The sequence below is a fragment of the Indicator indicator genome, chromosome 33 (genome assembly GCF_027791375.1).
Source record: "Indicator indicator isolate 239-I01 chromosome 33, UM_Iind_1.1, whole genome shotgun sequence".
Classification (NCBI taxonomy): domain Eukaryota; kingdom Metazoa; phylum Chordata; class Aves; order Piciformes; family Indicatoridae; genus Indicator; species Indicator indicator.
The window spans coordinates 3,731,259-3,798,595 of NC_072042.1; the positions used below are offsets into that span (position 1 = coordinate 3,731,259).

At 50.2% G+C, this 67,337-nt stretch overlaps 3 protein-coding genes across 3 annotated transcripts; 2 read left to right on the forward strand and 1 right to left on the reverse strand.

Moving 5' to 3' along the window:
- Positions 1–251: 251 nt before the first annotated feature.
- Positions 252–13,924, reverse strand: LOC128977735 (protein argonaute-4). The gene is made up of 18 exons (XM_054395391.1): positions 13,906–13,924; positions 10,758–10,923; positions 9,961–10,081; positions 8,804–8,985; positions 8,286–8,422; positions 8,062–8,196; positions 7,787–7,874; positions 7,074–7,221; positions 6,555–6,674; positions 5,993–6,121; positions 5,695–5,828; positions 4,725–4,909; positions 3,978–4,137; positions 3,099–3,414; positions 2,571–2,705; positions 1,671–1,772; positions 688–887; positions 252–360 (listed from the first exon to the last, which is right to left on the reverse strand). Exons 1-18 carry the CDS (start codon positions 13,922–13,924, stop codon positions 252–254), a joined length of 2,586 nt encoding a protein of 861 aa, XP_054251366.1.
- Positions 13,925–15,825: 1,901 nt separating this feature from the next.
- Positions 15,826–32,235, forward strand: CLSPN (claspin). Its single transcript, XM_054395189.1, has 26 exons — positions 15,826–15,834; positions 15,941–16,090; positions 16,851–16,980; positions 17,522–17,970; positions 18,768–18,935; positions 19,301–19,390; positions 19,623–19,695; positions 20,217–20,325; positions 21,006–21,556; positions 21,986–22,177; positions 23,081–23,265; positions 23,803–24,005; positions 24,351–24,415; positions 25,207–25,412; positions 25,889–26,049; positions 26,149–26,375; positions 26,609–26,723; positions 27,419–27,506; positions 27,796–27,893; positions 28,986–29,150; positions 29,257–29,378; positions 29,747–29,874; positions 30,619–30,730; positions 31,504–31,586; positions 31,768–31,929; positions 32,122–32,235. The coding sequence occupies exons 1-26, from the start codon at positions 15,826–15,828 to the stop codon at positions 32,233–32,235; spliced, it is 4,155 nt and encodes a 1,384-aa protein (XP_054251164.1).
- Positions 32,236–49,459: 17,224 nt separating this feature from the next.
- On the forward strand, positions 49,460–50,290 carry C33H1orf216 (chromosome 33 C1orf216 homolog). Its single transcript, XM_054395476.1, has one exon. The coding sequence runs from the start codon at positions 49,460–49,462 to the stop codon at positions 50,288–50,290; it is 831 nt and encodes a 276-aa protein (XP_054251451.1).
- Positions 50,291–67,337: the final 17,047 nt, after the last annotated feature.

Sequence of the window (67,337 nt, forward strand, 5' to 3'; positions counted from 1 at the left end):
ATGCATCAGAAAAGACAAGTCTGTGAATTTCTAGTACTGAAAAAAAAAAACCAAAACAACCCAATGAAACAAATGGCTCAATTGTGTTGGTGCATCAGACGTTGCTGCGATGGACAGATTCAGTGCGACGGTTCTGAGCTGCTGGTAGTGGACAGCCTGAAATCAACCAGGCCCTTGCTGGAGCAGTAGGGGTTCAAAATCATTTCAGGACTGCACAGGTTGGTGGTGTTGCTTCATCTTCCAAAAAGCTCTCAAGCAAAATACATGGTATGCTGAGTATCGTGGTGGATCTGCACCGCCTTTGCCAGAGCTTGAGGGTCGCGGCCGTTGCTCTGTCCTGACACGTGGCTGCCTTCAGCACTGCAAAACCAATGCACACAAGGAGCCATCAACAGCCTGGCCACACAGTCTACAGATTCACACAACGGTTTGGGTTGGCAGGGAGCTTCAAGATCATCCAGTTCCAACCCCCCACAAGGGCAAAGACACCTCCCGCTAGCCCAGGTTGCTCAAGGCATCATCCAACCTGGCCTTGAATACCTCCAGGGAGGAGACATCCACAACTTCCCTGGGCAACCTGTTCCAGCGTCTCACCACCCTCGCTTGCAATGAATTTCTTTCTAGTATCTAATATCTGTAATTCACCTCTGTATCTGGCTACCAAGAAGACAAGGCACAGTTCCTTACCTGTCATGATCCTTGTCCACAAGATGGTATCTGGCCCTAAATGCTACCAGCCTGGCGTAGTAGGCAGGAGCTGGAATGGAGACAGAGCGGGTGCAGCGGACATAGGTGTGGCACAGCTGGTAGGTCAGGAGCTGCAGCTCGTCCGCTGTGAAGCAGTTGTCATCCCACAGGACCTGGTAGTGGGAGGGCCGGCTGGTTCCCTGCAGAGAACACATGAGCAGTCAGCTGGACAGAAGCCACAGAAACACAGAATGACACAGAACCCCAGCACAGTGGGGATGGAGAACATCCAATCCAACCCTGCTGGCTAAAAAGCAGGGTCACCTACAGCAGCTTGCCCAGGATCACAATGTTCAGCTGGGTTTGGAATCTCTCCAGAGAAGGAGACTCCACAACCTCTCTGGGCAGCCTGCTCTAGGGCTCCAGCACCCTCACACCAAAGAAGTTTTCCCTCCTGTTCAGATGGAACCTTCTGGGTTCCTGTTTGTGCTCATTGTCCCTTGTCTTTCCACTGGGCACCACTGAGAAGAGTCTGGCCCAATCCTCTTGCACCCCATCCTTTAGCTCTTGCTGAGCATTGATCAGATCTTCTCTCAAGCTGCTTTTCTCCAGATTCAACAGCCCCAGGGCTCTCAGCCTTTCCTCAAATAGATGCTCCAGGCCCCTCACCACCTTCATAGCCTCCTCTGGACCCTCTCCAGTAGTTCCCTCTCTCTTTTGAACTGGGGAGCTCAGAACTGGACACAATACTCTAGCTGTGGCCTCACTGGGGCACAGCAGAAGGGGAGGAGAACCTCCTTTGACAAACAGTTTGTACCTGAAGGCTGCACCTTCTACCAGTGCACTGAAGTGTAAGTGCCAAATAGGCACTGGGCTGATGCAGCTGTAAGTGTGCCAAGCTATAAACAGAAGCAACATTACTCATCAGGACAATGCTAAGGGTTTAGTCCTGCAGCCTAGGCACAGCAGAACTGAAATGTTACCTGAATTCCTGCATGGCTACAGAGGTAAAAGTCAAATTCAGAAGGATGTGTGATCGTGCTGTCCACAGTAGTGCCTGCAGGTACATTGCCACTCTTACCCACCTAGTGAGGAAAATTTATTATTAGCCCATGGGTTTTTTTTGAAAGTGACCCAAAAACATCTCCTAAGGTAGGCTCTGCTTAAAGCTGTTTGAGAATTTACTGCTCAGAAAGGTGGAAAAAATTTAAGGTCATTTACATAGGAGGAATTAAATGTTCTCTTAGAGTTCATTTTTAGAAACTTCACCAAATCCAACTGGTGTGTCATCAGAGAAAAAGAAAATACTTGCCAGTACCATTAGAACTGCAGAGTGGGATAAAGCCTACACAAGTAATTTAGGATCTTCAGAACCTGCAGGTTTGCTGAAATAAATTTATTTCTCATCCTTGTTCACCCTCACCCCCAAGATCTGCATTTTTAAAGCAAATTTGAACCCTGGGATTCTCCTAAAGAAGGCTCCTTAGTTGGCTTGTGGATTTGTGCCAGGGCCACATCTTACAAACCCATCTAGAGACAGCACAGGCCACAAACTGAACAACTGGTTCAGTTTACAGTCAGGAATCCCAGCCTGAAAAACCCAGGCTGCAGCTCCAGGTACACAACCACAGGGATATGGAGTATCCCTGCTCCAAAAGGGGCTGGGAACAAGCTGTTCCATCTGGCTGCTCCATCTAAAGCGACAAAAAACCAGGGAGGAAGTGGTTATTTTGGTACAGAAAACCTGCTCCTGTGCAGAACTGCTGCTGCTTGTACAGAGTGATTCAGTGTTAGTGGGCAAAAGGGATACCACCCCATTTAACCAAACAACAGCTACTTTCCTGTTGCCATCACCTCCTCCTTATGTAGTCAACATTACTTGCCCTTTCAGTTTTGTCAGCACAGAACAGCCTGGTGTGGTGCCTTTTCTGCACGACAATGTAGGTTATTCCTGGTCTATAATCTTCTTCCAAACTAATGCAGGCCTTCCGGATCGCTATCAGCTCTGGCCAAGCTACCTACAAGTAGAAGATGCAATTATTAGGTGCTGAATTCAATACATATTCTATTATTTTTTTTTCCACACAGAAATGCCAGTTTGTAAGGAATATGACCTAACAGGATAATTGCAGCTCTTCTCCGGGCTAACCAGCCCCAGGTCTGTCAGCCGTGCCCCCTCACAGTCACCTCAGCATCTTCATAGCCCTTTGCTGGACTCTCACCAGTAGTTCCCTGTCTCTCTTGAACTAGGGAGCCCAGATCTGGACACAGTACTCCAGGAAATCCTCCTTGTGCTTGACCAGAACTCAGTGACACTGTTAACTGTCCCCATAACAAAAGCAATCGACAATATAGATTTTTTTCAGAGGCCAATCCCTTCGGACAAGCAACAAGAAATCATTAGACAATACCTGCTTCATCTGTCCCTCTGATACTCCTCCTCTGTAGTAAATGATCCTGGTGGGCTTGAAACGAGTGGACTTGTAGAACTGGATCAACAGCTCTCGCACCATGTTGGTGAGGTCCTGTATGACCTCCTGGCTGTAGAGCAGCTCCTGGGAGGTCTCCTGGCGGGAGGTCTGGACGCGCACGGTAGCACAGTACCGGCTGGGGTGCCCGTCCATGCTGCCCACCACCGCCGCTATCGACGGCTTCTTCCCATCCCCAGCAGGAGGGTGAGTGACATCTGCTCCCAAAAAGATCACTGGCTGCTGGAACACTGATGGCCTGTTTGATTAAGGAAAATAATAATAGGAGTAATGCAAAGAAGGGGTTGAGGAAGGAAAAAAATGCTGCAACTGAGGCAAGTGTATCCAAAACACTCAACAGAACTAAAATATTGCCAGGAGCTTTACAAAGTTTTCTGCTTCAAGCTCTTTTAGCCCAGAGAGAACAGAAAGTGAAAAAGGGAAGGAGCAAAGGCAGGCAGGTTCAAGCACTTATCAGAAGTCACTCCTCCTCACTCCCTTTCATCCAGTTTGGAAGGAAATAGAGGGTGCTTAAGGAGGTGGGCAGATGAAAGGCAGAGTGAATGAACCCAAAGGCAGGAAAAAGACATGGAGAAAAAAAAAAGCCTTAGTCAGATTGTTTGCACACCCACTGTGTGAGAGATGATCCCCAGCTCACTAGGCAGACTGTGAATGCAGAAGCATCCTGCTCTGTCCACTCCAGACTCTGCATTTCTTAAGCAGGCAGTCTTTTGACAGGTATCATTCCAGCTAACACAACAAACTGACACCCCTTGGCTTGACAAGCCAGATTTGAAGGAGAGCTTTAGATTGAAATCTCACCTTTGATGAGGTACCAGCACATTGTTGATTCCTCCAAGCTTTGCGTTTATCTTCAGACACAGGTTGGAGAGCGTTTGTGGTGAGGTTTTGACCACATTCTTTACCTGAACACACTGAGTGGCCATTCCTAGGAGAGTGTCACCAACTCGCTTCACTTCAGCTGTGACAGAAAGAGAAGTTAGTGGTTGCAATTACCTGAAGTCAGGAGATCCAGCTGCCTTCTTTTATTCATTTTTGTTTTCAAATGTTACCATAATTCAGATCCTTGGAAGTTCCCTGACAAATGCTCAGTTCCATCTTTGGCAACATACAAGTATCTCGTATCGCCAAATCCCCCCTTTTAAACAGCAGATTCATGGATTCATATGGTTTGGGTTGGAGGGGACCTTGAAGAGCAACCTTCAACTAGCCCAGGTTGCTCAAAGCCTCATCCAACCTGACCTTGAACAGCCCCAGGGAGGGGGCATCCATGACTTCCCTGGGCAACCTGTTCCAGGGTCTCACCACCCTCACTGCAAAGAAATTCTTCCTAATTTCTAGTTTCTTCAATCCATTGCCTCTCATCCGATCACAACAAACCCTTGTAAAAAGTCTCTCCCCAGCTTTCTTATAACCCCCCTTCAGGCTCTGGAAGACCACTAAAGGGTTTCCCCAGAGCCTGCTCTGCCTCCTTCCCACTACTAAGTGCAGATCAAGCTGCCCACTCTCTGCACAACTCATGGACGCTTCCCAGCCTCCCCTCCATACCGTACACAGGCGTCTTTCCGGGCAGGATCACCACGATCAGCTGCAGCCCCACATAGGTCAGCTTCAGGTGTTTGAACATGGGCTCCACACTGTCTGCCCCCTGGGCATATTTGCAGAAGCAGGGCTGGCCTTGGATGGGCATCCCGGCGTCCTTGGAGATCTTGCGCAGCTGGTCCGTGAAGCTCCTGGAGATGACAAACCTGGCTGTGTCCTGCCCTTTTCACTGGGTTGTCACTTTGCCTTTGGTTCATCAACAAGACCTAAGCTATTGCAGCTATTTCACAGCCCTTCCAAGCTGACACTAGTCACTACCTGTTAGCAGTTCTGTCACTCTGAGGAACTCAAATGATTCTAATCCCATTGGAGGACATTTCGTAAGCTTGGTGCTGAAATTTTACAAGTTTTGAGGAAACAAACATACATTTGGAGTTGGATGTTCTGAGGCAGGTTCCCAAACTCATACTGGTGGCTCTGATATATTTTCATTCATCCACCAAACTTATCTAAGCATTCCGTCAGCTGTGATTTTGGCTGAACATTTCAGAGGTTCACACAATCTGCATCTTTAGGATTCTGTAGAGTAATCTGAAGGACCAGGGAAGAGGGGGAAAAAAGTGGTACATGTTGCCTGGGAGGCAGTGAAGGTCAAGGAAAAAAATAGCTCAGATTTTAGAATGGAAGGCCACAGTCAGTTATTTGTAAAAACAACAGGATATGAGTAGAATGTAGCCTCCAGAGCAGGAAACATGGCCTCAGTGGTGAGGGATTTAATGCTTTTCCATCAAGTTAAGAACTTTGTCACAGCCTCCTCCCAGGTTGTAAACACTTAAGACACTGCAGAACTGTCTGTTCCTCTTTTTACTTTTTATTAGATGCATTAAAACCAACTGATACTGCAGATCATCCTTCAGAAACACGAGAAGAATAAACCCTGAAATAGGGATCCTGAATTAAAGAGGGAAATACTTACTTCAGCAAGTCTTCCCTGCATTGTTTTTGAGGAGCAAAACAGGCAACAGCCCAAACTTTAATCTCAATGCCAGCATAGAACTGCTTCCCTCTCATGTCCCACACACCTTGGTTTGGTGTGGCCACAGTCTTGTTCTAGGTAAAAACCAAAAGGCAAATAAAAAGTAAATCAAAAGAACTGTACTTGTTTTGCTGATAGCAGAACAGTGCTCATACAGAGGAGGCCTTACGAGAAGACAGAGAAAATAAGGAGTTCAAACAACCTCAGGACAAGGCATTTTACAAAGCATGGAACTCACCCTGCCTCCATATTGCAGCATTGGTGCTGGCAAAACTCTGCCTGTCAGCTCTGTCATTTCATTATGGACAACAATGCCAAACTCCTTCAGATAGGGATCTGGCCCACCAACCATGCTGTTACTTTTCACCTAGTGACAAGAAATGGATTTATGTCACTCCATCTAATACTTCAGGTGGCTCTGTCCTCTCTGCCATGAACAGGATTTCTATTTACACAGAATGGTAGGGGTTGGAAGGGACCCCTGGAGACCATCAAGTCCAACCCTAGAGAAGGTCACACAGGAACATGTCCAGGTGGGCTTGGAATGCCTCCAGAGATGGAGACTTCACCACCTCTCTGGGCAGCCTGTTCCCATGCTCTGTCACCCTTAAATCAAAGAAGTTTTTCTTCATATTTAGATGGAAGTCTGTGCCCATTAGCCCTTGTCCTGTCTCTGTTTTAAAGAAGACAGAATTTTTAACCTCTGCAGTTCTTGGTCATGCTGTTTATGATTCCATGTGCTACTGGATGAGCCACAGGCAGTGACACAGACAGACTGCTGAGCTGGAAAAGCCACTTACGAGTCTGCTGATTTCCTCCTGTCGGTCTGGGGCAGATCTTGCAGTTGCTTTGATCATGGTGGAGGTCTGATTGTCTGTGAGCTTCTTGATGCACCTCTGGCCTGCCACGATGTTGCACACCTGCATGGAACACAGGGGTGGCATGACACTGTATCATAGAATGCTTTAGATGAAAGGAACCTGTAAAGCATTTAATCCAGGCCCCACACAGTGAGCAGGGACATCTTCAGGTAAATTGCTCAGAGACCCATCCAACCTGACTGAAATGATTCCAGGGATTGGGCACCTACCACCTCTCTGAGCAACCTGGGACAAGGTCACACCACCCTCAGTGTGAAAAGTTTCTTCCTTGTAACTAGAATGCCCACCCTTTTAATTTAAACCGTAACAGACCTTGCTAAAAAGCCAGCCCCAGCCTTCTGCTCAGCCCTTTACACACTGGAAAGCCAGAAGATCCCCCTACAGCCTCTTCTACATTCAGAGGAGACACCACAGTGCAAGAGAAAGCCAGATTCTTACCTCAAGTGGCAAGTATGTGTGTTTCTGTTCCTGTCCTACTTGGAGACAGGGAAGGTGAGGATATTTTAGCTGCAGACTGTACTTCTGCTTAAAATACTGAGCTACTGTGCACTCCATAGCCTGCCCATTTTCCAGCTGCAGAGGAAACCTACAAAGGACATTTGTTCTGGTTAGAATTTTCAAGATTTTTTTTTTTTTTTAATGGAAAAAATGGTAGGGAAAATTTCTTTTCCTTAGCTATTGGATCTCTTCTCTATGAAAAGGTTGGGTGTTTTTTAGACTACATATTGCATTTTTCATAGCTATTTTTAAAATCTTAACTGTGTTTAAAAACCAGGGATTCAGCTTCCGTTTTCCTGGGTGGAAGGCGATAAAAGAGGTCTGAATGCTTATTATTCCTCTGTTCTACTACAACTAAACACTCTTGAACAGCCACAGAGCTGCTTCACCTCCAGAACTGGGTGCTCTTGACTTTAAGAAAGCACTCATCATAGAATGGTTTGGGTTGGAAGTGGCCTTAAAGAGCACCTAGTTCCAATCCCCCAAAACGGGCAGGGACACCTTACACCAGACCAGATTGCTCAAGGCTTCATCCAGCCTGGCCTTGAACACTTCCAGGCAGAGAGTATCCACAATCTCCTTGGGAAATCTGTTTCAGTGTCTCACCACCCTCACTGTAAAGAATTCTCCCCCATCTCCACTGGTGTACGTACGTCTGGTGGCTGGCGGGCCGCCGGGTCACGTTACACACGCGATATTTTCTCTTCATCTGCCCACAGTGGGTAACCTCCACTTTTAGACCTGAAAACCCAACACAAAAGTCACCTAAATAAATTCAGGCATAGGAGCCACCTTTGAAAAAGATGAAGGCAAAAAAAAAAAAAAAGCACAGGCCAGCTGCTCAAGGGGCTCTACCCATTTTCCTCACAACGCACTACGAGCAGGCTTGCAAGCACTTTGTGGCAGCAGCTTTAGAACCAGCCCTCACCTCTGATTTCTTTGGTAAACTTGACACGCTGGGAGTCTGTAAGAGGCTTGGTCTGTTCATTGATGTTCTGAATGTCCAACACCTCGCACATGAACTCAATAATAGGCTGAGCACGATAGAAAGCAGTTGCTGACACTAAAGATTTAAAAAAAAGAATGAAAAAGGACTTAATTTAGAAGCAGGAAGAACTCTGTTCCGTTAGTGAGACAGAATTTCCTACATACCATCGATGTTGAGCATCATATTCCACATGGCAGGCCTGACTGACTGGTGAAAACCAAACCAGACCTCTCTGCCACCTCCCAGGGGGTGGTAATAACCTTCAGGGGGGGAGAAAAAGGAGCGACCCACAGGAGTGTACCTGAAAAAAGATAAGAAAATTTGTATTTTGACCATTCCTTTCCAATACTCCTTTTTACATCTCTGCCTATACTGTTTAAAACACATTTCTATAGCACAGCAGAACTGTTGGAGCTAATTCATGATGGGCACCTTACCTGACAGTGCTGGCTACAGCAAATTCCCCTTAGAAACATGACCAGCAGACACAAGTTCTATGTTCAGATCAGATTTCCCTATTCTAGTGCATATTTGTAAGGCAGGGCTTGAATTACACAACTGCATCCCTCATCCCTTCTACCTTAGGGAAGAGTAACAGCAGAACAGCAGCCAGTCTTGATGAACACAAGTGTTAAGACAGGCACAAGATCAAGGCAGGCAGAAAGGCACCCAAAGCACCCACCTCATGGAGGGAAGGTGCCGAGTGATAACATCAAGAGCCTGCACAGAATCTTCAGGAACTTCATTCAAGTGCCCAGCCAGAGCTTCCAGCAGCAGCTGAAGGCTGACGACTGACACCCACTGAATGGAGACTTTAAATGTCTGGTCCTTGCCCTCTCCTGGGAGCGTCACCTCCATATCCACCTGACACAAAACAGAATTAAGCACAAGCTTTCGTTATGGATTGCAGATCCTCCCAGCACTGGGCAATGGTATATTTTTTCCTTAGTATTCTTTGGATCCGTATTTTTGACACTGTGTAACTTTCTTCAAACACTACAATCAGTTTCCACAGGATTTCAAAAGCTTGGAATCATTAATCTCAGAAACTGCACTGAAGTATCTTTGAGTGTAAATTTTAAACAGCAATTAGTATGATGACAACAAAGCTCTAGAGAACTGTGAGTCAACTTTTTTTTTAAGTCAGTCAATTCATAACAAGATGTCTTGAGAACCAAACAGAAAGGCAAGAAAACCTCTTGGTCATAAAGAAGACTCACAAATTTCAGAGTTCCAGCACAGCACTTGGGACTATTCTCACAGTGTCAGTGTGAATTCATCCTACCTGTTCCTCATGGCACTGTACCACCAATAACCAGACCCTGGGGAGGAGAGTGAATGGGGTTTGGTTTCTTATCAGGACTGGTCATTACAGACTGCAATCCGTCAGAGGTAGGAAGAGCCAGTACAGGAAAAGCCAGTACAGCTGATGTGGTTGTCCTTATGGAACAGGAGGAGGTATCTCCAGGGTGCAGCCACACCAAACCAGCCTATTTGTCATCCATAATGACTTTATCATTTAGCAACAGAACGGGGGTTAAAACTGAGAGAAGGGAAGTTTCTATCAGGGTGAAATAAGGTCAGTCTCCTTGCAGCTGAAAGAGCACAATGCTAGCTCACACACTCACTGACAAACTCTCCAGCTGAAGAGCTGGGAGTTAGAAACTTAAGACACCACTTAAGTTCCTAAAGATCCCTGATGGGCACTGTTTAGTGTTTCCAAGATGACACCAAGAGGTGTGACAGCATTTGGGGTTTATCTCAATAAAAGAACACTTTGCAAATGACACTGTAACAGTTTCCCCACAGAAACATAGACCTGCCCCTGGTGACACTCACTCTGTCCCGGCCGATGGGTAAGGGGTGAGCTGTGTACATGTTGCGCTTCCCATCGTATCCAGGCTGCCGATCACCAAATATCTGCATCTTGAAGTGTCTCACCATGGTATCCACCACCTCTCTGCAGAGTTAAGTTGAAGAACAGAAGATATAGCAATAGTCTTACAGTATTTAATATTCCTTTCTTTTATTTTCTTAAATGAGCAAGGCAGGAGAAACAACAATGCCACAGGAAAAGCCCCAGGGCAGCAGCTCAAGAGCTTTTAAAGTCACCTCCAGATCAAGACACCCAGGTTTCCACACTGAGGTGGAAAAGTTTTTGTGAGCAGGGATACAGCCAAAACAGGCAGTGGGATCTGGAGAGCTGTTCAAATACAGGAGCAAAGACAAGCATCTACTTTGGGGTGAGGGGAGTGCTCTGTGGGTTGATTCTACTGACAGAGCACCCACATGAGGACCCTAAGAGGCTCTGCATCAACGTGCAAACTGAATTCCCTCCCCTCAGCTGCTAACACACATTTGCGTAACAGGCTGTGGAACAATCATCAGGGACTGGAAAACAAACCCAGCTGTAGTTCAAGGCTTTGTACATTTCCTTGAGCCTTCAGATGAAGGGCCAATTGCAAAACATCTTGATAACAATAAGGAGAATATTGTATTATGGTTCAGTGCCCAGCAGCTGCTGCCCGTCGCACAGACACTCCCTGGCCTTCAGCGGGTGAAGGATTTCCAGGATCAACAGTCTGCTTACACTGAGGCACAGAGACTTTTTCACTTTTTAATTAAATGACTCCTACCTGTTGACTCTTCGGGGGCGTTTTTCTGGTTTGATATCTACATCATAGTGATAAACATCAATCTTGGGGATCTGAACCTGAAAGTGATTGGCAAGGAGGCGGATGGGTTTCCCAACAGTTCCCAGGCCTGGGCGGCGGGGTGGCTGGAAAAGGCTTGCTGGGGGCCCTGGGGAAGTCAAATAAATATGTATGAGGTGTAATCGATCGTTCAGTGCTGTATCCTTTCAGGTGCACTGTGGCTGACTATCTGACAGGACAGAGAGAAATCCTAAGTAGCTTTCTGAGGTTGCAAATGGAGGTGTTCCAAGTGGCTCAGCCTTCCAGCTCCTCTGAACTGCCAGGTAAAAAAACCACGTTCCCTAAAGCACACATAGGACAGAGCCACAACTCACTCTCAAAACTAATGACATTTATTCATGACTGTGGGTATGAACCTCACAAAATCCTGAGATGGAATCCAACCATTTACATCTTACATATTTTTATGCCATGTAAAGATAAATACATTCCTACTACCACCTCTAGAACCTGCCCACAGCCACACAAGCCACATTTTTTCATCACTTTCAGTACAGGCTTAAAGTTCAGCTGTCAATGGCTGTCACTTCTGGTATACTTAGGACCTAACCCCCAGTTTTTATCTGAAAATTGGTATTACCTGGAAATAGGTAAGGGATATTTTGATTTTAAGCTAAATTAAAACCATATTTCAATACTGAATCTAGGTTGAAAGATTTTTGTTGCTTCCTTTACATTATGAACACAAGACTTTTTTAAAGTAGTGGAAGACTTTTCCCTTTCAAAATTTCAGCCAATTTAAAATTCCAACAAAAAGAGGGAGTGAGGGTAAGGTTAGGTTTTCTAAGAGTAAGGGAGAAAACATAAAGACAGATATAGACTCTGAACGGATGTGGAGAAGATAATGGGTTTGTACAAAAGAGCTTTGGGAACAGTTCTAAGGAGGAAATTACTGGAGGCTTGAAAAAATTACTCACACCTGTCTCACACAACTAGCTGGTCTCTAGTTAAGCCTTTAGTTAACTTCCTTAAGTGTTAAGATCTTAGATACCATGTTAACAAGATTAAACAGATGTTTTTAAAATCTATCTCAGTCTCAGCTGACACTGCACATCAAGCATTTTCTTGGATTTGGTCTACATCTGCCAGCGCTTAGCATGACTGAAGCTTCTTCCATCTGTTGTAGAGTAGCAAAGGAGTGGGGGGAAATGTGTTAGAAGACAACAAAGCAATAATAAACCAATCATAAAACAAATTTAGCATTGGCAGATAGTGTCAATCTGCCTGTATCCGTTTAAGTCAAAGGCTTACAGTTGCTATCAGAAGGGAAGGGAAGCTATGGGAGGATGAAACTCCTACCTGGGTACGCTCCTGGGTGCAGCAATAAACTTTAACACAATCATAAACCTAACCTAGGCCCAAAATCCAAGGAGCCTTCTCCACTAAGTTTATAAAACATACAATGGCTACTGCATTAACAGTTAAAATCATCAGCCTGAGGACACTAACCCCAGAGTATTTAGAGCATGTAAACAGCTGTAGCCCACCCATCACAAGCCCAAAGCTGGAGTGGCAGGGTGGCTGCTAGGGCCACAGGCATCCCACACCACATCTCATGGGCTCTGCAGCAACAGGACTGACTGGGATCCTCCAGGAGCAGCTCAGCATGCCCCAGTTAGACTGGCTGTGGGGCACAGCTAGCATTAAAAAACCCTGCAGCTGCCCTGACAAGCATGAATCATCGAGGGCAGTCGAAGTTTGCTGTGCTTATTTGGATACTAGAGAGATGATCCATTAATCCTGTGCTAATTAGTCTGAAGTAAGTGCAGGCACTGACCTCCTGTGAGAGATTAAATGACAACTATATTTACCCATTTTCCTGCCTCGGTATTGACAAGTTCTGTAAACAAGCATGGCAAGGCTGATCTCAGTCGGGTTAGATCAAAGGAGGTAATAAACTTTCCTTTCTGAAGTTATTTCTCAAAGGATTCCAGGAAATGAGCTAAAAACAGTTTTCCCAACTGAAGACAGGCTGCCCTGCAAGTTACATTTATTTTATCAGGATTTTAACCTGATCAGCCTGCCCATGGTTAAATTATACCTGCTGTTAGTGTTTTAATTTCTTCTACTCTGTGTCAATTCTGGACTAAGCATCTCAACCACGTTACTTCAGACAGGAAGCAGTTTCACTCACTAAACTGAAAGAGGATCTGCTTATGTAGTAGGAAGTCAGAAAGCAAACACTGCATCCTACACATAAACAGCAGCCTCTCCGAGTCAGCTCTCCACTACCTTAAAATCTGGATTTTTCTGGAACTGCACCTTTGTGTCAATAAATATTTTCTATCACATCAAAACTAACCTCACTTCAGTGATACCAACAGTTTGAACAGGAACTTGACAGATAAACTGCACAGAACACTTTGGTCAAGAACTACCTCTCGCAAACATTTGACAGAATCACAGAGCATGTCACAAGCAGGAAAATGCCATATAGAAAGCTCCAACATTTAACAAAATCTTATGTTAGAAAAAAAAAAATAGGAGTCATGACCTTAACCTCTTAATAACCACTCAATGTCAAAAATACAACTTATTATTGAACAGTTTACAGGACTCATCTGCAGTAAGGCATTACCCACAGCCCTACATGTGCTTCTTCTGAGCCCAGCCTGGCCACGACCCCTGCTCCCGGACGGGGAAATCACCCTGTGGCTCGGGCACCTACCTTCCCCCGCAGCCGGCGCTGGAAGGGGCCATGCAAACCTCGCAAAGTTTACCGACCTGCTGCAGTTCCTCTTTAGAGGGAAGCGGCCGGCGGCTGCCGATTCGCCTCCGGGCCCGCTAGCCTGTCAGCCCCGACGCCACAGGGCGGCCTGCCCGGGACCCGTGGCCCAGCCAGTATCACCCACCGAACTGCCCGCCCGAGGCCGCGGCGGGTGCCCAGCGGCGAACGCCCGAGGACGGCAGCAGGAGCTCTGGCCGGGCCCGCGGCCTCCTTTCCCCGCACTGACACGGCCCGCCGGGCCCACCGCCGGGCCCAGCGCCTGACAGGGCCAGTGCCGACCACGACCCGTCAGGCCTCAGCCGACCAGGACCCCTCCTTCCCGCGCCATCCCCCGCCTCTCACCGGGTCCCAGCGCTTCCATGGCGGCGGCGGCGGCCTCACTGCGGTCTCCCCCGGCCCCGCCGACCGCCCCGGGCCCCGTGGCCGGCCCCGCCGCCGCCGCGTAGCGCTTGATCTCCGGAATATTGGCTCCGGGGTGGGGGCCTTGCAGGGGAACGGGGGCGGCGGCGGCGGGGCGCGGGGAGGACGAGGAGGACGAAGAGGTGGAGGAGGAGGAGGTCGACGACGAAGAGGGGGCGCGGCGGGGACCGATCCCCGCGCTCCGCTTCCCCGAGCGGCGGCGCAAACAATCCCCCCGCTGCGGCGCCGCCGCCGAGCCCGTGCGCGCCCCCGCCGCCGCCAGCACGCGCTGCCGCCCCCCCGTGCGCGCCCCTCGCCTCCCGGGCGACGAGGAGGAGGAAGAGGAGGAGGAGGAAGGAGGAGGAAAAGGCCCCTCCACGCTGCCGTGCTGTCGCCGGCTCACGCAGGCGCGCCGCCGCTTCGCCTGCAGGAGCGCGCACGCCGCCCCGCACCCTTTCTACGCTGGCGCGGCACCGCGGCCAGCAACAGGTGACGGTGGCAGCTTCCCGTGCGCGGCCCCGCCCCTCGCCTCATGGATCCGCCTCGGAGGGCGATGGGAGCACCGCCCCGCTTCCCTGCCGGTATTTTACTGCGTTCCACAACCGGCACCAGCGACAGAACACGCGGACGCACTCTAAAGCCAGCTGCCCTGATTCAACAAGGCCAAGGGCCAGGTCCTGCGCTTGGGTCACAACAATCCCATGAAGGCTCCAGCCCTGGGGGAAGTCGCTGGAAACTGCCCACTGGAAAAGTACCCGGGGGTGCTGATTGACAGCGGCTGGAGATGAGCCAGCAGTGTGTGCCGAGGTGGACAAGAAGGCCACCAGCATCCTGGCCTCAATCAGCAATAGTGTGACCAGCAGGCCCAGGACAGTGATCGGTGGCTCCCCGCTAGCTGGCATGGAGATCAATAGCAACCAGGGGACACCACCCAGGAGCCACCTGAAATGCATCATCAGCAGGGGACCAGGCTGTGTCTCACGGATTCACAGATTTCTTGCCAGGTTTGAAAACTATTCCTAGTGTAGCAATATCACAGTTTTAAGTACAATAAACTGTTCGATAGTATTTTTCTTTTACTGACAGAATGCCTAGAAAGATCCCCTAATTCCAGGAATTTGCACTGTCAGTTCGTAGTTACTAGTTACCACTAGTAAATACCTGCCAGATGCCCGGGAGCAGGTCTGCAGCCTCCACAGGTGATGCAGCACCAGAACAGGCTCACAGCGGCAGGGCCAGGCTGCCCTCACAACTGAGGCCTCTTCAGGGACATAGCCTGGCCGTAGCTCTGAGGAGCTGGTGTCCCTTGGGGAGCCGGGCTTGCAGACCCCTGCGACACCCATACAGTCCGGTACCGCATCAACTCATACCCACCGGGCTCGAGGGGCCAGGTACAAACCGGCCGCACCAGCCCGCTCAACGTTACCCCGCGCCTCGCCCTAACCGCCAGGAGCGCGACACGGGGCGGCCTAACGGGGCGGGCGCACCGCTTCGAAGCGTGAGGGCTGATTGGACCAGGCGGTGAGGGCGGGGCTACGCCCAAAAGAGCCTCCCAGTAAGGACGTGGGGGCTGGGCCTCCGGGGCAGCCCTGGGCAAGCCGTTGGCTGTCTACGGGGTTGGGCGGGGCTGGGGCAGCGCGCGAAGTCTCGAAGCGGTTTTCTACGCGGCGGGAGCGCTGGAGCGGCAACGAGACGGGGCCATGGCGGCCGCAGCGGAAGCCCCCGCTGAAGTGAGTCCTGCTGTTCCGCTCTGCACAAACGGCTGGCGGTGATGGCAGTCTGCGGCCTGCCTGCATTTTTGGGGCTCCTCTGGCGGTAGCGCGGTGGAAGGCCGGGGAGGGTTAGCAAGGGGCAGCGAGCGAGATGGCGGCAGTAATGGCATTAGCGACGGTGATGGACGGCGATAGGGGCGCCTCGTCGGCTGCCCTTCACCTCTGACGGCTTCACGCCGTCCCCGGGTTCGCTCCGGTCTGCGCAGACTACACTTCCCAGCACAGTCGGTGGTTCTCTCTTCCGCCTTGCTGTCCGCGCTGCCTGCCGGGAAGGCCGCGCTCGGCCTATCCCCGTGGGCGTGGTGCATGCTGGGGGGAGTGGGGACCGGCCTCGCACGCCGGGAAGGCGCCGTCTGGCGCGGTGCCTGCCGGGTTCGGGGGGGATGCTGTGTCCCGGGGCAGGTCCCTGTGCCTGTCTTTTGTGAGCGTCTGTGTACTCCAAATCTGTTTCTGGGGGGGTATCAGCCGTGATAGGGATTCTGGAACACACGAGAGGCCCTTCTGTTGTAGCGTGACCGGGCACCGGGAGTGGGCACCTAGTCGGAGAATCCCAGAACCGTTTCTGTCGTGGTGGTTACGTAACTCTACCAAATCCGCTGCCGCCCCGCGTCCCTCAGCACCACATCTCTGCATACTTTAAATAGCTTCAGGGATGAGGGATTCAACCACCTCCCTGGGAGGCCGTTTGGAAAAAGTTTCTTCTAATGTCCCATCTAAACCTCCCCTGATGCAACTTGAGGTCACTTTCTCTTGGCTTGGAGGAGCCCGTGTAAAGAATCCTCACGGGGATCTGCTGGTCCCTATTTAATTAATTTAGGTGTAATGCAGATGTAGGAGAACAATGTTTGTCATTAGTATTTTCGTTTGGTGAAGGTCAGCCTGTGTGTCCAATGTCTTACTGCTGTGCACAAGCTCCCTTTTAAATACTAACAAAACCTGCCAAAGTGTAATCTCCCTTCGTGTAAATACTAATTCTTAAAATGTAATGCTGATGTTGTATTTCAATATAATTGTGTAAGGGGTTAACCAGGGTTTTGGAGTAGAGTTGGACACCAAGAGTCATTAACACATGAATGGCATTTACTGTAATAAGGAAACTTTTCTTTTGCTTTGTAGCTTCCTTTAGAAGATTCAAATTCAGACTTGCAGAAAACCCTTGAGAGTGACACTGACAGCGGACAGGGCAGCTGTGAAATAACCTCTCCAGCTCCCTTCAGCAAGGAGATGGCATCTCTGGATGACAGAGGTCTGTACTCTTGCCATGGATTGGGCTTGGTGCTTGTTGCCTGCAATGGTGCAGTTTTTGTTTTACAAGTATGTTTACTGGGAGTTGTCGTAGACTCAAAACTGCCTTTTTTTTTTTTGTGGGTCAGAATATGGAGAGACAAAATGTAAATCTGAAAAGTAGCTATAGAGGTGCAGAAAGAGAAATAGTAAGTGGGATGTGAGTGTCTAAATTGCTTATTTCCTTTCTTTTTATGAGTGTTTGCTTATTTATCTACTTATTGTAGGATTTATTACTGTTTTAAGGCAAGTCACTAATCTCTCAATGAAGGATTTTCAGCTTTGTTTTATTAAGGTTAAGCTATAACAGTTTGGGTCAGTTCTAAACTGTACTAGGGAGAAGTGGGTTTTGCAAATGAATTAAAGGTGATTTGTTGTAGGTGTTGACACCTGTGAGGTATAACAGGGGATTTTATGTTTAGCTGCTTGGTTGCTAATTATCTTGTGGGATTTTTCATAGTCTGCATCCCATTTTTTTTTTTTGTCTTAACATATTTTGTCAGATTCAGAGGAAGAGATTTTTATATGTAAAAAAGCAAAAAGCAAGAAGGTGCTTCAGGACAGTGAGAGTGAAGAGGGAGAGGATGATGACTCTTTTGTGCAGAATGATACTCCTGATGGAGATAAGGAAAATGGAGAGGAAAAAGGGAACTTTTCTCCCCAGAGGAGCAAGAAATCTCATCGGATTCGCCAAGGTCTGCTAGACAGTGATGAGAGTGACACTGGTGACCAACTGCAGATTGAAAACCTTGAAACCAGGAAATTTGACTTGCCTGAGGGTGAGCTGGAAAAGGAGAGACCACTGAAACCTGGGAAAAAGTACAGAAAACATAAACGTTATGCTGAAGAAGAGACAGCAAAAAAAGCTGTAGGAAAATCAAGAAGGAAAGAGAAGGAGAGAAGAGTTGAGTCCCTTAAAAAGCTGAAGAAAGAAAAGAAGCCTAAAGCAGAGGTAGATGTTTTCTCAACTAATTTAAATTTGTTACAGCATCTGATTATTGTGTTTAGTGCTTCAGCATTGCTGGTGTCCATGTTCCAGCTACCTGTGTGGGATCCACAGGGATCCATGGAACACCAGTTTCATCTGGAAAGAAACTACAAACCCTAAGGCTTGATGGTTTAATGCAGAAGTTCTTTGAGTTCATTGGGGGTTTGTTACCTGCACAAACAGCTTTGGTTGGCGTTTCAGCTTTTCCCTGTCTTGTTCTGCTGGGCTTGGAGGAAGCTTTGGGCTATGAGACTGTTTAGCCTGGAGGAGAGCAGCCTGAGAGGGAATCTGATCAATGCTCAGCAAGAGCTGCAGGGTGGGGGGCAACAGGATGGGGTCAGACTCTTTTCAGTGGTGCCCAGTGACAGGACAAGGGAAAAAGGGCACAGACTGGAACCCAAGAGGTTCTGCCTAAGCATGAGGGAAAAATTCCTTCCTGTGAGGGTGCTGGAGCCCTGCACCAGACTGCTCAGAGAGGTTGTGGAGTCTCCTTTTCTGCAGAGATTCCAAACCCACCTGAACATTGTGATCCTGGGCAAGCTGCTGGGGATGCCCTGCTAGAGCAAGGGGGTTGGACTGGATGATCTCCAGAGGTCCCTTCCACCCTCACCATGCTGGGATTCTGATTCTAGAGTGAAGATCATTTGTACTTTTTCTGACTTCTTTCATCATAACCTTTTGACAGTAATCTTAACACCAAAGAACTGAGCGAGCAGGGCCTTCTGAAATGAGTGACACAAATACTTTATTCTTGTGGCCAGCAGGTAGATGGTGGTGAGAGGTATCCTTTTAATGACAGTGGATGTCTTCTTGATGACAAAGAACTTTTTGATAATGGCTTAGAAGAGGAAAATGGTTGTGCTCCAGAGGATGAAGAGTCAATAGAATCAATCCGAGCAGCCGTGAAAAACAAAATTCAAAAGTATAAGGTAACATCTGAGAGTGCTACAAGGCTATCAGTAGGGGGTAACATACCTGAGCAGGTACTAAAACACTTTTTGACAGTGGTGGACTCCTACTGCTATGACAGAGGAGAGGATAATCCTCTGCTTTTTGTTCTTAAAGGTGGAGGGATGTTGTCCTGCAGTGTTACAGAGTTAATGCTGTACTAAGAACTTTGGAAATCTACCAGAAGTGTAGATTTCCAGAAGTGTAATTGTGTTGGTTTCTGAGCACATTTGCTGGGTTTGCTTGGCCAGTGATGATTCTGTACAATTACTTTTTGCTTTTGACTTCTTTGCCCTGTGTATATACAACTAAATACATTAATCTTTTTTTTTTTTATGCACTGTAGAAGAAAGAGTGTTTTTCTGAGGGTGAAGGCTACAAACATGTATTTGATGATGAGAGTGAGGATCCTGTATTAAAAGAACCAAAGAGGAAGGTGAAGTATTCTTCTTTTTAAAAGCTCTCTATTTGTTGCAGTGATTTACATGGGTTTTGTCTGCACGCTTCCCAATGCTTTTTATTTTCCATTTTTAATATTTTTTTTTTAACTGGCTGCTTCATTCTGATTCCTTTCTGTTGGAGAGGGGAAAATACACTGTTTAGAAAGTGTATCTGAAATCCCATGTTTTGTTTTCTGAGCTCAGAATTCTGTCTTATCTTTCCTTAAGGAGCGGAAGGCAGCAAAGTTAAGTAAAGAAGCCATTAAACAACTCCATAGTGAAACCCAACGACTTATTAGAGGTAAAACTTCAATTCTTTGTATGTAGAGGGGTATCAACTATTTAGAAGTCCAGGGGAGAAATGGAAAGAATGTACCTTAAAGCTTAGGGCCTTCTGTCCCCTTAGAATTGAAGGGTGCAAGACCATTTCTCTCGAGGAACCTGTTTAAAAATATCTTTGTAATGAGTGGGAAAAAGAAATCCTTGTGCAAACACTAGAACCTGTAAATTTGTTGTGTAAAGATAGTGCAGTCTGTACGGATTTGGGTAGGTGTGTGATAAGCTGGGAACTGGTTCTGATATTAACATCACAGCTAATTTCTTAATGAGCCCAACAGAGGTGTTGCCAATTTGGTCTTCAAGGCTGTTGGGACTCTTTCCCAAACAGCAGTGTTTGCTGCATTCCATTTAATCTGTGCTGTTTGTGCCTACTTGGATGTCTTTGCTGCCAAATACTTGCATGAAGCTTCTTTAAATTTTAGAGATCTCCAATAATTGCCTTGGTTGATGTGTTGAATTTTCTGTCCCCTCCTCTCTCTGTAGAATCCTCTGTGTCTCTCCCATATCACATGCCTGAGGCCAAAAGCATTCATGACTTCTACAAGAGCAGACCTCGACCAGTGTGTCAAGGAAATGCCATGGCATTGCTGAAGTAAGACTTCAACCTTCCTCATGTTATTTTCATATCAGTTTTGAGGACATCCCAGGTTTGCTTGTCAGGACAACAAGACTTTTGCATGCTGTAGGTGTTGGGTGATGTACACACCTGCTCTGTGTACAGTCACAACTGTTTTGCTGATTTAATTTTAGCTGTTATTTCAGTGGAAAGTTTAAAAAAGCCAGCTTTCTTAGGCTTCTTTTATTCTATGAACACTTGGAAACTAGGAGTATGTCACTGTTAACACAATCCAAGGCTGTGCTCTTAACACAGTCCTGAAGTAATCAGGACCTAGTAGATACTCCAGATAAAGTAACAGCTTTATGCCGAGTTACTTTAATGTGGTTTAGAATTACAGAATTAAGGTTGGAAAAGACCTCCATGTTCATCAAGGCCAACCTTTAAAGGTTTAGACTGGACTCCAACATTTCACTTGGACTGTTTCTTCTTTCGAGTGATTTGTGGTCATAAAATCTCTCAGGAATACTCTGATAATGTAACTAATACAGATTCTTTATCTCCTCAAAAAGAAGTTTTCCAGTCTTGTGTCCTTCACCTCTCCCTACACATTGATGACAATAACTAGAAAGTGATTTCTTTCTCTCTTGGTTTGTTCTCAACCTTTTTTCCCCTCTCACAGAAGCCAAGGGGGATAACATTTCTGCCTTTCCTAGGTCTACTAAATATCAGCTGTCCCTAAATGAAGATTCTGCAAACACTAAGAACTCTAGCACAGGTTCCAAAGATGGGCTAAGAGGTGATCAACCAGCAGCTACTGAACCAGAAACAAGCCTTGACAGAGATGCTGATCCTACTGTGAACAAACATCTTGCTGATGGAGAGAACTTGACAGAAGCCTGTGCTGAAAAGCCCAGGCAGGACAGTGATGATTCTCACACAGTTAGCAGTGTGACAGCTGACAATGGCACAGAAGAACAACACAACTCTAACCTACTAAGCACTGAGGGTGGTGAACAAAAAGAGAAGGAAATCCCTCTTGCAGTTGGAGGAGATGCCCTTGAGCAAAGGGGAGAAACAAGACCAAGCTCACAGTGTGAGAAAAGCCATCAACAAGCAGGGCCTGGTTTGGCAGCACAGCCTGAGAAAGTGAGGAAGTCCAAGCTGGATAAACTCCGTGAGCTGGGAGTGGACCTGTCCATCAAGCCAAGAATCTGCTCTGGCAATGAGTCCTTTATAAACCTCGATGAATCTGAATCAAGTACAGGTATTGCTTTTATTGTTGTAACCCTCTCATACCTGCCCAGGTAACTGGAAGATCTCTGAGAGTCATGTTCAGGCCATAGATCAGGCAGGCTGGTGCTACTGGTTTTAAGCTGAGGGAGAGGAGGTTTAGACTGGATCTTAGGAAGAAGTTCTTCAGTATGAGGGTGATGAGACTCTGGAATTGGTTGCCCAGGGAGGTGTTCAACAGGTTGGATGAGGCCTTGAGCAGTTGAGTCCAGTTGAGAGGTGTCCCTGCCCATGGCGGGGAGGTTGGAGTAGATGATCTCTGAGGTTCTTTCCAACCTAAACCACTCTAGGATTCCTTTGAAAAAATGATGCTCAAGACCTACTCTTGATACACTTGGTGCTTTTAAATGCTGTCAGATTAATGTGGTCTGTGTTTTGAAATGTCATTTATATGTTTTTAAAGAAATAGAAGCCTTGAAAGCACGTTTCCTGAGGCACTCTCTTGGAGCATCGAAATCCAAAGCTGAACGGACCATAAACATGAACATTATCCGTAAGGAGACTACACCTGAGGGGAAGGAGGAGCTGAAGTTAGATGTGGTCCCAGCAGTGCTGGCTGCAGAGAGCCTGGAGGAAGCAGTTCACACAAAGCCAGGTTGGTTTGGGAGGATGAGTGATGATGGTTGGATGGAAAACACTTTGGTCTTTTATGTCTCTCCTTCCCTATTCCTCCTGTGAAAGACAGCTGAAGAGATCTTCATCTGTGCGATTAATATCCCCTAATGGAAATCCTTGTTTTAAAAGAGAGTCTTGAAAGACCTCTCAGATGGCAGTGGCCAGTGTAGAACAGCCTCAGTCAGATCTCTGGTTGGTTTAGGTGCTGGTAGGTTGGCTTAGATGCTGAGTAGATTTGGGTGAACGTGAAGTAGACAATTGTGCCTCCCAGAGCTCTACTAGATAATGCAGTTTGAGCCAGCACATCGTTAAGGTTCATCAATCAAGGACTTATTAATATGATATCTACTCTGATTCTGAGTGCATGTTGTGATTCTCCAGCTCTTCTTTGCTTCAGTCCCTAGTTTCAGGCTGCTTCTCCTTGTACTGCTGTTGTCTGGCATGTGGGACATGGTTTAATGGCCATGGTGGTAAGCTGATGGTTGGACTCAGTGCTCTTAGATGTCTTTTCCAACCAAAGTGATTCTCTGGTTGTATTTGTAGCTGCTCTTCACCATTTCATCTGCCTGTGACAATTGGCTACTCTTGCTCCCAAAAGATCCAGTGGTGAGCCAGACCCTGTTCTCACTCTGAGTGCTGCAGTGGTGGCATTGGTGGACAACAAGGAATCTTGGTAATCCATGAGTTTGTGTTGTCTCTCTAAAACTGGGCTCATGGAAACTCGCTGCCCCAACCCTTCTAGCCAGCAGCTGATTCATCCAAACGTGAAAACAAGGGAATTTTTAATTCCCTGTTGAGGTGTGTGGTTACATTAGATTGGAAGCTCAAAGGCACTGAGGTTAAGGACTCTGTAGAACGTCTCATGCATTTCCTTTCTGTCCAGGTGAGAAGCTGCAGGTGCTGAAGGCTAAACTCCAGGAGGCCATGAAGCTCCGCCGGACCGAGGAGCGCCAAAAGCGGCAAGCGCTGTTCAGACTGGATAATGAGGAGATGCTGGAGGAGGAAGAGGAGGAGGAGGAGATGACAGATGAGTCTGAGTCTGAGTCTGAGGAAGAAACCAATCAGGAGGTCTGTGTGCAACATCTGTGCATAACCTAGTCAGCTTCTCCGTTCTGCTGCCTCTCTCCGATGAAATGAGGCTTTTGTGCCCTGTTTAACGTCAGGGAAATTGCCAACAATTCTTCCTAAATGCTAAAAACTTCCTGCAGTTAGCAGCTTGAGGGTTTGGGTTGCCTAAAACAACTTATTCCTACTTCCTTTTATTCGTCTAAGCATATTAAACTCAAATGTAAGTAAGTGTATAGAAGATCCTGGTGCCATTTTCTCTTGCTCTGTATCCTCAGCTTGTTGCTAGCAGGGACAAGACTGAGTCACCTGCACAGTCTGGGGTAGGGTTTGCCATGACCTTTCCTTTTCAAAAGGGATCAGAAGAGTTTAGCTGTGCCAGGCACCTTTGTGCCAGTTGTCTGAGTGGAGTAGGAGCTGTGGGTGTCACTCATTTTAATACACAGAGGATGAAGCTCTTTTCTTGCAAATTATGGAAGGAAGTTCTCAGATGAAGGCAATAATCACCACGTTTCTGCTGGGTTTGGGGGTGTCTTATAGAATGTGGAATTTCTGCTTGGTGAAGCAGAGGAAGATAATGAAGACCTAGAGGAGAAACATATTGAAGATGGAGAAAAAGAAACTGACAAAGAATCAGTTGATGGAGATAAGCTGGAGAAATCTGTGCACTGCGATTCTGTTCCCAAACCACCTTCCATGGAGTCCACACTGATGCTTTTTAAGGACAGCTCCTCAAAAATGGGGTAAATAAACCAAGCCTTAAAAATGGTGCCTGAGCAGCTTTCAATGTGATCAACATATGTAGATGAGACCAATTAAAGTACTTCTTATTTTTTCTTCTCTTGTTCCAGTAGTCATATCTGCATCCATATGTATTTTCTTTATATGTATTCATATATATTTATGGATATTTATAGATATCACATTTTCTTTGTGGTGGTTTAGTGGAATAATCTGCTTCCTCAAGTGCACTAGGTGAGGGTTTTTTTGGTGTTACCTTGTTTTTGCAAGGAAGTTTGACAGACAATAACAACTCATCTTGTGTGTACTGATAAATAAATAAATACATTTTATTTCATGCATTGCAGATATTCTCTTCCTGATGAGAAGCTTGAACTGGAAGAAGCTGCAGACAAAGGACCTGCCAAGTTAGGTAAAGTTAGAACTATTATGGTAGCTATTGGTTTGGTTTTTTTTTTTTAACATGGCACACTTAAAAGTCTCTATTTGAGTTTGGTATTTGATATTTTTGTTATTTTACCACCTGTATGTTTATATAGGATGATTATGAAAGTTTAGACTGATGAGGAAAAAAAAAAGAAAAGCAGGAGGGCTTGAAAAAAATAGAGGAAAATAATTTTTGAAGAAGAAGCAGCATAGAAAGAGCCAGAAAGGGCCAGTTTGGTATTTGATGTTTTTGTTGTTTTTACCACCTGTATGTCTATATAGGATGATTATGAAAGTTCAGACTGATGAAAAAAAAAATGGGAGGGCTTGAAAAAAATAGAGGAAAATAATTTTTGAAGAAGAAGCAGCATAGAAAGAGTCAGAAATCAGTAAGATAAAATTCAGTTAAAAAGTGCAGTGTGCATAATTTCTTCCCTGAAAGGCTTCTCAACCACTGGAAATGGCTCCCCAGTGAGGGAGTTGAATCCCCATCCCAGGAGGTGTTTAAAAGGGGCAGAGCTGTAGTGCTGAGTGACATGGGTTAAGCACCAGCTGTGGTAGAGTTAGAGAATGGTTGGGCTCAGTGATCTTAGAGGTATTTTCTGACCAAAACAATTAATGTGATTCTCTTTCTGAAGAAAGAGATCCAACAGGAGCACAAAATAACGAATTTTTAGCAAGTGCTGCAAAACAGTATCTTGAGATTTTACTGGATCGGAAAAACAAAGAAGGTATTAAGCACTGTATTTAATTTCTTTTTTTTTTTTTCTTTTCCAGAGGATGATGATTCCTTCTCTCTACCAACACTAGGAAAAGAGAACAGCCATAACAGCAGCTTTGAGCTAATAGGCTCCATGATCCCCTCCTACCAACCCTGTAACAAACAATTGTCCCGAGGAGGGAACTTCTTATCTGCAGCAGGAGGTTTCAGGTCACCTTCCCCAGGTTTTTTCAAAACAAGTTTTATCAGCTCTGCTTCCAAGGTAAAGTTCTCAGTCCTGTTCCTAGTATTAAGATAGCGAGTATTAAGGTAGTGAATAAATCCATTTTATGTTGCCTGTAAGATCCATCAAATACTAGCAGGAGGTGGTATCTAGGCAAACACATTTATAGGAGTAGGACTGTAGGAAAGCCAGCTGTCCCTGGAGTTTGAAAAGTGTCCACATTGGAATGGGTAAAAATGGTGTTAGAAAAACTTACATTCTGAATCATCAAAGAAAAATAGAGATACTATAAAACCAGATACTGTGCTCTGGTTTCTATGCCTGAAATATGTACATAGTATTTTGTAGTGTACTTACACAGGCTGCATTCCATGTGATTTACAGAGCAGTGTGGACACAACTCCTGTGTGCTGGTGATCCTTTCAAATAGCTGAAATGTTTTATCCCCCTTCTAGCTTTTGAGTTCCAGGCTTGTAAAATAAATAACTTGTGTATTTTTCTATTCCCTTGACTAGAGCTCAGGAAAGGCATCTGAGCCCTCTCTTCCCATAGAAGATTCCCAGGATCTGTATAATGCCTCTCCTGAGCCCAAGAGCTTATTTCCAGGGGCTGGTGAGTCACAGTTCCAATTTTCTTTGGAAGATGACACTCAGAGCCAGCTGCTTGACGCAGATGGGTAAGTAAGAGGTGTAAAGGATGGTGTTTTGTGCCCTCTATACAGAAAGAGAACCCTAAAACCAGCAAGACTTTTTTAACTACAGACTTTTTCTTTTAGGTTCTTGAATGTTGGCCAACACAGGAATAAATACCAGGCCTCCAAGCACCAGCTGACTCTGGCCAGTATGGATGAGAACGCGATGGATGCCAACATGGATGAGTTACTGGACTTGTGCTCTGGGCAGTTTAGCAGCCAGGCTGAACATGAGCCAAATGCCAACAGCAACAAGAAGCAGAACATGGAAGAGCTGCTCAACCTTTGTTCAGGAAAATTTGTGTCCCAGAGTATGTCCTGAATTCCCTTTTCACCTTTGCTGGTCACTTGATTGATAAGCTGTGTCAAGGTGCTTTTTACTTTTAGGCACTAATGCAGAATGTGGAGCTTTGGGACTTCTGAGGGCTCTAACAATTTATCACCTCTGTGGGAGCATGCTGCATCATTTCTAGAATGCTCTCTGACAGTTGAAAATGAGCAGAAATGTATCTGCCTAAGCTGCCATCTCATTATTTTTTTGTAGCAGGTTCTCCAACGTGGGCATCTTCAGTATTTTCCAAGGCAGAAAAGGACAGTGACGTAGAAGATCCAATGGCAGAAGCTCTGGCACTGTGTTCAGGCTCCTTTCCCACAGACAGGTTAGCATTGGTCTTCCTAAAATGTACAAAACTTCATAGTGGAGCTTGTCTCACTCCACTCTTTGTGTTTTCTTGTTCCACACCAATTCAGAATGCTGTAAGCAAGCGTGGTCTGGTTTGGAGATGAAATATTGCTGGTGGCTCAGCAATCATCCCCTGAATCAGCAGCATGTTCTGTTTCCACAGCTGCTGTGCAGGGAAATCTTTAGTCTTTCACTGATAGTGAAAGAAGTGTTGAAGAACTTCCACCAGACTGAGAACAGATGGTTAAAATGTGGGACTTCTGGGTTCTGTTTTGGGTTGATACTGAAGTACAGGAACCAAAATCAAACGTTAGTCCTTGCGTTTTCTCCATTGGTTAAACTGGGAAGGTCTATGGCTACCTGACCAAAGGATAATGAGGCTTAACAATGGGAATGTTAGGAGGATCCAAAAGGAATTCTAGAGGGAAACGAACTCAGGATTTAATACTTGTCCCGTTGCTCCTGAGAGTGAAGAGCTGAGGTCTTAAAACATCAATGCTGGTGGGGATTTGGGGCATTTAAAGTTAAATGCTGTTGAGAGACTGCAGCTCTTGGAACACTCACAGGTTTACCTGAGACCAGCTCTCAGCATGGTTTAAATCTTGCCTTGAAACAAAGCCATCCTTGGAGCTGAAATGAAAACTTGCATCTCTTTGATTTGCTTTCCCCTAGGGAAGAGGAAGATGAGGAGGAGGAAGAGCAAGAAGAACTTGGTGATTTCCAGCTTGTAGCAGATGACAATGCCTTTGATAGTGAAGAGGTACAAGCAACTGCAGCAGCATCCTGCCTAAGAGAACTCCTTTTGTCTACTTATTTTTTTTAATGCATCAGTGTAAAATACTGTGACTTCCAGAACAATCTCCTGAAACATTTTTAAGAGTAGTGTTTAGATCATTTAAGATGTTTCCTTAAGGCTGTGATACACAGGATAAAACATCTTAGCAGAGCAAATCCTCTGAAGAATTTGTGCTCTTAAGTCTGTGTTTGATTGAAGACTTGGAAGAGGCTTCCAGAAATTCTTTCATTTCTGAAAACTTCCTTGTTGACAGGATGAAAAAAGTGGAGACAGTGATGCTGGAGAAGCAGAAACGAGTGATGAAGAACAACAACAACTGCTGGAACATAGACAGGGAGTGAAGAAAAAACTGTAAATACATCTTTTATTTGTATCTTAATTGACAGAGTATGAATAGCACTATAAAAAGAAGTCTCTAGTTAATCCATCCCCAGCATCAGTAGCTAATGTTTGTATGGTGCTGGCTGGGTTTTTACTTTGCTGCTGTCACCTTGCATGAGTTTAACAAAGTCACTGGTGGGTTCTAAAGGTTTTCCAGTCTAATTTTCATTGTAGATGAAAATCAAAAGGCCACAATGGAAGAAATATAAAATCTTTCTCAATAAAATAATCATAGAATGGCTTAGGTTAGAAGGGACCTCAGAGATCATCTGCTCCAACCTCCCTGCCAGGAGCAGGGACAGCTCTCAACTACACTTGGCTGCTCTAAGCCTCATCCAACCTGAACACCCCCAGGGAGGAGGCATCCACAACCTCCCTGGGCAGCCTACTCCAGAGTTTCACCACCCTGATGCTGAAGAACTTCTTCCTAAGCTCCAGTCTAACCCTGCTCTCCCTCAGCTTCAAAGCATTCCCCCTTGTGTTGTTGCTAGACACCCTTACAAAAAGGTGTCTGCAGCCTTCCTGTAGGATCCCTTCAGGTACTGGAAGGCAGCTCTAAAGTCCCCCTGGAATCTTCTCCAGGCTGAGCAACTCCAGCTCTTTCAGCCTGTCCTCCAGGGTTCTCCAGCCCTTGGATCATCTTTGTGGCCCTTTCCTGGATTTACCCAACAGCTCTGTGTCCTTCTTATGCTGGGGACACCACAGCTGGAGGCAGTATTCAAGGTGGGGTCTCGCAAGAGGAAACGCAGGAGTGTTGCTGTCATGCCTCATATCTTAAGGTCTTTGCTCTAGTAAGTAAAACATCTAGTTGGCAGTTACTGCCATCACATTTGGTAGGTGACTAAATGTGAGGGACAACAATTTGAGGTGCTGTGTGTTGGCAGGCTGTGCATGGAAACGTGCAAGAGCTTTAGTTGTAGTCTTTCCCACCCTGAAGAGGTGTTGTGATTTCTCCTGCGGGACGGGGGTCGATCTTATGTCAAAAGCTAAACCTTGCTCTCAGAAGATCTGTCTGATGATTATTGGTCTACCAAACTGACCTATTTTACCATTCTTTTCTAGAAAACTACAGGATTTCATGGAAGATGAGGCAGAGCTGTCAGGGAGTGATGTGGGGAGCGGGGATGAATACGATGGTGAAGACCTGAATGAATATGAGGAAGAGATGATTGATGAGGAGCTCCCCACTGAAGCAGAATTAGGAAATCAAATACAGAGATTCCACATGTCAGTGACAATATTAGTATTGATTTTTGTGTGTGTGTGTGTGTGTGAAGTCCTGGCTCTTGGATCTCATCTGGACTAACCTCTTCCATGTCTCCTGTGTTGACAGGAAGGCCATGCTGGATGATGACAAGAGACAGTTACGCTTGTACCAGGAGAGATACCTCATTGATGGTGACCTGCATAGTGATGGCCCTGGCAGAACAAGGAGATTCAGATGGAAAAACATAGGTGCCTTTCTGATCCAGAGTTAACAGATGGAGCTGAAGGGCCTGGTGCTTGGGACATGGCATTTAGGGACATGGTTTCGTGTTGACTTTTCAGTGCTGGGTTGAAGGTTGGACTGGGTGATTTTCAAGATCTCTTCCAATCAGATGTGCTCTGTGGTTCTGTGACTGAAATGAGAATGTATGTGTGTGTGTGTATGAAACAGCAGTCAGCAGGTCCTTCAGGAGAACATGGAGGCTTTCACAAAGAAATTGGGTTGGGAAGGTCCATGTTTAGTGGAGTGGTTTTTGGGAATCTCTACTAGTCTGCATATTTTATGCTTCTTAAAATTGGCAGCTAATTAGTTTTTGGTTTTTTTTCCCTTTGTCCAGATGATGCTTCACAGATTGACTTGTTTCAGAGAGATTCAGATAATGAGGATGAAAATGAAGAGTTTGATGAGACAGAAGCACAACGGAGGAAGGAGCGCTTTGAACGAGAACAGTGGCTCCGTGAGCAGGTGAGAGCTGTAAGACAGGCATCATGCTCAGGCTCTACACCACTGCTAGATGGGGAAATGTTACTTCCTCGAGTTAAATTCTGGGAAAACCACTGTTAATTAATCATAGAATCATCCTGGAATCAGTAAGGTAGGAAAAGACCTCCAAGATCATCAAGTCCAACCCTGTATCTTTGCTTTTCGTTGTGAATTCTGCTCTTTTCTCTTCTGCCAGCATTGTACAAAGAGAGAAGGTAGTTCAGAAGGGAGAGGCAAAATGACTGTTCTGAAACAAGTCAGCTTCAAGGGTGGAATAAGTCTCTTGTTCTAGGAGCAAAACTTCCAGTTTTAGAAGTTTCAATGTTAGGTCAGGTGAATGAGATGCTATAGGTCTGCTGTGTGTTAATAGATTGAGGATGATGAAGCGTCTGAAAAAATAAACTTTTACAGCAGGAAGTAAATAAAAATGAGTAATAGATGTTAGAAAGAATTTCTTTACTGGAAGAGTGGTCAAGCATTGGAACAGGCTACTCAAGGAGTCACCATCCCAAAAGGTGTTCAAAAAGCCTGTGGATGTGGCACTTTGGGCCATGTGGTCATGGAGGTGTTGGGTGGAAGGTTGAACTTGATGATCTTAGAGGTCTTTTGCAACCTTAATGATTCTATGTTAATTCTATGGTTCTGAATTAATTTACATCATGAAAAGACTTGACCTACTTAACTGTTCACTCTTAATAGGAGCTTTTTCCATTTTCTCTGTTACAGAAAGAAAAAAATAAAGAGCAGGGGGAGGAAGAGGAAGAAGAAGAAATTGGTGAAGACAGCCAGTTCATGAAACTAGCAAAAAAAGTAACTGCAAAGTCCCTGCAGAGGAAAGGTAAGCAACCAGTACACTGAGGGGCACTCAAATAAGACAAAGGAAGCAGACCACAGATCAGAAAACTCCAATGTCTCTTTTCTTACCCCAGTGTGAGCTCATGGCTTGCAGAACTTGAAAAGCTGAAGCTGTGTACTGTAGTGAAAATAAATGTCAGTCTTCCTTGGTTGTGGCAAAAACATGACAGCAAGTGTGCAACACTGTTTCAAAGCCAGGTTTTTCCCTCTGACTGGTAAAATACTGGCAATGACTTCTGTAGTTGTATGGCTCGTGGTATAATTTGGTGCAGGTTCCCCTCTCCCCATATTTACCCTCTGTTGCACTCCAGGTGAGGTCTCTCCAGAGCAGAGGGGCAGAATCCCCTCTCTCCATCTCTGGCTTCTTTTGGTGCAGCCCAGGCTACCATTGGCCTTCTGGGCTGCAAGTACCTCTTGCTGGCTCACATCCAGCTTCTCACCCACCAGCAGCCCCAAGTCCCTTTCTGCAGGGCTGCTCTGAATCTCATCATCCCGCAGCCTGGACTGATATTGAGGGCTGCCCTGACTTAGGTGCAGGATGCAGGACCTTACACTTTGCCTTACTGAACCTCATGAGATTCTCCTCTCCAGCCTGTTCAGGTTCATCTGGATGGCACCCATCCAATCCTTCAGTCTCTCATCAGCCACACTACTCAGCTTGGTATCATCTGCAAGCTTGCTGAGGGTGCCCTCAGTCTTGCTGCTGTTCCATCAAGTGAATTCAGAAACTGACATTTTCCTCTCTGTCTCTGGCAGCCAGCCCAGCAGTGGTGGTACAGGACAGAACCTTGGTCCCCAGCAACCCTTTTGAAACATTCAGACCTGCCAGTGATGTCCAGGTAGGTGGCACTGCCAGGCTGCAGAACACAGCAGGGTGAGCTGACCTTGGATTCTAACCACTTCTGGTTTGTGTGGTGGTAACATTTGAGTAGGGAGTGGTCTTTGCTAGTGAGAATAACCTCCTAAAAGAGCAATCTTGTTTGTGTGAGTGGTTTAATGCAGCATTTCTTTCTCTTGCAGATAAAAAATGGGTCACTCTTGAACAGACCCAAAGCTATCCTTCAGAAACTAGCAGCAATGTCAGATCTGAATCCAAATGCACCTCGAAACTCAAGGAATTTTGTCTTTCATACCCTTTCTCCAGACAAGAGTGAAGAGGCAAAGGAGAAATCAAAACTTCAGGTAAAGATGCGTGTGGGATGTGCTGCCAAGTGCAGATCATTTAAAACTACAGGCTCAAAGTTAAGAGCACTGCTGTCAGAGGTGTGCTGTGAGTTCCCAGGATGTGCTCTTATGCTAAATGATACTCTGCTCGTTCAGAGTTTAACCTTTTGGGAGGTTTTCTATATTCTGATGTATCCTGCTCCCCTGCAGGTGAAGAAAAGAGGTCCTGCTGCAGTAATAACATCTCTGGCCAAACGGCCCAGGGTGGACAGCACAGAGGAAACCAGTCGGAGCCAAAGCATTTTCCAGTACCTGGAGAGCTGAATGTTTCTCTGTGGGGCCAAAGGTTGTAGCTCATCTCTTTGCCAGTAGCAGTTTGTTTTGGAAATCTGCCAGCAATCACCAGGAAGGCTAACAAACTGCAGTACCTTCTGTGCTGCCACTTAATTCACCAGCTGCAGTCACTTCCAGGCAGTGCTCTTGTTTATTCCCCCTTTATTTTTGTTCTCGGTGCTCTGTGGCAAATGAGGGCACGAATTCCATGCTTGGTTTGGAATGAAATGCTAACTTTGTCTTTCCCAAGCATTAAGCAAACTCACACTACTGTCCTCTGTCCCTGCAGAAGCTCACATGGCTCAGTGGTATGAGTTCCATCTGAAAGCACTGCTCAGGGGAGAGCTGTGACACAGCCCTGCTGCAGGTAGCTTAAAGCACAGATCAAGGAGGTACCTCTGCAGCTGGGGGGGCAGAAGAAGGCAGGGATTATCTTGTGGCAGGGCATACAGCCAGTATGAGGGTAGCTGTGGCTTCCCCCAGTGTCTGATTGTCTCCAATGTTGAGCATTTATTAGCTTGACATTATAAGAAGCTCTAATTTATGTTTGCAATGTTCCCTTGTTAAAGAGGTCCCAGACTTATGGTAGCAGATTTTTATCCCCAGTATGTGGCTGAAGCTTCCAAAAAGCTTTTCCTAGTTCTGCAGTGGTCTGGGCATTGATTTCTTGGGTTTATCAGTGTTTATATTCTTACCCATGGGTATGAATATGTGTGTGTGTGTGTGTGTGGAGAGGGAAGAATGTGAGTAACAAACGTGGGAGAGGAAGAGATGTGTTGGGGTTTAGTTGCTTTGATTTTTAGTTGTTTGTTTGTTTTGCCTGACTGGAAACTCTTTAACTCAGCCACTGCTTTGTTTTCATGCAAACTGCACTCATCCAAGAGAAACCATTTCTGAGCAGCTGCTAACAAAATTCCCAGAAACCTCATTCACAGCTATTCTAAACAGTGAGACAACCTCCAGCCTTTGTGACACTTGTGACTGCATGTGGGGGAGCCCAGGCAGTGGTCTGCTCTTTAAGCCCAAACCTCTCCATGTTTTAATATCTCCTCCTTAGGTTGCTGACTCTGTCAGTGACATATCCTGGACTGTAAATGTTGTAACATCAGAAGCACACAGCTGCTGTGCTGCATGTAAAATATTTTTAACTGTATATTATGTTTATAAAGAATTCTGGTACTAATTGGAATGTAATTTTACAATAAAACCTGGGTTTAATTTTGGAGGCACTTGGAGTTAATTTACAAGATTTTAGCTCTGGGGATTTCCCCAATGTTTGTCTCTCTTTTTTTTCTTTTTCTTTTTTTTTTTTTTTTATTCATAGCTCTTTTGCTTTTGTAGCCACAACTAAGCCCTTCTCTAGGAACAGCTGCAATAATATTTGAATACAACACAAACAACCCCCCTCCCCCTGTGTTCAGTGGAGGGTAAATTCTCAGGTCTTCCACTTAGTTTTGCATAAAATTCTTGGTCCTCAGAATGTTTCTTTTTTTACTGATTCAGTAGTTGTGGGTTGGTTTGTTCCTAGACAAAACTTGCTGCAGGGGTGGCTTGAGGCTGCCTTTCCCACTTCATCATCCTCTTTACTCTGCTCTGGTGAGACTCCACCTCAAATACTGCTTCCAGGTCTGGTGTCCCCAGCATAAGAAGGATACAGAGCTGTTAGAGTGAGTCCAGAGAAGGCTACAAAGATGATCCAAGGGTTGGAGAAGCTCTTCTGTGAGCACAGGGAGGGAGTGGGGGTTGTTCAGCCTGCAGAAGAGTAGGCTCCAGGGGGACCTTAGAGCTGACTTCCACTACCTGAAGGGATTCTACAGGAAGGCTGCAGAGGGATTCTTCATTAGAGACAGGACAAGGGGGAATGGTTTGAAGCTGAGGCAGAGCAGGGTTAGACTGGAGCTTAGGAAGAAGTTCTTCAGTAGGAGGGTGGTGAGACTCTGGAATAGGCTGCCCAGGGAGGCTGTCCAAGGCCAGGCTGGATGAGACCTGGAGCAGCTTAGTCTAGTTGAAAGTCGTGTCCCTGCCTGTGGTGGGGAGGTTGGAATAGATAGGCTCTGAGGTTCCCTTCCAGCCTGAGCCATTCTGTGATCTGAACAGCTCCAGTAACTGATATACACCTGGGTCTGGGGTGGGAGGGGAAGGGAATGAAGAAGGAAAAGTCATTTATCAAATGTTTCTTGGAGACCAACACAACTGAAGGAAGATCTCTGAACATCCACTTAGTTCTGTTGTGGGTTTTGCACTGATGTGTGAGTTCTGCTCATTCAGCACAGAGCTAGTGGATGAAAACATTTGAAGCCATAGGATGAAGGGCAAGGGTTTGAGACTGCAGCAGAGTAGAATTAGGCTGGACAGTAGGAGGAAGTTCTTCACAATGGGAGTGGTGGAATACTGGAACAGGTTGCCCAGAGATGTGGTTGAGGCCCTATTCCTGAAGACGTTCAAGATCAGACTTGATGTGGCCCTGGGTAGCCTGATCGAGTTGGAAGTGTCCCTGCTGACTGCAGGGGAGGTGGACAAGGTGACCTCTGAGGCTCTCTTCCTATCCGATGCGATCCGTGAATCTGTGCAGCTGCAAAATTCAGCTTCTCCTCATGGTGCTGATCCTACCACTAGAGAGCAGCAGGAGAATGCTCTTCCCCTAGCAAAGGGGGACAGAAGGATGATTAAAAGCTTTGACTACTCTGACTCAAAGGGAAATTCTTACAGTTTTCCATGCTCAATGGTGTTGCAAAGAATCAAATTAATACAGGCCTGTAACTGCTCTTTTTTTTTTTAGCTTAGCATCAGAGGGAAGAGCAACTTTGGAGGGTTGGCTTTGTCTTAGTGGCCTTTCCTCAGCACAAGGTGGCCACAAGCAGGGGGTTTGTTTCACTTTCCCTTTAGAACAGTTCCCTTCAAAATATGCTGTGCTTGTTCCAGAGCCAAAAGTGAAAAAAAAAACAAAACCAAAAACGTAACAACATTGCTGGGCTTGAAGTGCTTGTAAATTAAAATGCACAGAATGGGAAGATTCTGGTTCATGCTGTTCAGAGGAAATGTTTCCCTACCAGAACCTTTCAGGAGTGTCAGGGGCTGTGAAATGCTGCTGAGCACTGCCTCCACCCCAGGACTTGCTTTCAGGGCAGTGTGTTCCATGCTGGAGGAGCTAAGATCTCTAAGGCAGGAGGGCTGAACACATGCTGAGCTGCTGCTGCTGCTTCTTGTGCCAGACTCCATCTACCCAGCAGGGCTGAGAGCTGTGGGTGGGGGCCTGACCCTTGCCTGCTCTCCTGCCTGTCCACCTCATCCCCCTGGCTGGGATGCCCCCACCCCAGCTCCAGTCTGGCACCTTACCACAGCTCTGGCTTCTCATTTTCAGGTATCGATTGAGCTCATCCCTCCTGGCACTGAGAAAATGCTGCTGGGCTAAGGGGGAGGTCTGGGGCTTGTCAGGCTGGCTGGAATAGAGAAGTGGAAGCAAAGATAGGTGACAGGGGGGAAGGAGGGTCCTTGCACAGCCCAGGGGCAGTGGTGCACCTCAACCTGCACAGAACAGTCTCTGGGGGACCATCCTGTGCTGAAGGAATAGCTCCTTCCACTTCCCTCCCTGCTCTTCCCTCTTGGGCTAACTCTTGGTAGTTACAGTCTGTGATTTGGAGATGGAAAAGTGGCTGCACCTTGGTAGGACACCAGGTTTCCATCTGAGTTAGGCAGCTGCAGTAAATAGTGAATACACCTTTCTGTGCCACAGTTTCCCTTGCCCACACAAAGGGTGAAAGGAACAAAGCCCTTCAGACCTCAGCTCCTGATCCTAGCCTGCACCCCCAGGAGCTTTGATGAGAGAAGCTCTGCTAAGTGTGGGATGTTACCTGCCTGAGTGTGCAGAGAGAAGGAGCTCTCAGGCAGGTACCTAAAGGACAGTGAAGACATTAAAAAAGAACTGGTAAGCAGAGGGAGGGGCCCTTGGCTGGGTGTGAAAGGTTAACATTGCAGACACGTTTATAATCAGAGCCTTCACCACTGCTTGGCTCCTCGGGGGCTCAAGGCAGTCACTGAATTATGTTTTCCTTTTTTTTTTTTTCCCTTCCTTTTTGCCAAGAGACTTGAAAGGGGGAGAGGAGGGGAAAAAAAAAAAAAAAAACAAACCCACCACCAAAACTATTTGTTTGTCTTGTCTAATTTAATTTATGTTATTTATCAAGTAGACAGGTTATTTGGGAAACCAGATGGACCCAGGCTAAAATCATCTGTATTTCCAACATGTGAAAAATTGTGTTGGAATGGACACATGAGGAGAAGGGTGCTGCATATTTTGTGTGTGCTTATCACACCTCAGCTGTCCTGGACCTTTAATCAGTTGTCCTGAACCCAACACGAGGGTTAAAGGGCAAAAAGATCCCCCCCAGGCACCCACAAAAGTGTGGACAGGGAGGGTGTCTCCAAGAGCAGCCCTGTCACAGTTATTTATCCTCTCTGACTTTCAGCCACTTGTTATCTGGTGTGTCTCATCTCCAGGAGTGATGAATGGGGCTCAGCTTTGGGCCAGTGAGGAGGTTTCTTGCATGGGCAGGTGATGTTTTAGGGAGCTGTGTCCTTCCCCTTGGGCTCTCAAGGCCCCAACACCACCTCCTTGGCTTCTTGGGATATGCCAGGGAGAGCATTTCCAGGTTCCTCTTTTACACGAAGCCTGAAGGTGGGCTTTGAAAAGCCCTTTCATAGTTGAACACCAAATTAGGGGGGGAAAAAAAACGCCTTTTCCTTCCTTCCTCCTCCCTGCTTCCCAGCCCAGGGAGCCTGGAAGGGGCACAGGGGTCTGATGCTGCCTTGGGATTTTTCCTGCTCACAGCTTCAAGGTTTTACAGAGGCATTGATGAGGGCATGGGGCTGACGTGGTGCCACCAGCCAGGGTGAACCCTGGCAATGGAGGACAAAGGGCTGGAGGGGACATTGCTCCCCACTTTGCCCGGGTCCCCCTGCACCCCATAGTCCCTGTGGATAAAGGCCAGCAGAACCAGCATCTCCGGGAGCTGTGCACACATCCTGCAAGGGGCAGAGCCCTGCTTCCAACATCTGCTGGGTGTTTGTTTGTCTTGCTCCTGTTCCTGCCCTGCCTCCCCCCCTTCTCTTTCATCCTTCCATCTGCATTGGCCTAAAAATAGGGCCATAGCTGGGCTTGATCTGCTCCTCCTTAGCCCTTCGTGACTTCCCTGAGATCCCATTTGTGGCCTGGCAAGGAGGGAACATGACCCTCTGGTGTCCCTTTCCTGCTGTTGGATGAGTGGTGCCTGTCCCTGATTTTTGCTCCTTGTGGGCAAGGCCACAGCTAGCACCCCCTGCTCCAAACCCTGCTTCCTGCACACCCAGCTCTGCATGGGGACACCCCCAGCCCACCAGGAAGGATCCCTGATGCTGGTGCCAGCCTCTCTCCTTCCACCCACTCAGCCATGTGCTGCCACCTCTCCATCCCTCCTGCCCCCTGTTCTCATGCTCAGCCTCAGCTTTGCCTGGTGCCTCTTCATCTCAGCCCTTTCACCACTCCAGATCTGCTTTGAGTTCGCTTCCCCTGTCCCTAGCCCCATGAAAGCTGTTCCCATGAGCAGCTCCAGGGTTCCAATGGGTAGCTCCAGGGATCCCCATGATTTAGGGGTCCCCATGGACAGCTCCAAGGGTGCACATGGGCTGCGCCAGGGTCTCAATGGGTAGCTCCAGGGATCCCCATGATCTGGGGATCCCCATGGGCAGCTCCAAGGGTGCACATGGGCTGCTCCAGGGTCTCAATGGGTAGCTCCAGGGATCCCCATGATCTGGGGATCCCCATGGGCAGCTCCAAGGGTGCACATGGGCAGCTCTGGGGGGTCTCTGAGCCTCCTGCTCCCCAGGTGGGCTCAACCCCTGAGCTTCTCCCAGGTGTGCAGAAGGACAAGCATCACTTTGGCACTTCCCTGCGTCCTCCCCCTCAGCCCCTTCCCCAAATGGCTATGAATAAATCATTGTTTTATTACAGAGAAGCAGCTGCTTTTTTCCTTCTCTTTTCTTCCCTGCCACTCCTCCAGCCCCACGCCAGCCCTTTGGCACATGCTCGAACGCCAAAAGCCCCATTGAGGGCCCCTCAAGCATAGCAATTGATACACAGGGCTCCCCAAATCCCATTCAGCTCCTGCTTTTCTGCACGAGCAGCCTCTGAACAGCTCATTCACTGCTCTTTTTGTGCCCGGGGTTAAGTGGTTAAGTGTGTGGGGATCCCATAAAAGGCCTTTACTCCATGAAAGGCAATATTGACATTGTAATCACCAAAGAACTGTTTAGGCAGTCAATAGGGGGATGGAAGGGGGCAGCCATGGTGGGGGCTCAGCAGCGTGCCCCTCACCTCTCCCACTGATCCCCTCCTTGAGCAGCACTTTTGTGGGATTATGTCCCCCCAGTGCCAGCTGCTGGGGGCGGGGGGGGGCTGCAGGAGCTGGTGCTCTTTGTCTGGGCGAGGAGGAGCTTGGGGACAGCCCAGGCTCCTGGTGACCCATCGTGGCCCAGCATCCTGCATCCCAGTGGTCCCAGCACGCCCCCCAGCAGGGATGTACCCTGGGATCCCAGGTCTGATCCTGCATACTGAGGTCAGGAGGATGCTGAGGGACTTGGAGCATCTCCGTGAGGAGGAAAGGCTGAGAGCCCTGAGGGTGTTGAGCCTGGAGGAAAGCAGCCCCAGAGGGGATCTGATCAGTGCTCTGCAAGAGCTAAAAGGACTGTGGAGGGCAAGAGGATGGGGGCAGACTCTTTTCAGTGGTGCCCAGGGACAGGACAAGGGGCAATGGGCACAAACTGGAACACAGGAGGTTCCATCTGAACAGAAGGAGAAAATTCTCTGGTGTGAGGGTGCTGGAGCCCTGGAGCAGGCTGCCCAGAGAGGTTGTGGATTCTCCTCTGCAGAGACTCCAAACCCACCTGGGCATTGTGATCCTGGGCAAGCTGCTGTGGGTGCCCTGCTTTAGCAGGGGGGTTGGACTGGATGTTCTCCAGAGGTCTCTTAAGACCCCAACTGTGCTGGGATTCTGGAGACCTGATGAAATGCTGAGGGACAAGGCTTAACCTCAGCCTTGGTAGTTAGACAATAGTTGGACTTGATGCTCTTAAAGGCAAAAAACCCAAACACCACAGATGTGGCTCTCAGCTCCAGGACAGCCTGAGCCAACTTACTTCCCTGATACCAACTGGGACATGGGGGCTTGGTGCCCCAGGAAGTCCCTAGTGCCCTGGGATATCTCTGGTGCCCCAGGATGACTCTGGTGCCCTGGGATGTCCCTGTGCCTGACTACATCACAGCTCTTTCCAGCATCACCCTTGGCACAGGCAGCACAACTGGAACCCGTGGCACTGGTACCAGCACTGGGCACAGCCCATGGCATCGCTGAGCCCTCCGCATCCCTGAGGGCTTTTGTTTTCCCTCTGGTTTGGCTCCTGCTTGGATTTTTCAAAGGCTGTGGAGCAGCCAGGGCCCTTCCTCCCCCAGCTGGAGCACATTGTTCAAATTAGTGCCTAAATGAAAGGATATTGTTGGTTCCTGTTCTGGGATGATAACCTCGGCGGCGGGGGGAATTTCACCCATGCAGAGAGAATTTGCCCCTCGCTGGGGTCCGTCTCGCCGGGACCCAAACAGGCTGATGGGAACCGACCCGGCAGGAAGCTGGAGTTTATCTTGGCAAGCTGCTCTCCTTGCTGGAAAATCTGCTTTCTGACCTCAGAAATGTGCCACTGTTCGCTGTCTGGCACTGGGGCACCTGCGAACAGTGTTGGAGCTGAGGAGCAGCAGCTGCCAGCTGCCTGCTTGTGCCGTCCCTGAGGAAAGGTGCTCCTGGTCCCAAAGGCCCACAGGAGTTTTGGGTTTGCTGCTTGCTTCCCATCCCATCTCACAGCCTGGGGGAATTTAAAACACTCATAGAATCATGGAATGGTTTGGGTTATAAGGGACCTTTAGAGGTTATCTGGTACAAGCTCCCTGCACTCAGCAGGGACATCCCCAACTAGAGCAGTTTGCTCAGGTGGCAAAAGGTAATTCAAGTCTGAATTTCCTTTTGTCATTTCATCTTGCCATGGAAAAGGAAGAAAGAGGAAGGAAAACGAATCCAGCCTTGGAATTGCTATTTTTGTTTCTAAAATGAAATAAATAAAAAGTGTTTTTATTATATTTCTATTTTGATCTAAAAGCAGAGGATTTCAGGCATAAGGATTCTGTGATTCTCTGTGGAAACTGTCCCTTTTTCAGCTCAAAAAGATATTTTTTTTGCTGTGGGGAACCCACCATGTGCTGAGCCACAGCAGAGCTGGCACCTGGCTACCTCCCAGCGGTGGCAGCCCCAGCAGGTGCTGCTGGCACAATGCTCAGGGCACTGGGGATGGGCAGTGGAAGCCTCCCCACCACCAGACCCTACTCACAGAATCACAGCATGGTAGGGGTTGGAAGGGACCTCTGGAGATCATTGAGTCCAACTCCCCTCTACCCCCCCCCATGGCAGGGTCACCTAGGGAAGGTCACACAGGAACATGTCCAGGTGGGTTTGGAATGTCTCCAGAGATGGAGGCTCCAACACATCTTTGGGCAGCCTGCTCCAGTGCTCCATCTACTTGAAATTAGAGAAGTTCCTCCTCATGTTTAGCTGGAACTTCCCATGTTCAAGTTTGTGCATGTTCAAGTTTGTGCCTGTTACCCCTTGTCATGTCACTGAGCACCACTGAAAACAGACTGGTCCCATCCTCCTGACACCTACCCTTGAAGTATTGGTCAGTGTTGGTGAAATCCCCCCTCAGACTCCTCTTTTCCAGACAGAAAAGCCCCAATCCCCTCTGCCTTTATCAGAGAGATTTTCCAGTCCCCTCAGCATCTTTGCAGTGCTTTGCTGGACCCTCTCCAGCCTTCTTGTTCAAGTCACTCAAGCCCTTCTTGACCAAGGACTTGGAGCAGTGCAGGTCACATCAACACCCTGAGTGCAGAGCCTATCCCACCTGGCTGCAACATGGCCAGTCCCTGAATTTTACACCCTCAGTTTTAATTTTTCCAGCCAGTTTTGCTGTGGTTGAATTTTCACAGATGTTTTGACTTGGTTTAGGTGAATGGGAAGCTGAGATTAAAAAAAAAAAAAAACAAAAACAAAAAAAAAAAAAAAAAAAAAAAAAAAACAAAAAAACAACCACAACCCCAAAGTGTTCTTTGATTAGAGCTTGTTCAAAGTTCTCTGGAAGAGCAGTTCCCACCTCAGGAAATTCTGATGATGTGCCATCAAACATTTAATTTCCATGAATGTGATACAAGATGAGTCCTTCAGGTTAGAATCTGCTGCAGTTATTGCTCAAAGCAGCTGAAGCCCAACCTCTGCTCCAAAATTGTGACAAAGGGATAAACCAAAGCATTTAAGGAATGTATCAGATTTGTGGCCAAGACTGAAATTTCCAAATCCTGAAGTTCTCTGCATTATGAGGTCCAAATGTGAAGCCTTTCTGTTCCAGGACAAGTGTGTAGCAGTTGGGAGGTGCTTTGAGCTGTGCTGCTCTGTCATCTGCAGGGCAGGAGGGGGGGACAGTCCCATTGCCTTCTGAACTGATCACCACAACCTTCCAAATTGATCACCACAACTTTCTGAATCGATCACCATAACTTTCTGAATCCCTCCCCACAACCTTCTGAATCCCTCACCACACCTTCCTAGGGGCAGGAGCTTTCTTTACTGGGAATGGTTGGGTTTTGGTGAGGGCAGGAGCACAGCCATTCCCAAACACACTCTGAGCAGCATCCCAGAACCTGTGGGCACCAGTCCCATTGTATCATTTGCAAGCTGGGAGCTCCTGCAGCTGAGGGCTGGGTCTGCCTTGGCCAGGGACAGCCCAGGAATGTGCAGGGCTCAGAGGCTGGTGAGTGCTCACCCACTATCATTTCCATCAGATGATGGAAAGATTTCCTGGAGTGGCACTACCCTGGCACAGTTGATGGCCAGAGGTCAGAGGAAAACTCACGGGATGAGATGGACAGGGATTGCTGTCCCTAAACCCTCACAAATGGACAAATCCAGCCAATGGTGAACCTACCTCCCTTGCAGCTGGACTAGAGATGTGACCCATGGCCAGAGCAGATTTGGAGACCCGAGGTAGGGATGTCCTGCAGCACAGGGAGGTGACACCAAGGGGAAGCCACCCAGAGCCACCAGTGGAGCTGTGAGCCCCTGTCCCTCCCCCTTCCTCGCATATCCCAAACAATTTCCTCATCAAGCCACTCTGTCTGGAGCTTATTAGTGATTCACAGGCCAAGAGGAAATGGTGACTTTTGGGTCCAGCTCTGATGGGAGGGGTGGAGCTGGCATCAAGGTTCCTCTTTTGTACCTCAGCAGCAGATAAGCTCAGAGGAACCTTCTGTGGGACATCAGCTTCACTCCACTGACAGAACACAGCTCCTGAACCATCATGAACCTCTGCTGGGAGTTAGGAAAGCAAAGAGGAGGGAGGCAGGGGAAGGAGGCAGAGGAAGGCAAGGGAAGGAGGCAGGGGAAGGAGGTAGGGGATGGAGACCCCCTCTGCCCCCTTTCCCTGCCTTTCAGTGGTGTTTTCCCCAGAAAATTGCATGGGAAATGCAGACCATGGGGTGCTGGATGTGAGGGCACTGCAGGACAGGGATGGGGATGGTGGAGATGAGGATAGGGATGAAGATGGAGCAGGGCCAGGCTGGCAGCGATGCTCAGCTCCCCCTGGTCCCCTTAATGCTGGTGGCTTTGTGGTCCCCTCCCTGGAGAGGAGTGACCAGCACTTGTACAGCCTGGGGCTGCTTTTCTTTCCCTCAGCCTGCAGAACTGGCCAGGATCTATGAAGATATGAACATGGGTTTTAAATGTTGTGAGGCCACAAGGACAAACCCTTTATAGCATCCTCCTCCTCCCCCTCCTCTCTCAGCACCCACCAGCACTCCTAAGAGATTCTCAGCCCCAGCCCTGCAGTCATTGGGCAGTGTGATGGTCCCAGTGGCTCCTGTTCCCACCAGCATCATTGAACCTGAAGCCTCAGCTGTGTGAAGCTCCTCACAGCCAGGGATGTGGCAGGGAGCCACTGGTCCACAGCATCCCCATGGCCCTGTCTTTGCCCAGCTGACCTGGGCCCCAACTTATGCCCCAATTTCAGCCCAGATTTCTGCTGGGTGTTGGGAAAGCTGCCCTCACCCAGCCACCAGCTCCCCCATTGCCCCTTGGCAATTAGCCTGCAGTGAGCAGTGGTGGCCACGCAGCGAGTCGGGCAGCGAGGCTCAGGGGGCAGCAGGCTGCCGGGGGCAGAGAGGCACTGGAGGGCAGCGGGGCACAGGGGGCAGCGGGGCGCAGGGAGCAGCGGGCTGCGGTCTTTTCCAACCGGTTTGATTCTGTGATTCTGCAGGCTGCAGGGAACAGCGAGGCACGGGGAGCAGCAGGGTACAGGGGCGCAGCGGGGAACAGCGAGGCACGGGGGGCAGCGGGGAGCGGGAGGCAGCGGGGCACAGGGGCAGCGAGACACGGGGGGCAGCGGGGTACAGGGGGGCAGCGGGGCACAGGGGCAGCGAGGCACGGGGGCAGCCTGCTGTTTACTTTAATTTCTCCGAGAGCTTTTTGGGAGATTTCCCTGCTCCGTTATTAAACTCAGATGAGCCGGGGGGAGGTTGGGTCGCATGTGGTTCAGGGCACTTTTTGCTTTCGTAATTTTGTCTTTTTTTTTTTTTTTTTTTTTTTTTTTTTTTTTTTTGAGTGTTTCACCCTTAACTCTTTCAGGACAGGTTGCCCATCCCAGCACTGGGGTCTTAAGCTGAGCCCACTGGTAGGGTGGTGTCTCCTGAGTGAACTACGTGCCAGGTGGGCTGCTGCCAGGATGCTCTTGGCCACGAAGGTGCCCAGGTGATCCCATCCCAGCATCACTGCATGGCTGAACATGGCCCGGCAAGGGGTCCTGACCAGCTCCCTGCCCAGGCTGAACATGCCCACACAAGGGGTCCTGACCAGCTCCCTGCCCAGGCTGGTGCCCCATGCAGGACAGGGCAGGAGATGGGAACCAAAGGGAGTCCGGAAAGGGGAAGAATGTGGAAATCTCCCGGAGAAACGTTTCATTTCCTTTAGTGCTGCAGGCTCCAGCCCACACCCTGCCCTGCACGCAGCCTCTCCGTGCACCAGGGCTCCCTTATTCTCCCAGCCCAAGCATTGGTGTGCATGCAGTGTGCATGCAGTGGGTGCGAACTGGGTGTGCTATGGGTGTGCTGTTGGCAGGCAGTGGGCGTGCAGTGGGCATGCACTGCACATGCCCCCTGGGCGGAAGGGCTGCAGGCAGAACTGGGGACCAGCAACGCCAGCACTCACCTGCTCCTGCACTCCACAGCTCCCCAGCAAGGCTGTGGAGTCCTTGCCCTTGGCTGATGTTGAAGGCTGTTTTTCCTCCCTCCCTCCTCCATCCCAGTCCATGCTGGTGGGACTGGACACAGCCATGCATGTGCCCATTACCCTGCAGGCACTGCAGCCCCTAACCCATCCTTCAGTGGGGAACTTGGAGCTCCTTGTGTCTCTCCTTCCTGACAGAGGTCAGGCACCCAACACTGCATCCATGGCATGGGGCTGATATCAGATGGACACGGGGCCAAGCGTGAAGGCTCCTTCTGGGACCAATTTTGTTCAAAGCCCATGGCAGGCTGCATCTTGCATCACTTAGCAGGATGCAGCAGATGAGGAGCAGCCGGCAGCATGCAGCCTGCTCTGAGCATGGAGCAGGGGCTGCATTTAAAAGGTGATTTCCACCATGGCCAGGGCCAGGTCTCTCTTGGTGCAAGTTCCCGATGGTCATAGAAGCCACCTGGGTGCCAGGACAGATGCTGGGCTCAGAGGAAGGATGCTGCATCCACGGTCCCATGGACCTGCTTTGGTGGAGAAACCTGGTGCCAATGCCTTCTGGAATGGCTCTGTGGGGGTCACCCCAGCACCCTTCTTCTCTCTAAGCCCTGAGGTGCACTGTGTTCCTCTCACCCAGGTCACCCAGCTCTGAAACTCCAGCACATCAGGTCCTGTGCTCTGTCTTCTTAAACAATTTTTCATTTCCTGCAGGGAGAGCTTTTAATTTATTTCTGGAACAAAGTGGGGGAAGAGGAGGGGAAGATGACAATAAAGCTGAGAGAGGAGCAAACCCAGCTCCTACCCACCAGCCAAAGTTCAGATGAACTTCCAGCTTCCTTCTGCTTGCTGAGATCCAAACTGGTGCTGAAAGAGGTCTGTTTCAGCTGTGCCTCCTCCCAGTAAACCTGAGAAGGTCCCTGAAAGGATGAGACCTTTTCCTTGCTCTCAGTGACAAATATTTTGCTTTGCTTTGAGTTCAGGCTCCGAATGGGAGTGAGACACAACCCAGCACTCCAAGCCAAGGCCCAGTCCAAGGCAGAGCTGAGCCCATTGTTCCTCTGAGCTCCTTTTCCTTTCCTGCCCATTCCCAGTCCTGTCTGGGTTGGTTTCTGCCTTTCCTGTGTGACGGGAAGGTTTTGTTTCTTTCATCTCAGGCTTTCCTAGCAGCAGTGCTGCAGCACAAGTGTCCTACTTACAGCTCTTGGTCCTACCCCACCGATTTCTCCTCGATGGAGGTGTCAAAGCCTTTGGGGCTAGAGCAGCCCAGAGCAGGAGAAGCTGCCTGGGGGTCTGTCAGGCAGATGGGAAGTTAAAAGAATTTATTTATCACTCATGAGTGTTGTTCCTCTGCTCTCAACCCCTGCAATGTCATGGGGGAATGTCTGCTTGTGGGGTTTCTCCCCCAAGTTCACCTCCAGCAGTCGAGAGCTTTAGAAAGGATCTTCATCCAGCCTTAAAGCACTTTCATCCCCTCCTCCTCTTCTTCTGGGGCAGGTGGGATGCGTTGAGGCCTGGTTTTGGATGGGGTGGGCTTGGGCTGCAAAGCCTCTGGCATGATGGCACTGTGCTCATGCCATGTCTCTCCCAGAGCTACCATGGGATGCTGATGAAGGTCACTTTGGGTGGACCCAGCAGGAGATCACCTCTCAGGACATCTCAGTGGGTTAACGGGGGGGGGGGGGGGGGGGTCTTCAGCACCAGCCTGGCCACTATGCAATGCATCTCCCCTGCCCACCCCCCAGCACACTCTCCAGCCCAACAAAGCCTCTTTATCTCCTGAAACACTCATGGTGCTTCATGTGACCCACCCCGTGCTAGACCAGCACTCATGGGAGCTGTTTGATGTTGCTGAGCCTTTTCCTTTCCCATCCCACGGACACCCCAGCCCTGGGTGAGGAGAATAAAGGCCCCATTGAGTGTGTGGGACCCCCACTGTCATCATTGTCCCCACAGGGATCTGATGAGGCTCATGGGACCCACAGGACAGGCTCTGGGAAGGAGTCAGCCTGTCCCAAACCTGGCCACAATGCCCATGGCAGGATGCACTCAGTATGGCTCCCATCCCATGTCAGGGCTGTGGGTGGTGGGAGGCTCCAAACCATGGCCCCCTGCCCCCTTCTCCCTGGCCAGGCTGACACAGGTGGGAATTTATCCATTTCCTCCAGGAGGAATTTCCTGTGGGATGCTACAGATGCTTATAGACTCAGGGCATGTCACACATGGTGTATCTCTGGGGTGCTGGCTGACAGTGTCTAAAGATGATCCAAAGTGTGCCCAAGTGGCCAAGAAGGGCAGTGACATCCTGGCCTGGATCAGGAATAATGTGACCAGCAGGACTGGGGCACAGTGAAATCCCTGGATTCAGATACTAGTTCAGTTTTGGGCTCCTCACTCCAGGAAGGACATTGAGGGGTTGGAGTGGGTCCAGAGAAGGGCAACAAAGTGTCTGGAGAACAGGGCTGGTGAGGAGCAGCTTAGGGGCCTGGGGTTGTTTGATCTGGAGAAGAGGAGGCTGAGGGGAGACCTTCTGTCTCCCTCTACAAGTCCCTGAAAGGAGGTTGGAATCAGGTGGGAGTTGGTCTCTTTTCAGAAGTAGCAAGCAATAGGATGAGAGGAAATGGCCTCAAGTTGCACCAGGAGAAGTTTAAGTTGGACATTAAGAACAATTTCTTTCCTGCAAGAGTAGTCAGGAATTGGCACAGGCTGCCCAGGGAGGTGTTGAATCCCCATCCCTGAGGTGTTTCAAGGATGCAGAGATGTGGTGCTGAGGAACATGGCTTAGCACCAGATTTAGAGAACATTTAGAGAGCAGCCAGAGTTAGAGAACATTTGGGCTTGATGATTTTTAAGGGCTCTTCCAACCAAAACAATTCTGAGATTCTATGAGATGTGGTGCTGAGGGATGTGGTGCAGTGGTGACTTGGCACTGCTGGGTTAATGGTTGGACTTGAGCATCATAAAGGTCTTCCCCTCTCCAAATGATTCCACGACTTGCTGAGTGAGTGACAAATACAGATGTAGATACAGACAGCAATAGAGATAGAGATAGGATATAGGATATAGGATACAGACAGAGAGCCAGACAGACGGATGGACAGACAGACAGACACACACCCCAAGCACCGCCGGTCGGTGCAGCCGCAGCGGGCAGCCCCCGGGAGCCGCCCGGCTACCCCTCTTGCCCATCCCCGTGTCCCTCCCGCCCGTCCCGGTCCCCCCCCCGGCGCAGCCCGGAGCCCTCGGAAGTGCTGCCGTGACACCTCCCCCCGTGAGCCGCTTCCGCTCCCACCCGTGGCGGCGGCGGCGGCGGCAGGGACGGGACCGAGCCCGGGGGCCGCGGTGAGTGCTCGGGACCCGGCCTGGGGTGCGCTCGGGGGGTCGCAGCCGCCGCCCCGGCTCCCGCCTGTGTCCCGGCGCAATGCGGCTGCGGCGGGAGGGCCCCGGCGCCGGTTCCCGCGGGTGTGGGGGGGCTCTGCGGGTTCAGGATGTGCTCTTCGGTTTGTCCCCATCACCGGCTCCGGGGCTGCGGGCACGGATCTGCCTCGGCGCATCCACCCGTGCGGCGGCGGGGCCGGGAACACCTCCCGGGCAGAGCTGGGAGCTGCGGCGGGTGCGGCGGTGCGCGGTCCCCGAGAAGCAGGCTCTGGGGTGGGGATTCCAGATTTTCGGGGGTGTCCCAGTCTTTGGGGGGGGGTCCCAGCTTTTGGGGGAGGTTCCAGATCTTCGGGGGACGTCTCAGCCCTTGGGAGAGGTCCCGGCTTTTAGGGGTGTTCCAGATCTTCGCGGGGGGGGGGGGGGGGGGGGCTCATTTTTCAGAGGATTCCAGCCTTCGGGAGAGTCCTAACCTTTTGGGGATCTCCGCTTTTGGGGAAGGTCCCAGTCTTAGGAGGGGTTTCAGATTTGGGGGGAAAGCCTTTGAAAGGATTCCAGATATTCAAGGGGTCCTAGCCTTTGGGAGGTCCCAGGTCTCTTGAGGGTCCCAGGCTTTCAGGAAAGGGGGGGTCCCAGCCTTCGGGGAGCACGGAGAAGGCCAGCCCTGCACAGGCTCTTGACTTCCTCTCTCTGGTGCCAGCCTTGCCTTTGCAAACAAACAGGTCTGAGCTGTCCAGCCCTCAGCAAGGTGCATACTGCAGGGCTTCTCCAGCCCTGGGGTCCACAGCTGTGGGGTCCATAACAGAGGTGGTGGCACCAGGGTTGTACCACACCATGATGCATCCTCATGGCTCTTTCCATTCCTATGCCCCACGCACCAAGCTATGCACGCTGCACCCTGGGCCCTTCCTGCCTCAGTGCTGCTTCCCGGGGTGAACCCAGGACACTCAATGATGGGTTTTCCTTCATGTGATTCTTGTGAGCGTGGCCTTGCTGGGAGAGCTTGGAGATCAGCCCTCACTGCCAGTGACCCAGCAAGAAATGCTGGGTTAGCTTTCTTCTGGTCCTGTCTGCTCCCAGTCCTGTGGAGAAGGAAGCAGCCAAGTGGGGTTAACTGGTTTTGGTGCTGGTGGAGACCAGACCTGACCAACAGCCCAGCATGGGGGAGATGGCAGAGTTTGTGCAGAGCAGTAATTTAGGGCTGGTGGAGATTTGCTTGGAAGAAGTTTCTTTTCACAGATTCATAGAGTCATTAAGGTTGGAAAAAAGACCTCTAAGGTCATCATATCCAACCTTCTACCCAACACCTCTGTGACCATTAGACCATGTTTCAAAGTGCCACATCTACTCATTTTTTTTAACACCTTCAACAGCAATAAAATAAAATCAGAAAATATTTTCTCTGGCTGTGGCTGCCCAGAGCTCTGGTTGTGCCAGGCTGGTGCCCCCCAGGCACATTATGCCTCTGTGTCTCTTGCAGGCAAGAGACCAGCGAGATGTTTGCCATCTGCCCGCCCACTGCCCCTGCCAATGCCCCGTTCCGGCAGGGCCGGGGGGTCCCGGCGCTGGGCACGGCCATCCCGGAGCCTGGGCAGGACTCCAACTCCAACTTCGTGGGAGAGGTGTGTGACAGCAACGAGAACTGGAGCCGGCCAGCGCCGGGGACCCTGCTGGAGGAGGGCTGCAGCCGGAGCGAAAACACCACAAATCCACCCCATAATCTGCTGTCATTAATGCAGAGACAGATGGGCCAGGGCCGGCTTAGGGACGCCGCCCCGAGCCCGGGTGCCACCCGCCTGTGTCTGCCCGAGCCGGGGCTGCGCAGCCCCCCCGAGGGAGCGGAGGTCAGCGGGGCTGCGAGCCAAAACCCCCTCAGCGAGGAGCCAGCCTTGGGATACAGCAAGCCCCCCAGCTCCCCCGTGGAGGACAACGGCTACGCCAGCAGCTCCCTCAGCATCGACAGCCCCGACAGCGCCTGCGGCAGCTCCTGGGACCCCTCTGCCGCTGCGCCGCTCCCCGGCAGCCCACCCCCGCCGGGGATGACCGAGCCTGAGCCGGGGACCCTCTTCCCAGTTCTGGCAGAGGCCGTGCAGCATCTCCAGGACAAGGAGCGCTTCAAGGAGCAGGAGAAGGAGAAGCACCACATCCAGCTGGTGATGTACAGGCGCCTGGCCCTGCTGCGCTGGATCCATGGCCTCCAGCAGCGAGTGGTGGAGCAGCAGAACCGCCTGCAGGAGAGCTTCGACACCATCCTGGACAACCGCAAGGAGCTGATCCGCTGCATGCAGCACGGCCCGCTGTGCCCTGCTGCCACCCCCAGCCCCTGAGGTGCTACTGGTGCTGCCCCAGCCCAACCATCGCCCTGCCCAGCTGGCACAGGGCTGCCTGGTGGTGTCACTGTACCATACACTGGTGCAGAGCACTCACTGGGCACTCGGGTGCCCACCCTGGCCTTCTCATGCCTCTCCATCATTGCTGCAAGTCCCCAAAGCCTTCATCTTGGTTTTCCCTCTGCACAGGAGCTTGTCTCTGCTCCATGTCCTGCTGGGCCCGGGACGGTGGGATGTTGGGTTGGGTAGACCTCAGGGGCTCAGGGTTTGCTGAGCTTGATGGGACCAAGCTCATCTTCTAAATCTCATTTATGGTCCTTTGTGTAAGCCTGGCTGAGCCACACACGTGCCAGGCTGGGTGAGATCCTCGTGCAGGAGCCTGGCAACGAGGGCCTTGGGGCAGTGAAGCTTTTAATAACTGTGCCTGGGCAAAGCTCTTCAGTGTGTGCTCGGGCACAAGCTCACTTCATCCCCCACGTCATGCCCACACCAGCAGAACCCAGCCACCCCTGGCCACGGCTGGTGCTTTTGGTGAGCAGGGTGTGCTGAGCTGCCCCGGGGACTCGCCCCACTGCACCGGGTGAAAGCTGTGCAGATAAGATCTGAACTCACAGAGAGGTGAAGGGAGAGAGAAGGGAAAAAAAAAAAAGTCGTTCTGAGAAGTGACCTCAGAATGCTTGCACTGAAATGTCAATGGATTCAAATCCAATCCATGTTCTGTAGGGTTAGGCTTCATCTGGATTTCTCCTCACAGCCAGCGTGTGACGTGCAGGTCTGTGGGTGCAGGAGCTGCTGCAGCATGGTGCATGATCAGGAGGCTGCAGGCTCCTGCTGGTGGTGTTTCTGTTCATTTATCACTGGAAAGCAAAGGGTATTTTTTTCTAATCCAGATTTTCTCCAGCATGCAAAGAGCAGTCCTCTCAAAGAGGGGTGAAAAAGGAGATGCTGTGTGTGCCTGCTGTTCAGCTGATGTGTGTTCTGTGGAAGGAGCAGCCCTGGAGTGGTTTTGCTGCAAGTGAGGGCTCAGCCAGGAGGGGACCGTGCTCCCTGTCCTCTCCAGGGTCACTCTGCCAAGCCACACACTCATTTCTCCTCTGGAAAAGGAGGATGCTGAGAGGTTTCAGAGTTGCTCTTCTTCCTGATGTTAGAGAAGAAGAGCTGAGAGGCAACTGTTACTTCACCAGGACCCTGCTCTAGTGACAGAGAGCAGCACCTAGATGGACAGACAGGCGTGCAGCCAGCAGCCTGGACACGTCCCAGCCTCCACTGACCACTAGAAGTTCCTGCACCACAGATAAAGAATCATGTCCAAGCCCACCTTGGGCCAGGGGCTGGGCTGAGCCTCCTCCACCCACAGGTAAAAGCTGGATCTCTTTGGAACTGGCTGCTAGAAAGGACATTCTGGTGGTCACTCTGTGACCAGGGCTCACCCTGTGCAGTGTCCCTGCAAGCTCTTGCTGCCTCATCACCCTCCTGCTTGCCACATGTTGGTGCCCAGTGCCTGCTGCCTGTGTCATATCCCAGCTGTGATCGTGGACATGTTGCACACATTAATAAAAGCCTTGGAGGTGAAAGAGCTGAGCCCAGGGTGGGTTTGTTCCTTTATTGCCCTTCCCAAGCCTACCAGGCATGCAGTGGGTAGGTGCTGGGAGCAGCCACCCTGTGGTCACCACAGGTGGGTGGCAGGCTGAGGGTCTTGGCAACCTTCTCCCACCCCTAGGCACTCACCACTGTGCCAACCCTGGCAGCTGATCCATGCTCAACTTAAAAACCTTTTTGCTTTTAAAATCTCCAGTGTCTCACTGCTCTGGTCTGTCCCCATGACTGTGGGACAGTGGGGAGCTGGTTCTGGGGTGCAGCATGGGTCCAGGGTTTACCCTGTATCCTGGGAGAACCTGGCTGGAACTCGGGGGACTGGATTCCCCAGGCGTCCCCCACCCTGCCCTGCAGCTCTGGCTGGTCAGGAGGGCTGGGGGGCAGCTTGGGAAGGGCTGGGGGGCAGCTAAGGGCAGATGGAGATGGCAGATAAAAACACCTGAGTACTGACCCAAAGGTGACTTTGCCTCAGGCCTTGCAGAGATTAACTTGAGATGAAAAACCGAAGCTGCAGCAGCCTTTGAACCTTCCTTCACCTTTTTTTTTTTTCATTCTCCCCCCTCCCTGCTTCTCCTTTACAGCCTCCAAATCTGTGGGAATTCAGGGATGCAACAGCCCCTTTACAGACATAATTCATGAAGGGTGAAGAGGCTGCATTTTTCTTCCCTTGTAGGTGCCCTGGGCTACCAGGACGTTTGTCCCCAGCCCTCCCTGGGTTCGTTAGGATGTGCAGGTTCATTAGGCCATGCAGGTTCATTAGGCCATGCAGGTTCATTAGGACATGCACGTCCTAGGCTTTCCCATTCTCCATCCCAGCTGCTGCCCACGGAGCACACACTCTGGAGCAGGTTTAGGGGAACGTGAGACCTCCCAGCCCCGCAGAGACTGAGTGATTCTCTGTTTATCTTGGTCAAATGCTTTACACAAATAATTATTTCCAAGGTAAATATTGTGAAAATCCAGATTATTTGCTCAAGAAATGAAAGAATAACTGCGGGAGGACATCAAAGGGGAGGATCTGCTCCGCAAGCAGGAGGCTTCCCCCTCGGATATTGGGAGCCCCCCATGCTTTTGCCCCCAGAGCTGGTTTGAGATGGCCAGGGCTGATTTGCAAAATCAACTTCAGACAGAGCTTCTTCCAGCCCCAGCTCCGCTGCCCAAACGAGATTTGGGAATTAATTAAAATCCTGACCAACTGCAGGGGGAAAAACAATAAAGACAGAAAAAGCTGCAAGGCTGGGCCTGGGCCAGCTTGGGGGGAGCCAAGATCACACTCAACCCTCCAGGCACTTGCACCCCAGGGGGTTGGAACTCTACACCCAACACAGCTCTCTTGTGGGTGTGGATCCAGCCTCATGCAGGATGGGTGCACCAGCTTGGACAGGGATGTGCCTGAAGACCACTCTGAGGACATCTCCATCCTCTAGGATTGCCAACCCTCAGTAAAAGCAGGGATGGGTTCTTGGCTCACAGCTGGATAACACAACTCTTGGGGGCTCAGAGGTGATGCTTTGGCTCTGAAGGCTCCCAGGTCAGGGGAGGACTGAGCATTGCATCAGGGTCTGGATGAGGCCATTATCAATACCTAAAGGTTGGGGGGCAAGAGGATGAGGCCAGACTCTTCTCGGAGGTGCCCCGCAGCAGGACAAGAGGAAATGGGCACAGACTGGAACCCAGGAAGGTCCATCTGAACAGCAGCAGAAAATTCTTTGGTGTGAGGGTGCTGGAGCCCTGGAGCAGGCTGCCCAGAGAGGTTGTGGATTTTCCTTCTCTGGAGAGATTCCAAACCCCACTGGCCATTGTGACCCCAGGCGAGCTGCTGTGGGTGCCCTGCTTTAGCAGGGGGGTTGGACTGGTGACCCTCAGAAGTCTCTTCCAGCTTTCACTGTGGTGGGATTGGGAATTGGGTGATAATGAGGGGCTGTGGAGAAGCAGGGAGCCGTGGTGGGGCTGGGGCTCACACTTGAAGGCTTCCTTGGCACGCAGGGAAAAAGGAACTGCAGACCCCAGGGCATGAGGCTGAATTTCCATGAGCAGCAGACAGGGCCCTTTGTTTTTAAGGTCTCCTCTGAAAGTTTGTTGTTATTATGATATGAAATCCCTGTAACACTGGGCTGGTTTTACTGCACTAAGCAAGATTTGGCAGACCTTGCCTTTCTTTGGAAGTTAAAATAAGAGCACTGAAAAAAAAATCTATATATAAATCAAGTTAGTTATTGAAGCTTTGGAGGGAAATATTTTACCTTGTAATTGGAATCCATTCTAACTCCTTCCAGTATTTGGTGGGCTTAAAAACAAGTCTTTAAAAATAAAATGGAATGATGTGATAACTGCTGCCATGGAAGCACAGAAGAAAATTAACCACTTTGGGCCATTAACATCCAGAGATCCAGACTGGGACACACGTAAAGCATCCTAGGATCTCCTGTCTATTGTGTCTTGGAGACTTCCAGATCTCATGTGCTTGGTTTACAGCAGGAGAAGACTTTCCCCTGCTCTTGGCTGGCGAGGGGCTCCACCACCACTGTCCCTCCCCAGTGCACAGAGGCTGTCCAGAGGGATGATGTCAACCCTTAAAGGATCCACATGTGCTGCTCTGCTGGGAGCACCAGCTGCTGGCTGGGAGGTCCAGGAGGGTGGTGGGGAGTAGAGGGACTCCATCCTCACTGCACCCTGGGCAGGGCTCTGCCATCTCACCTGTGGGCACTAGGTTCAGGCAGCTGGGAGTGTTTTCCACGCAGCTCCTGACCTGGCATGGAGCAGCATGGATCTTGATGGCTGGATGGGAGAGGCAGTGAGGAAAAGGGTGGACATCTAGGTCCAGGGTAGGGAATGGAGAGGATCTGTCCTGCCCCTGCCTGGTGACGGGTGGGACATTGTGATCCTGGGCAACCCACTTTAGCAAGGTGGTTGGAATGGATGATCTACAGAGATCCCTTCCAACCCCCACCACGCCGAGATTCTGGGATTCTATCCCAACCCTCCCTGGCCAGGCAAGCAGCCACACATCCCAGCACATCCCTGGCTCGAGTGTGGGGGATGTGTGTCCTCCTCACCCTGCCTGGGATGATTCTTTTTCCCAAAGCTCTTTCCTGCTCATCCTTTCCAGCAGCTGCAGGATGGGCAAGACCCTGAGTGCTGGGCTCTGCCATGGTATCTGATGAAAACACAGTTTGAGCCTGCCTTCTTTAATGATTCCCTTTGAAATGTTGTTGCTTCCGCACATCCCCCTTCAGGGTAGAATATTAAGCAAGAGCAACTCGGCTGGAAATTCAGATTGTTTTCGTGTCTGTTTTCATTTACATTTTAATGATAGAGAAATCTTAGAAATCTGGCTATTTGCAGCATGGCTCCTCCTAAGAAAAGGGAAAAAAAAAAAAAAACAAAAAACAACAACCAAAAAAACCCCCAAAAATAACCAAAACCCAAACCATCAAAACCCCACCTGCATCCATCCAACCTTTGCCCTCTGCAAACACTGCCAGGAGTTGGGCATTGCCAGCAGCTTCCTGGGTGGAAAAGGCTCTCTGCTTCTTTTTCCTGTCTGGGCAGTGGGGATTTCAGTAGGCAGAAATCAGCTCCTGGGCATCACTGCTGCTGCAAGGGCTTTGCCCAGGCTTGTCAGGTGGTTTGGGTGCTGGGGAAGGGGATGTGGCATGAAGGGCTGAGGAGCAGGGTGCTCTCTGCTCAGTGTGGAGTCATGGAATCATGGAATCATAGATTGGTTTGGATGGGAAGCGATCTTCAAAGGTCATCCAGTCCAACCCCCTGCACTCAGCAGGGACAACTAAAGCAGGTTGCTCAGCAGCCCAAACAACCTGACCTGGAATGGTTACAGGGATGGGGCATCTCCCACCTTCCCTTGTCCTATCACAACAATCCCTGCTAAAAAGTCTATCCCCAGCTTTCTGATCAGCCCTTTTAAGGTCACCAGAAGGTCTCCCTGGAGTCTTCTCTTCTCCAGGATGAGCAGCCCCTACTTTTTCACCCCTGTTTTCATAGGAGAGGTGTCCAGCCCTCAAAGGGTGGGTGCTAGAGCCTAGGACGCTGGGTGCAGCTCCAGGAGCTCACTGCACCTGCAGGAAGAGGAGGAAAGAGCTCCAAATGGTGCCCAGATCTCATCACCTGTCTTGGGCAGGCAGTGGGTGGGGGGTTTCCAGCAGGGATACAGCCCATAGCAGCACAACCCTGTCCTGGGCACCATCTGCACTCTGCACCGGGCCAGCAACCCACGGCTGGTGGGATGAGATATGGGGATCCAGGCATCTCCAAGAAAGCAGCTGGGAGTAAAGATCAGTAGAAGAGAAGCAATAAACTCTTGGTTATTCTTCTGCTACCGAGGCCAATCAAGCTGCAAAGAGTGCCCCAAGGCCAGTTGTACCTCATTATTCCGTGGTGTGCTCCCCGTCTGATGTAGTGGCTGGCTTGCTGGAGGGAATGCCTTCCTGCAGGGAATAATGCCTTCCTGCAGGGAATAATGCCTTCCTGCTCTTCAGCATCAGCACTGAAAGATCTGGAGCCCTGGAACCATCAGTTTGAATCCCAGCAGCCTCAATGATGCACTTGATTCCTCTAAGGGGGTAATAATCCAAGTGCCATGCAAGCTGCTTGTCTGCCAGGGTTTGACTGAGGGCTTAATGACAAAGGTTCTGCTGGGATGGCCAAAAAACACCTCCCCAGCTCCAAACAGGGCTCACCACAATGCTCTGCTGGCTGGGACAAGGGAAGATGATGCCCCTGGGGAAGCTGCACATTAGGCTGGGGCTGGGGGCTGCTGAGGATTGGCCCCAGCTCAGCTGTGACACAAGTGGCACCACGGCATTGCCATCCTCTGCTGACACAGACCCCCAGGGCTGCACGCCCCAGGAGCCAGGCTCTGGTTGGGATGGGTGGAAGGAGGCTCCCAGCTTATCTGTGGTTAGATTCAAACCAAAACACTGTCTCTGGACAAGCCCAGCCTTGGCTGTGTTCATGGGATTTGTTTTCCGTCTTGGAATCTTCATTTCCCTCTTTCCTGCCCTCTGAAATTCCCTACTCTCTGGAAAAGACTAGGAGGGAGAAGGCAGCTCCCAGTTCCTGCTCATGGGTGGAGGCTGTGTTTTAAGTGCATTGAGGGCTCGGATAATTTTCTTTTCCCTTCCAGAAGTCTCCTTCCACCCCATGCCCTCCAAGTGGCACCATCTGTAGCTTTACATCTGAGTGATGCTGATGAAAGTCAGAGCATCATGCCACCATGCCACCCTGCCACCACGCTGTGCCAGGACCCAAGTGCCAAGGGTCTGATAACCACTGCACATCTCCCTTCTTCAGCTGAACTGCAGCAGATTTCCTTTCCCAACCCACCCAAAAACTTTCCAGGCTGGGGAGATCCGAGCTGACTTTCCCCTCTCCTTTGTTTTCTCCAGGAGGACAAGCAGGGGTCTGCAGAGCCCAGGCAGGCATGAGGGGCACACACACCCCCACAGACCCACCCAAACCCAGCGGGGAAGAGGGAGAGAAATGGAAAGTTTTTAAAAATTCATGAAAAACGAGGAGTACAAAGACGAATTAAGAGAAGCCAGTACCGTCGGGCTGAGTCTGTTTGGTGTTGATACTGTGCAGAATTAAGCCACATTGGTCTTTCTTGTGGCCAGAGGGTAGGAAAAGGGCTCCCAGTGGAGAGGACCCAGCCCGGCGCTGGCGCTGCTGAGCAGGGATTGATAACCCGGCGCGGGGGGAGTGCCGTGGCTCTGCCGGATGCTGCTCCGGGCCCAAAAGCTGCATTTATCCCAGCGATAGCAGCAGAGCCAGAGCTGGGGGCCTTGGGGTAAAAAAGGCTTAAAAACCCATCCTTCATTCATCAGGCAGCTGAGACGGAGAGGGGGAGGAGGGGAAGGCAAAAATAATGGAGAACAAATTAAGAGTTGGGGGGAAACGTGGCGCAGCTGAGGGATTCAGCACTGCCCGGAACCTCACCCCCAAAACCAGCAGTGGGAAGGAGCTTGGCTGGGGAGATGCCCACCCTGTGTTGTCCCAAGAATGGCATAAGGACATGCCTTTGGAACCCAGCTGAGATGTCACTTCCCAATCCCCCAGCAATATCCCTTGTTGGCCACTCCACGGGTGCTGGTGACGGCTTCTGAGCTTTGGGGTCCCCTCACCCTCTCTCCCCCTCCTGCCAGGCAGCTACCGGGAATTTTGCAGGCAGGGAAAGGGAGGGAGGGAGGGAGGGAAGAAGGTTCCTCAGTCACTTCTCACAGAGCAGATAACACAATGTGACAGCGAGAGGCTGCCGAGCACAGCTCCGAGGGGATGCTCAGCGTCCTGCTCAGAAAGAAACTCACCATGCAGAGACAATGCTGCCTGACAGTGCGGGCAGCGGGTGGGCAGCGGGCGGGCAGCGGGTGGGCAGCGACCTGCCAGGGCAGCAGGCAGCCCAGGGAGGGCACTAAGGGGGTCTTGAGGCTGGACACCCTCACTGCTGGGACACATCGACCTGCTGGGCAGCAAGATGCCCCCCAAAACACCCTGCCCGAGGTGGGAAGGGTTCTGCTGCTGTGGTGGGATCTGCCCACAGCCTCCAGCTCTCTGGGAGGTGCTGGTGTCGGGGTGGTCCCCACGGAGAACGTGCAGAGGGAGTCATTTGGTTGCACGCTGGAAGAAACCCAAGTTTTAAAACCTTGAACATTTGATGGAACAGTTCTTGTTCCCCAGCCAACCCCACTCCTGAGCCCATCCACTGCAGGGCCAGAAGGGACCATGATGAGAATCGGATCTGATGTCTTACCCAGCACAGGCCAAAGAAACTCACTCCATGCCTTCTCCACCAGCCCCACCATTCCCAACAGCTCTTGGGGAAGCATCCATCACCTCTGCTGCTGTGAGTGAGGCCTCAGGCACTGCAATTAACTTCTCACAGCTCCCCAGCCTCGAAATGGGGATGACCACAGCAGGTCAGATGTGGAAATCCCCTTCCTTATTCTACTCTATGGGGTCAGACCTCTGAAGTACATTTAGAAACCTGCCAGACCCCAGGGCAGACCTTCTCAGGGTGCTGGGATTGAGCTGTTAGCAGCCTGGAGTAGTCACCTGCTGGCCATCGTGGTCACCCACTCAAGGAGCAGAAGTGTCACCATCAAATTTGTCCCTGTTGACAAGGAGTCTCCTGCCAAGTTGCTTGGTAGGGTCCAAAGCAGGGGGATTGCTCTCTGGAAATAATTCACATTAGGCATGCCTGTAATTACAGAGCTTTTATCCAAACAGGAGGAGCTGGAACATCCCTGCTATCGTGGGAATCATCATGAGAGATGCAAAGTGGGAAGCGATGTGGAAGATGGGGGACAGCCTTGTCCTGCCCCCCAGCAGCACAGTGGTAACCCTGCCCAGGGCTGCCTGGTGGGACAAGAAGTGTCCTGAGTCTGTGGCACCAGTTTGGGGGTGTCCCATCCAAGCTAACTTCAGCAGCTGTGTCCTGCCTCCTGAAGGTAGAGCCTTCATCCCTCTCTTCCTTTGCTATCCCTCCCATGGACATGGTAGACCATGGTGGGACAACTATCCAAGTAACTGTCCCCTGAGGACATCCTAAATGCCTGGGGATGGCACAGTCATGTCTCATCCTGCTCATCTCCCACCTCTTCTCAAGCCCTGCCAGAAGAGAGCTTTCTCCTCCCTGTCCTCTTCACAGCTCAGTTTTTTGTCTCTGCCTCTAATTTTAATTGATTTGGGGTTTTTCACTGAAGTGTGCAGTGCCCTCAGCAGCTCATCTGCAGAGGATGAGGCCGTGGCAGGTCTTGGCTGTGGGACCTGCCCAGATCTGGAGACCATGGCAGGAGCCTCCAGGACTGGCATCGCTTGAAGCCCATTGTGCTTCTCCAGGCTAGCCCTGCTCTGCTTCAGCTCTGAGGAGGTTTTGCATGCCCTGGGGTTATTTTTGGCTTGGAACCGACCTAATCCACCAAGCTTTGCCTGATTTTCTACCTCTGCCTCCAGGCTCTCCAGAAACTGCCTCCTGGCTCGTGCCAGACGCCTGCCACCAGCTCCTGATGCTCCCAAAACTTCTCGAGATGTTGCTCAGGAGTCACCAGCTCCAAGTCTGGATGTGTGCCTTGCCCCATGTTGGGCTGAGGGGACAAGATGGGGATGGAGCCCGGGGCACAGGCTCAGCCCCAGTGCCTGGGCGGCCTCGGCCATGCAGCTTGGAGCGTGTTGGAGCAGGTCCCCTGCAGCAAAGGTGAAACTTGCAGGGAGCTTCTCACAAATGAAAGGCAGCCCCTGGAGCAACGTTTCCTCAGGAATTACCCTGCTAATTAATCTCTCTCGAACTGACTAGTGATAAATGAGGAGATTAAAAGGGACTGACCTGCCAGTGGGGTTGGATTTTTTGGGAAGGGGTGGGCAGGGAGGGATCCTCTCCCTCTCCCTCTCCCTCTCCCTCTCCCTCTCCCTCTCCCTCTCCCTCTCCCTCTCCCTCTCCCTCTCCCTCTCCCTCTCCCTCTCCCTCTCCCTCTCCCTCTCCCTCTCCCTCTCCCTCTCCCTCTCCCTCTCCCTCTCCCTCTCCCTCTCCCTCTCCTCTCCTTTCCATCTGAGGGTCCTCTCATCATGGCCAACAGCCAGCACTTAGCACCAACAGCACTGCCACCAGTGGCACTGCCCTGAAGCAGAAATGCCAAGGCAGAGCCCATGGGTGAACCTGTTCACACTGCCTGGCTCCTGCAGCTCAGGCTGTACTGGGAGAAGGTGGTCTATGGCCACCCGCCATGCAGGCTCTGTCCCTGCTCGGAGGGGACTCAGGGAGAGGGAGTGGAGCCCTGTGAGGCCAGGCAGGAAGGGGGTAGCAGGACAGAAGGGTGAGGGGCTGAGGGGTGCTGCTGCTCTCAGCTGCGTTTGGTGGTCCCTGAGTGTAGCAGGGGCTAATGCCTGTGAAAAGCAGATTTATTTTTGCCTACGTTTCATACTCTTCACGCTCCGCGGCGGGAGACAAAGGATCAGCTCTTCAATGGAGTCCTAAGAATAAACCTTAAACCTCATCAAATCCAATCCGGCAATAAAAATTGCCGCAACAAAAGGCTCGGGCAGGGCGGGGGTGGACCGGGGGGAACGGGACCCAGGGGTGGTGGCGGAGGCTTTCTCACCACGATAACAAGTTTTCACAAGACTGTTTATCCCCACAATTCCCGACGACACTTAAAATCTCTAATCCCAACAGGCATGAAAGTGCTTGTCCTGAGCAAGCAGGTGGATTGTCCCAGCGTGGCCCCGTTGCCAATGCTGCTCGGTGGCCGTCGCCGTGCCCGTGGGGGTCACGGGGAATGTGCGGAGCCGGGGCAGCTGCAGCCTGAATGCTGCTCTCCCTCCCTCCCCACCCGACTCCCCCCCTCTCCATCCCACCCCCTATTCAAGTTGGTTTTAAAAGGCAGCAAAATGGTTACAAGGTTTAAAGCAGAGGCGAGCAAAATGCTCCACAATAGGGAGGACAAAAGAGGGCTGCAGGGCTGGTCCCTAATCCAGCGCCCATGGCAATGCAGCCCGGACCCTCTGGCTGTGGGGATTAGCCCTGCTGCCAAGGGGAGGGTTGAGCAGCAGGGCTGGAGGGGTTGTGAGGGCTGTCTCTTCTCCCTCCTGCTCACCAGAAGGGACTTTGGACAGCAAGAGCCCTCTGGGATGATCATCCCCTCCTGGGGCTGGATTCATAGATTCATAGGTTCATTGATTCCTACAATGGTTTAGGTTGGAAGTGACCCTGAAGATCATCCAGTTCCAACGACCCTGCCATGGGCAGGGATAAATCCCACTAGAGCAGGTTGCCCAAGGCCTCATCCAACCTGGCCTTCAACACCAGGGAGGGGGCATCCAGGACCTCCCTGAGCAACCTGTTCCAGTGTGTCCCCACCCTCACTGTAAAGCAGTGAGGCAAAGCAGGGGAACCACAGGCCCTCTTTCCCCAGGGGGAGCAGCACTGATCCTCCATCTGGTTTGGACCTCTTGGTAGCTGGAGATGGGATGTTGGGAGCCAAGTAAAAGTGCAAAACCACTGATGCTGTAGGGCTCAGCAGAGATGCTGAGGCTGGAGCAAGAGCCATCCTGTCCCCAGTGACCTTCGTGGACCCTGGGAATTATTGCCACAAGCTGGGGAATTGCAGAGCATGATCTGGCCCTGCTTTGTCCCACACCTCAGTCTTGCCTTAGCTCATCCTCGATGGCTGCTGCTGCTGTTTGTTGCTGCCCATCCATGGGCACCCACAGTGAGGCTGTTGATGGCACTGGTAAGAAAGAAAAAGCACAAAGACACGAAGGGTCAGCACAGAGCTGCACCAAGGCACGAAAGAAGTGAGCAAGGGCCAGCAGACAGCATGGCCGTGGAGTCTCCATCACCATGGGGTGGGTGTGGGTCCCTTTGGGTAGGACTGATGCATCTGACACAGTTGAACAAGTGTCTGTCAGTGGGCATGGTGGGTCAGAGCCCACATGGACACCCAACCAGCTTCCAAATGTTTTCCCCAAAGAAATCCTTTTTTCTCCCTGGTTTTACACAAAATCCTATCAAGTGTTAACTGCAGATGGCAGCTGCTAAGTTGCCTAACTAGGGCCATCCAAGGCTGTGCCACGAGCCACCACACCAGTTCATTTTTCTTTATGGCTCTGTTGCCTCTGAGCTCCCAGCTTGGTGCTGTGCCAGGAGCTGGTGCCATCTGGCCTGAGACAAAGTTGTGGCAAAGGGGAAATCTCCCCTTAGGGCAGGGATGGGGTGAGCCACAGCCCCCCACAAGACCATCAGTCCTGTGACTGCTGGGACTGGCATCCTGTGCACCTTTCCCCTATGCACCCCAAGACCTGTGACCTCACAGCACCCAGCGCAGCCTCAGCTCCTGGCACAGTCATCCTCCTTTCTCTGGGCATGGTATTCACCCCAGCACCCAGGAAAGGATCCATCTCCTCCCACAGCATCCTCTGGCTAAAGTTGGTCTTGAAATCAAGCTGATGACAATAATTCCTTGCAGCCCCTGTCTCTGCCTTGCTGCTCCTGCGTTATCTCCAGAGCAGGGCACGGTGCCCACCCGGCGCAGGAGCTGCTAATCCCTTTAGCACCCCATAACTATCACCCAGACAGGAGCAGGGCTCGGGATAAAGCTGAAGTGACATCCCTTTCGCACATGGCAGTGAGGAGCAAAGCGTTAGAGGGTCCTTGCTGGGAAGCAGGGGGAGCTGAGACCCCTTGGGGCATCAGGGGACGCGTTACGGTGGCAGTGACACATCCCACCGGCTCCTCGCCGGTGCTCAGGGTGGGTGAGTGTTAGCACGATGCCACCCAGCCATGGCTGTGGGTGACAGCCCTGGCACCACTAATTGGCACCACTGCCCAAGCCCTGCACCCCATGCCCGCTGCAAACTGGCTGTGGTCAGGGCACGGCTGGGCAGTGACAGAAAACACCACTGGGCTCGTGGTCACCGGATGTCTCTGCTGTCCCAGGGGCAGCTGGGGGGTCCCAGGAGAAGGAGGCTAGAGGAGAGGTGAGGGATATGCTGCAGCCCATCTCCAGGGATCAGCTGTGCCATGGGATGTTCCGTGGTTCCTTCTCACTGCAAAGAGGCTTTTAATTACTGTCAGTGCCTGAGTCCCACCACACACAAACTGCTCCCTCCTGTCCCCAAAGAGGGGCCAGGGGCAGGTCAGGGCTTTGGGCTGTTTTCAGATACAGCTTTGAGATCCAAAGAGAAAGGAAGAGATCCTGGAATCACGAGCACAGCTTGTTTCTAACTAGCAGGTAGCAGAAAGCGTGGCCAGCAACTCTAGCCTTGCACAGAGCTGCCTCAGGTGAGGAGAAAGATGAGAATGAAAATCTCTTCCTGTGGACGCTGGAACCATATTTTGACACAGTTGGAACCAGGCCACCTTCTCCTTCCCTAAACCAATCCATGGCTAAAACAACCTCTATGAAACCAAAGCAAAAGCAATTCCATGTTTAGTCGAGTTGGATATTTTTTGTTCCTCTCCCCAAGCCCATGACAAAATGAAAGAGTCTGAATAAAGTTGGGGAAAAAAAAAAACAACCCAAACCTACCAAAGACCCCAAGACAAGGAGGCTGTGCTTTAAATTAGCATTAATTTAGAGAGCCCAGCCAGCCCCCCTAAGCAAACTGTGCCCATTAATATATTAACAACAGATTTTTCCCTACTGCTCCTTTGGGTCTGGAGTTGTAAACAGGAGCTGGTGATTAAGGATTTTTTTTTTTTTTTATCTTCTTAGAGCCTCAATGACAGGGCTGGACCCAGCAGTGCTTTGGGAGGGTGTCAGGGTGACCTCAATAAAGTAGGTGACCACAGCACCTCTAATCCCCTCTTTTAATTGATTACTCTCACCCAGAGCCCCAGGCCATGAGGATGGGGGGACCCACCCTCTATAGATTAGCACCCTTTAGTTTACAGATCAGCCACTTTTTCAGTCCTTTGCCCTGCAGCAATGCATGAAAATAACACTAATCTCATTAAGGACAGAAGGGAGCCCTTCAAAGTTTATTAATAATGGGAGCAGACAGGGAGAGAGCCAGGCTCTGGGTCAGATTTCAAAGCCGGAGAAGTGGCAGGAGCTTTCCAAGGACCTGCCTTTGCCAGGGAAAAGAGGGAGCTTTGCCGTGTCTCAAAACTGGGTCTGGAGGGTGGAGAAGCTGCTGGTGGCTAGTGAGGGGATGGGGAGGGCTTGAGGAGCACTGGGGCTTGCTGGGTACCTGGGAACCCCCCAGACGGGGCTGAGCAGGGGAGGGCAGGGCTCCAGCTCCCCACTTTTGGGCTGCCCCAAGCTGCTTTCCTGCTTTGCACAGGGCTGTCTTCCCTGCAGCCCCCAGCTGAAGAATGTCTTAAACCACTGCAAGATCTCATCACCTGGAAAAAAAAAAAAGTGACAGCTGAGACCTTAAGCTTTAAATGCCAGAACGAAGAGGCCCACAGTAAAGAAGAGATTAAGATTGTTTAGGCTAAAGCAGCATCACAGCCTTGGTTTTGGTGCTTTTGTCCCTTTTAGGTAGGGCTGTAGAGCTCCTCCCCGTGCTGCCTTCGCTGCTGGGCTGTGCTCAGCTTCTGGCTGTACTCACCAGCAAGGCCAGCAGCAGACAGTGCCCAGCCCAGCATCCCTGACCCAAGAGGAGGCTGCAGGCTTGGCATGCATCAAGAAAGCAGAGCTCTTCTGAGCTCCTGTTTCCATTTTCCTTTCCATCAGGAGTGGGACAAAACCGCTGTGTAAAGATGCTCCACAGGATCTGCACTATTAACCCTCTGAGGAGCAGCTCAGCTCAGCTCACAGACAAATCCCAAATGCAGGGGCAGCTGCCAAGACCCCCACTCCAAGGAAGAAGCCTCCAGCTCAGTGCAAAAGGCCCTGCCCCTGCTGTGCCTCCTGTTCGTGCTCCTTCCCCTCCCGCTGCCCAATTATCACCCTGGTAGAACTGCACAGCTGCTGGGACTCTCAGACTGGTGCACCACAGGATTTAACCCAACCTCACACCACTGGTGTTAATGGGAGCTGTAGGATCACTCTGCTGAGAGGTGAGCTCCTGGAGGTGCTTCTCCATCTGCCTGGGCTTTTGCCAGAGCGATGTATTAATTGGTGAGGAGAAACCCTAAGGATGGTCTGACACCACAAGGGTGGGAGAACCTCAAACCCTGGGTTCAGTTTTGTGCCCCTCACTCCAAGAAGGACATTGAGGGCTTGGAGTGGGTCCAGAGCTGGTGAAGGGTCTTGAGAACAGTGCTGGTGAGGGAACAGGGTGTGTTTAGTCCAGAGAAAAGGAGGCTGAGGGGAGACCTCATTGCTCTCTACAGCTCCCTGAAAGCAGGTTGGAGCCAGGTGGGGCTTGGTCTCTTCTCCCAAGCAACAAGTGACCAGCAAGTTGAGGGAGGTTCTCCCCCTCTACTCTGCCCTGGTGAGGTCACAACTGGAATATTGTGTCCAGTTCTGGCCTCCCCAGTGCAAGAAGGACAGGGACTTGCTGGAGAGGGTACAGCAAAGGGCTGCAAAGATGCTGAGGAGACTGGAACAGCTCTCTGATGAAGGAAGGCTGAGGGACTTGGGGCTTTTTATCCCGGAGAAGACTGAGGAGGGATCTCATAAATGCCTATAAATACTCCAAGGGTGGGTGTCAGAACATGGGACCAGGCTTTTTCCAGGGGTGCTCAGTGACAGGACAAGGCATAACAGGCACCAACTTGAACACGAGAAGCTCCATCTGAACATGAGGAGCAACTTCTTCAATTTAAAGGTGATGGAGCCTTGGAGCAGGCTGCCCAGAGAGGTGGTGAAGCCTCCATCCCCGAAGGCAATCCCAAACCCACCTGGATGTGTTCCTGTGTGACCTTCTCTACACAACCTCTGCAAGGGGCAGGCAGGGGAGGGGGGTTGGACTCAATGATCTCCGAGAGGTCCTTTCCAACCCTGCCCACGACTCTGTGACTCTGTGAGAGAGAGCAAGAGAGGAGGGAGGGTCCCAGGCTGCGATCCCTCCAGGCCTAACCTAATCACCATCGCTCTGCATTATTACCCTGCCTAACGTGGCATGCTTTTAAATAAAATATGCAAAGATTTCCTCCAATTATTTCCCCGGGGCAACTGCGTTTTGCTATCTTCTCTCGTGCATGTTAATCTCAAAAATGCAAATTCTGCACCCCCCTCCCCCCCCATCTGTTGGGGCTTGGCCATTTATTAACTTTGTTGTTTGTTTGGGTATTTTTTTTTCAATGCAAAAATGTTTCTTTCCCCCCCCCTTTTTTTTTTTCTTTTTTTTTCCTATATGTATATAAATATAGGGAAAAGCAATGAGGTTTATTATCTCTGCCCCCTCCCTGGTTTATTTCATTTAGAGAAAACAGGGTTTAATGGTGAAGAAGAAGAAGAAGAAGAAGAAGAAGAAGAAGAAGAAGAAGAAGAAGAAGAAGAAGAAGAAGAAGAAGAAGAAGAAGAAGAAGAAGAAGAAGAAGAAGAAGAAGAAGAGGAAGAAGAGGAAGAAGAGGAAGAAGAAGAAGAAGAAGAAGAAGAAGAAGAAGAAGAAGAAGAAGAAGAAGAAGAAGAAGAAGAAGAAGAAGAAGAAGAAGAAGAAGAAGAAGAAGAAGAAGAAGAAGAAGAAGAAGAAGAAGAAGAAGAAGAAGAAGAGGAAGAAGAAGAGGAAGAAGAAGAAGAAGAAGAAGAAGAAGAAGAAGAAGAAGAAGAAGAAGAAGAGGAGGAAGAATCAGATGGCCCTAAGGTGGGAAGGATTCTGAGCCATTCAGTACTGGAGTTTTAATCAGAAGTAGGTGCTGGAGAGGATTATGGCTCTGAGAAGGCTGAGCCTGGCTGAAGGACAAAAGCTAATGTTCAGGGGACAAGATTTCCTTGTTCATTTATCCAGTCTGACTTTGATACCCTATGCTGAGCTCACAGCACATCCCCAGAGACTTGGAGCCTCCCTATGGCTGCCTGGGCTTTGGTGATGCATCCCCTGGGAT

What these genes read in the sequence shown, in the direction of transcription:
- LOC128977735 (XM_054395391.1), bottom strand. An exon ending in TATGATGCTCAACATCGATG is followed by an intron (nt 8,197 to 8,285) that starts GTATGTAGGAAA and finishes TTAAATCTTTAG; the next exon opens with TGTCAGCAACTGCTTTCTAT. An exon ending in GTAGCCATGCAGGAATTCAG is followed by an intron (nt 888 to 1,670) that starts GTAACATTTCAG and finishes TGTTCTCTGCAG; the next exon opens with GGAACCAGCCGGCCCTCCCA.
- CLSPN (XM_054395189.1), top strand. An exon ending in AGGAAGAAACCAATCAGGAG is followed by an intron (nt 23,266 to 23,802) that starts GTCTGTGTGCAA and finishes GGTGTCTTATAG; the next exon opens with AATGTGGAATTTCTGCTTGG. An exon ending in ATTCAGATGGAAAAACATAG is followed by an intron (nt 29,379 to 29,746) that starts GTGCCTTTCTGA and finishes CCCTTTGTCCAG; the next exon opens with ATGATGCTTCACAGATTGAC.
- C33H1orf216 (XM_054395476.1), top strand. Translation starts at nt 49,460, where the DNA reads ATGTTTGCCATCTGCCCGCCCACTGCCCCTGCCAATGCCCCGTTCCGG.